Source organism: Rutidosis leptorrhynchoides, chromosome 2 (assembly GCF_046630445.1).
Source record: "Rutidosis leptorrhynchoides isolate AG116_Rl617_1_P2 chromosome 2, CSIRO_AGI_Rlap_v1, whole genome shotgun sequence".
Taxonomy (NCBI): domain Eukaryota; kingdom Viridiplantae; phylum Streptophyta; class Magnoliopsida; order Asterales; family Asteraceae; genus Rutidosis; species Rutidosis leptorrhynchoides.
The window spans coordinates 551,062,909-551,134,997 of record NC_092334.1 but is presented as its reverse complement, the minus strand read 5'-3'; the positions used below and the strand labels follow the sequence as shown (position 1 = coordinate 551,134,997).

General features: G+C 32.5%; 3 protein-coding genes across 4 annotated transcripts; all 3 read right to left on the bottom strand.

Annotated features, from left to right (window-relative positions):
* Nucleotides 1-13,944: 13,944 nt before the first annotated feature.
* Nucleotides 13,945-16,606, bottom strand: LOC139893063 (protein SLOW GREEN 1, chloroplastic). Its single transcript, XM_071876198.1, has 4 exons — nucleotides 15,956-16,606; nucleotides 15,383-15,529; nucleotides 15,204-15,284; nucleotides 13,945-14,277 (listed from the first exon to the last, which is right to left on the bottom strand). The coding sequence occupies exons 1-4, from the start codon at nucleotides 16,565-16,567 to the stop codon at nucleotides 14,092-14,094; spliced, it is 1,026 nt and encodes a 341-aa protein (XP_071732299.1). The 5' UTR covers nucleotides 16,568-16,606; the 3' UTR covers nucleotides 13,945-14,091.
* Nucleotides 16,607-17,551: 945 nt separating this feature from the next.
* LOC139893062 (glucan endo-1,3-beta-glucosidase 8-like) lies at nucleotides 17,552-19,206 on the bottom strand. Its single transcript, XM_071876197.1, has 2 exons — nucleotides 18,866-19,206; nucleotides 17,552-18,660 (listed from the first exon to the last, which is right to left on the bottom strand). The coding sequence occupies exons 1-2, from the start codon at nucleotides 19,204-19,206 to the stop codon at nucleotides 17,565-17,567; spliced, it is 1,437 nt and encodes a 478-aa protein (XP_071732298.1). The 3' UTR covers nucleotides 17,552-17,564.
* A 1,840-nt stretch (nucleotides 19,207-21,046) lies between these two features.
* LOC139894564 (protein CELLULOSE SYNTHASE INTERACTIVE 1) lies at nucleotides 21,047-37,970 on the bottom strand. 2 transcript variants are annotated; one of them, XM_071877917.1, is made up of 8 exons: nucleotides 37,864-37,970; nucleotides 37,466-37,617; nucleotides 36,688-36,761; nucleotides 32,829-35,877; nucleotides 23,814-26,367; nucleotides 22,654-23,108; nucleotides 21,970-22,086; nucleotides 21,047-21,414 (listed from the first exon to the last, which is right to left on the bottom strand). In XM_071877917.1, the coding sequence occupies exons 2-8, from the start codon at nucleotides 37,532-37,534 to the stop codon at nucleotides 21,274-21,276; spliced, it is 6,459 nt and encodes a 2,152-aa protein (XP_071734018.1). In that variant the 5' UTR covers nucleotides 37,535-37,617; nucleotides 37,864-37,970; the 3' UTR covers nucleotides 21,047-21,273. The 2 variants fall into 2 exon arrangements, with proteins under 2 accessions (XP_071734018.1, XP_071734019.1); XM_071877918.1 differs by having other exon boundaries at nucleotides 37,466-37,620; nucleotides 37,864-37,929.
* Between the last annotated feature and the right edge of the window lie 34,119 nt (nucleotides 37,971-72,089).

Sequence of the window (72,089 nt, the reverse complement as noted above, 5' to 3'; positions counted from 1 at the left end):
AACTGTTACCATATTTTTTTTACTTTGTTTTTTATCTAAAAATTCTATTAGACCATTGTCATTGGTTCAGTTCTCAGGTCGCCCTCATTTATCCCTCGAGAACATCAATGGCAGAAACTTAGCCCTCATCTAGTCCTCATGGTTTCGTCTGTATTTCATGAATATATTACATGCTTTTCATGAATATATTACATGCTTGAGAAAGATGATGTGAGGAAGTATAGTTGTGCTTTTGGATTTAACACTCATACATTGATTTAAATATATAATTTATATTGGGTCACACTTTGTTTCAAGAAATATATCATAGATGATAGTAATTCAGTTCTCATTTAGTTTCGGGATGAAGTTTGAAGAAGTGTTAAAATGACGCTGATGTGACAATCAGTTCTAAAAAGAAGATTAGTGATGGATACAAATGGACGAATGGTCTCAGCATCAACACATCTTATGGGTTGTTTACTTTTTTCTGTATTAAGTTCAATTATCATATGCCTCTGTTTAGGAAGGGTGTCTGATTTTATATGTTTTAGAAACAGACAAATTTTTAGATTAAATGACAGATTAAGTAACGAATAAAAAATAATTTTACTTATTAAATTAAAAATTCCGAAAATAAGTGATCATTAAGTAGAAAAGTAAACCAGTTCTTAAAGTAAGTTTGACACATTTGACTTTATCTTAGTGATGAGTTGTATCCTAGTCATTATCACATTGTCCACGTTATTGATTTATCATTTTGTATTACTTGTAATTTAATTTAAATAAGTAAAGAAATTAAAAAAATGTACTTAAATTTATATAAGTAAAGGAAATAAAAAATTGTAATGTCGTTATGCAAACGATATATGATATGACCCAATGATATAAACATATGTACAATACTTTTTAAGATCATTTTTATTGGTGATGGAAGAAATTGCGTGTTCAGGAGTAGTGTGAAATGTTTGGCGCTGACGTGACAGACGGATTGATAAACTGGAAAATAGCGGAAAATAATGGAGTGTGGAATGTTTGCCATGACAGACGGATTGATAAATTGAAAAATAATGGAGTGACATGTTGAAATTTGATAAACTGGGGTAAGAGTAAATATTTTTAATTTCTTTTTTTCATTTTATTTAATGTATAATTTATTTTAGTTTTTATTTTGTTTAACGAGTTAGATTATTAATTTGTAATTATTAAAACAAATTAAATTATAAAACAGACATAAATTACAATAATCTTAAAACGCGCATTAACTAGTTAGATAATTATAAAATTCCTAATACGAGTACTACTTATTAAAAGATCCTAAAATAAAAAAATTACAATAATTTAAACGTCCTAACAATTCTCGTAATATGACGCTCCTGATTCGGGATTACTTCCAAAATCAGAAATGACCGGATTAACAATCCACCAGCCTAATTGTAAAAGATACAACTGAATTCAACTAGTGTGTCTTGGCTCTTTTGTTTAACCTTCCATACGTCATCATGAAACAAGTGCAACAATTCTGTCTTGTGTTCGTCTAAATACACCATATTCGAAAATAAGAATGAAATTTCTTTTTCAAGGAAGTTCTTCAACTTTGATAGATCAAAGTCACTGATTTCGATGTCGTGATACTTTTACACCGCCAACGTATGACTTCCAGTCAACCGCTGATTTACCCCTATAATGTACGTCGAACGGGTTTTTGTTTCGCTTTTATTTGCATACCTTACGGAATTTGTTTTGTTTTTATCAAGCATATAGACAGATTTTCATAATCACATCAGTGATCAGTCATATTATAATTTTAGGTATCCAAATCCAATAGATGACGGTCCATTTTTGCTTGAGGTGGTAAGATATACAGGTCAGGCAGATTGGGTAAGGGATCAAAATGGGTAGTGCTTATAACGGGTCAAAAAGGGAAATGAATATCCACTAATAGGGCGAGGACAACCCACAAAACACTTTGTTATCTTTCCACCGATAGGTTTTATTATGCATTAAAATTACACTAACACTTTGTGACCCGCTTGACCAGTTCAACCTGTTTATTTAGCTGTTATAAAGAGTCTACCTATTTGACATGTTAGAAATAACATCTGGACCCAAATTGACCTGCTTATCCACAATTAGGTCCTAAATTACCTGCTTAATCATATGTTGGACGGACATTTTCTTACGCATCAAGAAGAGACATTAGTGACTTCGCTTATGTACGTCATGTTCCATTCATCTATTTATTACTATCTTTAGCGAAAAATCAATATTTTCTATGCTAACAAGCTGTATATGTACCAAATGATCGTATTTCGAGCTATGTTATATAGTTGCACGAATTTATGGCTATGTTATATAAACTGCATGTAGAAACCTGATAGTGTGAACCCAATCCATCTTCTTCACTTTTCATCCAACTCACCCGCCCCACCCAAATTGCCACTTGTACCCTTTTCCACACAACTTTGATCCATTGTATTGCTTTCTAGCCAAAACCTAACATTCGTCAACAAGTTTGTCCTTAACCTACCCGCTCTATTTTTCAAAAAGTAGGACAAAACTGAGTAGAAAATTAGAATTACATAAATATAGAAATAGAAGCCAAATAAAAGCTCTTTTTTTTTCCAATACCACTTACTTGTAACTTGTAAGTACACAGCACCAAAGTTGCCACCCGTAAAAGAGTTTCACCTACTCGAAAAAGGAACACACTACATAGAGATTATGCTACGATCTACCGCATAACATCATGAATGATTGCTTATTTCTTATATAAAAACTCGGGTTTCAACCCTTTCTTGTTTTGTTGTCGTATTTCTGTTTTTGCCAACTTTATACTACTACACGATCGGGTACACTGCCCGTTAGTGTGTAGTAATCTTTTAAACCGGTATTTTCCAGAGATAATTTATATACTAGATTTTACACATTAAGGGTGATCATTGACATGTGTGTTCGGGATTGGACATGTCTAGAGTGATCGGTGAGGCGGTGTAGTCTCACGAAGAATCCTATAATTGAAGTGTCGCATACTTCAATCGGTCTTCTAGTGTAAGAAAATGATCTTCGTGTTAGAAGATGATGGCGAAAGAAACCGAGATGGCCCAAGCTAGTAACTATGAGATTGGATTATCGCTCAGCGGTGTTTTTGGTGTCGAAAGACTTCACTTGCTCGAAGGTTATCGAGGGAAGTGCGGCGTGATTCGGGTAGCTTACTCGGCGGTATCAAAAGGAGTTGGTAATCGGCTAATCTGGAGTTATTGTGGGTGTTGAAGGAACATAGTTGACGGGTTGGTGGGGCTTTGTTCAAAGTCTCCAAGTGGGAGATTGTTGAGTATGGAAACTTTAAACAAGGAAAGAAATCGAATATCTTGGAAGTCAAGTTCAACTTGTGGAGCAAGTATTCGGTTTATGGAAAGTTGTTTCCTTGAAGCCAAATCTATACTTGCGCAACAAGATCAAGACGCAAAAAGGAAAGTTCTAGATGACTTGGCCAACAAGATGTTTCTTTAATTGTTTTCTCCTATAAATACAACCCTATGTAACCCATAACTGTGTGCACAAAAATATAGTAAAAATTTCTAGTTTGCGCCCGTGGAGTATGTAACACCCTAGGCAAATCCCACATCGCCCACGAACATGAGTGATCATGGGATTATAAGGTAATACTAACGCTTAAATGACACAACGCGTTTTGGGATCACAGGCTGAGTAGAAGTGCGAGTACGTTGTGGTTAAGCGTGCTCGGGCGAGAGCACTACCAGGATGGGTGACCTCCTGGGAAAGTGCTTCTCGTGTGTGGTCGCCAAGAAAAAGCCGTGCGCCTACGGGCAAAGCGGACAATATTGTGGTCATGTTAAGCTGGGGTGTTACAGAATTGTATCAGAGCCACTCATGTGCCGTTGGGGGTGGTGGGGCAAACCTCATCGAGGACGATGAGTCCCTAAGGGGGGGTGAATGTAACACCCTAGGCAAATCCCACATCACCCACGAACATGAGTGATCATGGGATTATAAGGTAATACTCACGCTTAAATGACACAACGCGTTTTGGGATCACAGGCTGAGTAGAAGTGCGAGTACGTTGTGGTTAAGCGTGCTCGGGCGAGAGCACTACCAGGATGGGTGACCTCCTGGGAAAGTGCTTCTCGTGTGTGGTCGCCAAGAAAAAGCCGTGCGCCTACGGGCAAAGCGGACAATATTGTGGTCATGTTAAGCTGGGGTGTTACAGAGTAAACCTTTCTCCGTGTTTTGGAGTTGAGATATAACCACGTTGAATCCGGTGTCGTTTATCTTGTATTTATCGTTATGCTTTAATTATTCGTTTGTCATTCGTGGATGTGGTGATTAATATAAATCACCTGTCTTGTTTGGGTCCTAAATCCTATCAGGTATGTCATCTTTTGATGAAAGTTCCTCATTATTTATACTTCATCTGTCTCAATTTAATAGTGCAAAAATAAAATGCACATGGTTTAAGAAATATCATCATCACACTATCACAATGTACATTTTGTTAACTTTCTCGTTTTACCCCCAACTTTTATATACATTTTGTTTTACAAGCTATAAATAAATTTTACCTCATTATTCTTATGTGAAAGTGAACTATTAGTTTGGAACATCTCAAAAAAGAAAACACGACTATTAAATAGAGACGGAGGGAGTATATTTCATCTTTTTTTAAAAAAAAAAAATTTAAGAAACTGTTACCATATTTTTTTTACTTTGTTTTTTATTTAAAAATTCTATTAGACCATTGTCATTGGTTCAGTTCTCAGGTCGCCCTCATTTATCCCTCGAGAACATCAATGGCAGAAACTTAGCCCTCATCTAGTCCTCATGGTTTCGTCTGTATTTCATGAATATATTACATGCTTTTCATGAATATATTACATGCTTGAGAAAGATGATGTGAGGAAGTATAGTTGTGCTTTTGGATTTAACACTCATACATTGATTTAAATATATAATTTATATTGGGTCACACTTTGTTTCAAGAAATATATCATAGATGATAGTAATTCAGTTCTCATTTAGTTTCGAGATGAAGTTTGAAGAAGTGTTAACATGACGCTGATGTGACAATCAGTTCTAAAAAGAAGTTTAGTGATGGATACAAATGGACGAATGGTCTCACAATCAACACATCTTATGGGTTGTTTACTTTTTTTCTGTATTAAGTTCAATTATCATATGCCTCTGTTTAGGAAGGGTGTCTGATTTTATATGTTTTAGAAACAGACAAATTTTTAGATTAAATGACAGATTAAGTAACGAATAAAAAATAATTTTACTTATTAAATTAAAAATTTCGAATATAAGTGATCATTAAGTAGAAAAGTAAACCAGTTCTTAAAGTAAATTTGACACATTTGACTTTATCTTAGTGATGAGTTGTATCCTAGTCATTATCACATTGTCCACGTTATTGATTTATCATTTTGTATTACTTGTAATTTAATTTAAATAAGTAAAGAAATTAAAAAATGTACTTAAATTTATATAAGTAAAGGAAATAAAAAATTGTAATGTCGTTATGCAAACGATATATGATATGACCCAATGATATAAACATATGTACAATACTTTTTAAGATCATTTTTATTGGTGATGGAAGAAATTGCGTGTTCAGGAGTAGTGTGAAATGTTTGGCGCTGACGTGACAGACGGATTGATAAACTGGAAAATAGCGGAAAATAATGGAGTGTGGAATGTTTGCCATGACAGACGGATTGATAAACTGAAAAATAATGGAGTGACATGTTGAAATTTGATAAACTGGGGTAATAGTAAATATTTTTAATTTCTTTTTTTCATTTTATTTAATGTACAATTTATTTTAGTTTTTATTTTGTTTAACGAGTTAGATTATTAATTTGTAATTATTAAAACAAATTAAATATATAAAACAGACATAAATTACAATAATCTTAAAACGCGCATTAACTAGTTAGATAATTATAAAATTCCTAATACGAGTACTACTTATTAAAAGATCCTAAAATAAAAAAATTACAATAATTTAAACGTCCTAACAATTCTCGTAATATGACGCTCCTGATTCGGGATTACTTCCAAAATCAGAAATGACCGGATTAACAATCCACCAGCCTAATTGTAAAAGATACAACTGAATTCAACTAGTGTGTCTTGGCTCTTTTGTTTAACCTTCCATACGTCATCATGAAACAAGTGCAACAATTCTGTCTTGTGTTCGTCTAAATACACCATATTCGAAAATAAGAACGAAATTTCTTTTTCAAGGAAGTTCTTCAACTTTGATAGATCAAAGTCTTTGATAGATCAAAGTCACTGATTTCGATGTCGTGATACTTTTACACCGCCAACGTATGACTTCCAGTCAACCGCTGATTTACCCCTATAATGTACGTCGAACGGGTTTTTGTTTCGCTTTTATTTGCATACCTTACGGAATTTGTTTTGTTTTTATCAAGCATATAGACAGATTTTCATAATCAAATCAGTGATCAGTCATATTATAATTTTAGGTATCCAAATCCAATAGATGACGGTCCATTTTTGCTTGAGGTGGTAAGATATACAGGTCAGGCAGATTGGGTAAGGGATCAAAATGGGTAGTGCTTATAACGGGTCAAAAAGGGAAATGAATATCCACTAATAGGGCGAGGACAACCCACAAAACACTTTGTTGTCTTTCCATCGATAGGTTTTATTATGCATTAAAATTACACTAACACTTTGTGACCCGCTTGACCAGTTCAACCTGTTTATTTAGCTGTTATAAAGAGTCTACCTATTTGACATGTTAGAAATAACATCTGGACCCAAATTGACCTGCTTATCCACAATTAGGTCCTATATTACCTGCTTAATCATATGTTGGACGGACATTTTCTTACGCATCAAGAAGAGACATTAGTGACTTCGCTTATGTACGTCATGTTCCATTCATCTATTTATTACTATCTTTAGCGAAAAATCAATATTTTCTATGCTAACAAGCTGTATATGTACCAAATGATCGTATTTCGAGCTATGTTATATAGTTGCACGAATTTATGGCTATGTTATATAAACTGCATGTAGAAACCTGATAGTGTGAACCCAATCCATCTTCTTCACTTTTCATCCAACTCACCCGCCCCACCCAAATTGCCACTTGTACCCTTTTCCACACAACTTTGATCCATTGTATTGCTTTCTAGCCAAAACCTAACATTCGTCAACAAGTTTGTCCTTAACGTGTACTGGCACAAGATTCTTCTAATATAAGTAACCTACCCGCTCTATTTTTCAAAAAGTAGGACAAAACTGAGTAGAAAATTAGAATTACATAAATATAGAAATAGTGTTGGAAGTTTCGACGAGCCCAACACACCACTATAGAGGATCTAGACTATACTAGACTCACTACACCAACACTTTGACGTTGGTTAGCGTTTAATTTTATAAATCCTTGGTGCACAATGTACTTAGGCGACAGTGTCGACCATATATCTTTAGGCGGTATAACCGACCATGTATTACTTAGGCGGCAGAGCCGACCATATAATAAGAACAACAAAAGTGCACTAAGAACTTAAACACAAACTAAGGCTTGATCGGGAAACTTAACAAAAACACTTATATTAAATTACAATTACAATATTACTTACAAGCTTTATCTTCTCTACTTTCGCTAACTCACACTCTTCTTCTCTTCTTCACAACTCACTTCTTATTTCACTCTCACAACTTCACTTATAAATATCTAAATTATCTAGAATTTTCTTTTATATTCTAATATCTAGATATTTTCTTATACATATTAATATCTAGATATTTTACATATATACATATGTTCGCGAAAAGGTTCTTGAAGGGGAGATCAAGATGGTGCCAACAAAGACAGATGAACAGGTTGCAGATATATTCACCAAGAGCCTAAGTAAACCGAAGTTTACAAAATTCAGAGAAGCACTTGGAATGGTCTGCAAGACATCGTTGGAAGAAAATTTGCATTGAGGGGGAATGTTAAAATGCAATGCAAATTTGATAAAGCTTGTAAGATAAAACAGTAAATGTGGTAAGAGTCGTGAGATATCTCAACTTGCTCCTGAAGAGAAAGTGAGTGATGCAAGGATGAAGAGAATTATCATCCATGGCTTAAGATCCGAGTATAATGGATTTATAGCCGATGTGAGAGGATGGCCTACTCAACCATCATTAATAGAGCTGGAGAATTTATTGGCTAATCAAGAGGCATTAGCCAAGCAGATGAATGAAGTAACCATAAAAGACGGAGAAGATGCACTCTTCACCAATAAGAAGAAAGCAACATCTCGAAGACAAGAGGCGATGAAAGAAAGTAAGACATATGGGTGGAAGGGTCACCCAAAATCAAAAGGCAACGCTTCAGGGGGAGCTCAACAAGGAAGAAGAGATCATCGCCAACAACATGGAGAAAATGATAAGAGAAAGAATGGTGAATGCTTCAATTGTGGTAAGAAGGGTCATTTTGCTCGAGATTGTAGATTCCCCAGAAGGCGAACTTTCGAAGAAAATGTGGCCGCTGCAAGAGATGAGAAGAAAGATGTCACATTCGAAGCAACCATTAATGAGGAAACATGGGATGCAGAAGCTGGACTCTCTGTTGAAGCTGACATAGATGATCAAGCTCTTACAACAACCTTAAAGTCAACAATAAACTACAAAGATGATTGGATCATCGATTCTGAGTGCTCAAATCATATGACCAATGATGAGACGAAGCTGCAAGAAATGGATGATTACAAAGGAAAGAGAGTCGTGTTGACAGCCGACAATTCAAGGTTGCCTATTTCTCACATTGGAAAGACAATAATTCCAAATGAAGGCGGCTCTCATAAGCTCCAACTCGAGAACGTGTATCTTGTCCCTGGCTTAAAGAAGAATTTACTGTCAGTACCACAATTGACAGCAGAAGGGAATTATGTGCTCTTTGGACTAGAAGATGTGTCCGTATTCAAGAAAGTGAAGGTGGTTGGCAATCCAATTATGCAAGGAAGAAGAATAGAGTCGGTCTATGTACTATCTGCTGAAACAGCATATGTGGATAAGACTCGAAAAAATGAGACGGCTGATCTTTGGCATGAACGTCTTGGGCATGTAGGCTACAACAAGTTAAAGGAGATGATGGTAAAACACATAGTAAATGGGCTTCCTCAAATTAATATCCGAACAGATACAATATGTGCTGGATGTCAATTTGGCAAAGCTCACCAATTGCCATTCAAGGAGTCAGCGCATCAGTCCAAGACACCACTAGAGCTCATACACTCAGATGTCTTCGGCCCAGTGAAACAAACATCACTTGGAGGAATGAAGTACATGGTGACATTCATTGATGACTTCTCAAGGTATGTGTGGGTTTACTTCATGAAGGAAAAGTCGGAGACTTTTCGGAAGTTTAAAGATTTCAAGAAGAAGATAGAAAGTTTGCTCAATAATAAGATTAGGTGCTTACGCACAGATAATGGAGGAGAATATTTATCGACTGAGTTCAATATCTATCTTGAGAAGCACAAGATTAGAAGACAATTAACTTGTCCCAATACTCCACTACAGAATGGAGTCGCTGAACGCAAGAATCGTCACCTTGCCGAAACTTGTAGAAGTATGCTTCATGGTAAGAATGTGCCAGGAAGATTTTGGGCCGAATGTATGAGGACGGCATCGTACGTGATTAACAGACTCCCACAAACAAAGTTGGGATATATTTCACCATAAGAAAAATTATGGAAGATCAAGCCAACCGTCAACCATCTCAAGGTTTTTGGATGTGTATGTTACGTCTTCGTACCAGATCATCTACGAAGCAAATTTGATAAGAAGGCAATTCGGTGCATTTTTGTCGGTTATGATGAATCAAGAAAAGGATGGAGATGTTGTGATCCAAATACTGGAGAGTGTCATACTTCAAGAAATGTGGTATTTGATGAAGCTTCTTCATGGTGGTCACCTCAAAAGATAGAGCTTCCAGAATCTCATGGATTAGAAGAAGTTCCAAAAGAGAAAGAAGAACATAAAGAGCACATAACGGATCCAATTAAAGAAGGAGATGGATCGTACTCTATGGAAACGAGTCCATGGAAAACTGGGGTACATCAATCTACATCCGAAGAGGTTCGTCCAAGCCAAATGGATGCCGAGGAGCATGTGCAAGAATTACGGAGATCAACAAGGCCGAAGCAACCTAATCCGAGGTATGCCAATGCTGCTCATGTGGATGAATCAATACCTATTGAGCCTTCCACTTATGAAGAAACAGCACAAAGTCAAGAATGGCAGAAAGCGATGGAAGAAGAAATTAATGCACTAAAAGAAAACCAGACATGGAGTTTAGTTCCAAAGCCAAAAGATGTAAAACCAATATCTTGTAAATGGGTTTACAAGGTGAAGACTCGATCAGATGGCTCCATTGAAAGGTATAAAGCTCGACTTGTTGCTAGAGGTTTTTCTCAACAATATGGGCTGGATTATGAAGAAACGTTTAGTCCAGTGGCGAAGATCACAACAATTCGAGCTCTACTAGCTTTAGCCGCTAGCAAATCTTGGAAGCTGTGGCAGATGGATGTCAAGAACGCTTTCTTACATGGAGAACTTGACAAAGAAATTTATATGGAGCAACCAAGAGGCTTTGAGAACAAGTCCCATCCTGACCATGTCTGCAAATTAAAGAAAGCACTATACGGCTTGAAGCAGGCTCCAAGAGCTTGGTACGGGAAGATTGGCGAGTTCTTAGTACAAAGTGGTTTCACAGTTGCTCCTTCAGATTCTAGTTTATTTGTGAAACAAGATCAAGAAAAACTAGCCATAGTGCTAGTATATGTGGATGACTTAATCATCACGGGAGATCACTATGAGGAGATCCAAAGAACAAGAGAGAATCTGTCTATCAGATTTCATATGAAGGAGCTTGGAGAACTCAAACATTTTCTTGGACTCGAAATAGAGCAGAAAAGAGAAGGATTATTTCTGGGACAACAGAAATATGCGCGAGATCTTTTACAAAAGTACGGAATGCTTAATTGCAAACCTATCTCAACTCCGATGGATCCGAATACAAAACTACGAGCAGATGAAAGAAAAAGTCTTCAAGATGTTACCATGTATCGAAAGATGGTCGGAAGTCTTATTTATCTCACACTAAGCCGGCCAGACATATCTTATGCAGTTGGAGTGGTTAGTCGATACATGAGCAATCCGAAGAAGCCTCACCTTGATGTTGTACGACGCATCTTAAGGTATGTTAAAGGCACTATTAACTTTGGCATTTTATATAAGAGAACAAAAGAATGTCGGGTGACCGGATATTGTGACGCTGATTATGCTGGAGACTATGATACACGACGGTCAACAACGGGATACATGTTTAGTTTTGGATCAGGAGTAATATCATGGTGCAGCAAGAGACAACCAACAGTATCCTTATCAAGCACTGAAGCAGAATATCAGTCGGCAGCATCAGCAACGCAAGAAATTACTTGGTTGAAGCAACTAATGGAGGATCTACATCAATCAGCAGATTATCAAGTAAAGCTTTTCTGCGATAACCTATCAGCTATACGTCTAGCAGAAAATCCAGTCTTTCATGCGAGAACAAAACATATAGAAGTGCACTATCACTATGTTCGCGAAAAGGTTCTTGAAGGGGAGATCAAGATGGTGCCAACAAAGACAGATGAACAGGTTGCAGATATATTCACCAAGAGCCTAAGTAAACCGAAGTTTACAAAATTCAGAGAAGCACTTGGAATGATCTGCAAGACATCGTTGGAAGAAAATTTGCATTGAGGGGGAATGTTAAAATGCAATGCAAATTTGATATTATAAAATAATATGGAATTAGTAGATGTATATATGTAAAATATCTAGATATTAATATGTATAAGAAAATATCTAGATATTAGAATATAAAAGAAAATTCTAGATAATTTAGATATTTATAAGTGAAGTTGTGAGAGTGAAATAAGAAGTGAGTTGTGAATAAGAGAAGAAGAGTGTGAGTTAGCGAAAGTAGAGAAGATAAAGCTTGTAAGTAAAATTGTGGCAAGAAGGGTCATTTTGCTCGAGATTGTAGATTCCCCAGAAGGCGAACTTTCGAAGAAAATGTGGCCGCTGCAAGAGATGAGAAGAAAGATGTCACATTCGAAGCAACCATTAATGAGGAAACATGGGATGCAGAAGCTGGACTCTCTGTTGAAGCTGACATAGATGATCAAGCTCTTACAACAACCTTATCACTTGCTCTGATACCACTTGTTGGAAGCTTCGACGAGCCCAACACACCCACTATTGAGGACCTAAATTATACTACACTCACTACACCAACACTTTGACGTTGGTTAGCCTTTAATTTTATAAATCCTTAGTGCACAATGTACTTAGGCGACAGTGTCGACCATATATCTTTAGGCGGTATAACCGACCATGTATTACTTAGGCGGCAGAGCCGACCATATAATAAGAACAACAAAAGTGCACTAAGAACTTAAACACAAACTAAGGCTTGATCGGGAAACTTAACAAAAACACTTATATTAAATTACAATTACAATATTACTTACAAGCTTTATCTTCTCTACTTTCGCTAACTCACACTCTTCTTCTCTTCTTCACAACTCACTTCTTATTTCACTCTCACAACTTCACTTATAAATATCTAAATTATCTAGAATTTTCTTTTATATTCTAATATCTAGATATTTTCTTATACATATTAATATCTAGATATTTTACATATATACATCTACTAATTCCATATTATTTTATAATATCAAATTTGCATTGCATTTTAACAAGTTGAGATATCTCACGGCAAATTGATTTCACCTTGGTGAAGTACTGAGAAATAGACAGACTTCCTTGTGAGATACCCGCGAGCTCATTTTCCAAGAGCTGGAGGCGTGCTTCATTCTTCTTTGAAAATAATTTTTCAAAAGTTTCCCAAGCTGCCTTTGGTGTTTTCTCGTCACGGATGTGCTCCAATAGATCCTCCTCGATTGTAGTCTTCAATATAAATAAAGCCTTCCCGGCCTTGATGTTCCATTTTCTCAAGGCTTCAGCATTTTCTTTCGGTGGAGGCGTTGTGTCACTGCCAGCAACTATTTCCCATAAATCCTGTCCTTCTAAGTAGGATTCTATGCAAGTCCGCCAATAACCATAGTTGTGGTTATTGAGACTCTTGATTCCACTGCTCGTACTTGCAAGATCTGCCATCATGACGTCCAACGTCCAATAAGCTTGGTCCCTGACCGATGAGCTTTCACAGTTCCTAACTGTGCTCCGACAGAATCTTCCTTAGAGCCTTGGTGAAAACAAGCCGATGTAAACGTCCAACGTTTACCGATTTCCTCCACTAGAAATGGTCTCGAACGACCCGCTCTGATACCAATTGTTGGAAGCTTCGACGAGCCCAACACACCACTATAGAGGATCTAGACTATACTAGACTCACTACACCAACACTTTGACGTTGGTTAGCCTTTAATTTTATAAATCCTTAGTGCACAATGTACTTAGGCGACAGTGTCGACCATATATCTTTAGGCGGTATAACCGACCATGTATTACTTAGGCGGCAGAGCCGACCATATAATAAGAACAACAAAAGTGCACTAAGAACTTAAACACAAACTAATGCTTGATCGGGAAACTTAACAAAAACACTTATATTAAATTACAATTACAATATTACTTACAAGCTTTATCTTCTCTACTTTCGCTAACTCACACTCTTCTTCTCTTCTTCACAACTCACTTCTTATTTCACTCTCACAACTTCACTTATAAATATCTAAATTATCTAGAATTTTCTTTTATATTCTAATATCTAGATATTTTCTTATACATATTAATTAATATCTAGATATTTTACATATATACATCTACTAATTCCATATTATTTTATAATATCAAATTTGCATTGCATTTTAACAAATAGAAGCCAAATAAAAGCTCTTTTTTTTTCCCAATACCACTTACTTGTAACTTGTAAGTACACAGCACCAAAGTTGCCACCCGTAAAAGAGTTTCACCTACTCGAAAAAGGAACACACTACATAGAGATTATGCTACGATCTACCGCATAACATCATGAATGATTGCTTATTTCTTATATAAAAACTCGGGTTTCAACCCTTTCTTGTTTTGTTGTCGTATTTCTGTTTTTGCCGCCAAAACGACATCATCCAAGAATCCTCTTTGAGGAAATTCATCTGGTAGGAGACTTTGGTAAATCAAAAACTGTTCTTCAGCTTCTTCCTTTCTATCAAGAAGGCTATAAATGATTCCCTGAATATAAATATAAATGTGATATAAATGATGTTAACACAAATTTTTCAAGTAATACTTCGCGTTCTATGAACTGTACAACACTAATCAATGAATTCAGCATGTATTACAGAAAATATCTTTTAACTCTTCTCAAGTTAAGCCTTTCACAACACACACACACAAAGAAATATCTTAAGTTAAATAATTAGTTCGAACTCCAATTACTAAGCCTACCAAACAAAGAGTAGAACTTTACATTCGCCCAAATAAATACATCACATAATTGACCCATTTGACCTATTCCTGCTATCTCAAACTTATGATTTGGCCTGTTTGATACAAAAGACAACCCAAATTGACACATTTGTAAGTTACTGGTACAGCATTTCCATATCTAGATCCTTAACTAGTTCACATGATCTATATAAAGTATCCACTGTACAAAATTTGACCCAAGCAACCAATGAACATGACAACAAAAGAGTGGATAATCCTTGCGAACTTGTACTTTACGTACGACCTCAAAAGTTGCAGTTAACAAGACATGAAACCAAGGTTGGAGAACTCGGATCTCGGGGAGATCTCGTTTGGACATTTTTTTGGGAGATCTTGGCATCTCGGGAAAATCTTGGGGAGATCTCGGACGTTGACTTCTTTGTTTTTTTAATATAAATATATAAAAATAAATATATGTATATTTATCTACAATTTTATGAGATTTTACAAGAAAATCTAAGAAATGAGCGAGAAAATTCGAGATTTTACTAGAAAATCCGATAAATGAGCGAGAAAATCCGAGAAATCGTGGCTTTGACCAAGTTTTACCCCATTGACCGAGATATCTCGGGATATGGACATCTCGTCTCGGCTGCCTTCCAAAAACGAGATCTCGGGGAAAAATAACGAGATTTACAACACTGCATGAAACAGTAAAACATAAGCACCTGACAAAGATAAGGCCGAAAATCCCTAGGATTTTCATCGATAAGATCCTTGAATAGTTTCAAGGCGTCATCCAGTTCCCCCTAGATAGTACAGAAGAATGTATGATAAAAATGTCAGAAAACAGTAATTAAAGATTGTAATTATAGTAACATCACTTAATAATTGTGAAAAAAACCACCTTCACAACATGCATTTGCGCAATCAATATTCTTATATTCCTTTCATCAGCCACTTTTTTCGTTTGGTGAGCAATTTCCAGTGACTTATTCAGCATTTCAAAAACAGCAGGTCCTTCAAGATTCTTGTGCATAACCATAGCAAGCCCCTACAACAACAAAGTTAAGTTAAGCCACAGTTAAACCTCGCATATTCACATCATCATCAATACGTACGCGATATTCGATGCAAGACAGTAACAACTTTGAGCATCAAACTCTAACCCATCATATCTACCATTAACAGTCACAAGAATAATATTAAATCACTAAATTACAAAACCACTTTGTACAATTTTACAATAACCTCACCAATACTAATGCATTTATCAAACTACTAATTCCTCAAAAAGATAGACTACTGTGATGAAATGGACTTATAGACCTTATTAAAAGGAAGTAACAACTATGTAAGGTTGAATAAAGCATACAAAACCTGTAACTATGCAGATTAATGTTTAAACAGAGAGAGACTTAGAGTAATTATTAACTTATCTTATGAAAGGGAAAAAATAGAAATAATCAAAAAAACATACATGTAAAGCTCTAAGCAAAAGAGGCCTCTCTTTCAATATATTCTTAAACAAATTCTTAGCTTTATTATAATCACCAATCATCTCATAACATAAAGCCTGCAAAAGCCTCCATTCAACTTCCTTAGGTTCAATAGCAATCAATCTCTCAACATACTCAATTGCTTCTTTAGTTTTCCCTCTTTTCATCTTGGCATTAAAAACAGATTTCAAAATCTCAACATCTTTTGGATTACCATCCAATAACTTCATATACATCATCTCTTCTTCATCAAAATCAAAACTTTGACTCTCTGTTTGACTGTGACTTTGACTAGGTTGTGCCAGTACAGGCTTCTTGTTGAAAAAACCCATGAAAATGAATGACCCAACAAGCAAAGTTACAATCTTTTCTGACATAAATTTAGTAAATTCTTTGTGGGGTGAAGATGATGAGGTAATTAAGGGGTAATATGAAGTGGGTTTGTTAAAATATGAGATTATAGAAATGGGTTTTGGGGAAATCTTGAAAATTTGATCTAAATGAAGTGTATTTTGGAAGTGTTTTTTGAATTGGGGATATGCGTGAATTCTTGTGGGATAATGGAGTGAAAGAGTGTTGATTGATGAACCCATGTCGGAGAATTTGCCGGCCAAGTTCCGGCGAGTAGAAATAAGGTTTTTATAAAACCCTTTTGAGGTTTTTCTGTAATCAAAAGCCCCTTTGTAAGAAAATTGTACGTGTTTGAACAAAACACACCCTCGATATATAACGGGAATTACACGTGTAACCCCTAAGTTTATTTATTTTGAAACTAAAATTTTTATCGGTTAAAAATGAATGTAGAAATACGAAGGTAAATTGGTCTAGGGATGTGTATGAGTATTTATTTTTGCATGTCCGGGTATGGGGATGCTAGACACAAAACCGATAACCCGGCTCGTAAAACGAATTACCCGACCCGTAAACACGATAAAAGACTCGAATACTCGTGGTAAAACCTGTTTAGCTAATAATTCGTAAACAAATGAGGACCCGATACCCGTGGAGAAACTCGTGTACCTGCTAGTTAGTTAAAATGGTCCACTCTCTTTGGGTGTTTTTCCGCGTTCCCACTCGACATACCTCTTGAAAGTTTTTTTTTTTTTTTTTTTTATTGGTTGATAACCAAATTTGTAGGCTTCTTAATTTTTTTCACTTTCACTATTCTAAATTCATCACTATTATTTCTGAATGACAAACTCATACTCACTACATAAAAATTTACAAAAATTTATAAAATATATTCATAACAGGACTTTAACTTTCAATCAAAAGTTGAAAGGGTCACTATAATACCACCAAACCAAACCAATGACCTTTTAGTACTCTGTATGCTCTTACAATCTACATCTACATTAATTAAATTAGCCATTTCAAGTGAAGTATAAACTACAAACAGACATATAGTTGAATAGTTGAATAGAAAAAATAACATAAAACCATTGGAAAATATATTTACATATCAATCTCACAACTTGTCTTTCTTTAATCTAACTTAACACTAAAATCCACAAATTTTTCTTGCTCTTTGCTATTTGCTATTTAATTGAAACAAATTCAAATAATCTACATCTACTAAACTACAATCCTTTAAAACAAAACCAAAAAACTCAACCAACCAATTACAACACTGATTCCGGCAACATTCTTCCGGGCACCACTCATTAACTCTACCGGAAAAAGACACTCATTTGTTGAATAGTTTTGCTTAGTAATCTTAGCCACCCCATTGAAGTTACAAGCCTCCACACTTTGTTGATTCATTTGAAAATACATATTAAATGCATAAGATATATTCTTGCGTTCACTAAGTTTATTACATGTTGATCCATATGAAAGACTAGTGCAATCACCCATTTTACATGCATAATCCCAATTAGGCCTTACTATACTCATATTCTTCACATCATCATTTAAAACACACCATTGATTATCTAAATACTTCACATTTTTTGCACCTATTGGCATCTTTTCATTACCCTCGTGACCCGAGAAATCGATAGGGAACTTTGGTTGACCGTCGTATCTAAAAATCCCCCAATGCCGTTCAAAGTAGCCAGGAGCAATGCTCTTCATATTTTCGTCCGTTAAACTAAATAAATAAACTTCTATGTAACCCGGGTGAAGAGGGGTTCCTTTGTTACTTGCTAACTTTTTTAACAATCCTTTGTAGAATTTTTCAGCCATTTTTACGTTCGCTTGTTTATGACCGTTCGTGGGCCACCCTATTTCTCCAACAATGATTTTAACGTTGTGAGCTCCCGCTTTCTTGAGAGAATACGTAAGTGTGTCGAGATTTGCATCAAACATGTTTGTGTATTGAATGTTTTGGTCTTGAACACCTTTTCCACCCCCATCAAAGAAAGCGAATTCAATTGGGAAATCGTCGTTTTCGTAAAGACTAAGAAAAGGGTAAATATTAACCATAAATGGGCAGTTGTTTTGGTCTAGAAATTTTGATATTTTGACCATTATATCCCTGATTTCTGGCCGAAAGTTTCCAGCCGAAGGGCCTAGTGAACCAGAGTCATAAACATCTGCGTTCTGAGGGATGGTTGCTTTGATTTTGTTGCCAAGGCCAGCTTCATTTAGCGCTTTTTGTACGTTTTTTAAAGCTGGGAAAATGGTTTTCTCGAACGCTCCTTTGTATGATTTTAAGAATGGTTCGTTTCCAACCGCTATATACCTGTATTAATTATCATAAACTATTATATGTATGTAAAATACAGGTATAACCCGGTGCTAAATCCAACACCATTTTTACTACATCCACCATAACCTATGCACTAGCAGATTGCACCGTACAACTTGTTAATGCGCAGTTATGGTGCAAGAGGTAAAAATCATGGTGAATATATCAATGCCCGTATACAATGTATGTGTTATCTTACTTGATATTGACACCTCCATGATCACGCAAATGATCGCTAACGTTATTTTTGACATAATCTTGAACGGCATCATAATCTTTGCTAAATTGTTTAAGATTGAGGTTAGGGATACCGAGCATGACTTCTATCCCTGTGCCAGCAAAAAAATTAACGGTCCAATGGTCCGAATCAAAAAGCTTTACCTTTTTAATCTTATTATCTTTAAGCATTTGAACTATATATTTTGGATCTAGAGGTGTTGATGTCTGAGTACCCCAATTCACTCCTAAACAATGTACATTCGTAGTGGTGGCTAAAAATACACAATAGTACGCCCATATCAAGACCATGGCTTGAGCCATGGTTCAAGAGAGTGCACCAATATTTGTTGAGGTAATAAAAAAGGTTAGGATAAATGGGTGGACCAAATGAGTTAGATTGGTTTGCAACCTTTGGGGGTGAGAATTAGAGACAAATGGTTGTATCAAGTCTTTCTTTGGACATGTCTCAAATGAATGGTTTGCTTTCATTTTCCTTTAATTAATTATATATAATAAATACATGGTATTTATTTTTTCCTAATACACTTTTTTCTAAATTAAGTATTGTGTATTTATATCAAGATGTCAATCATTAGGTCATCGGTTAAGTAACATCGGGGGAAGCATAATAACAATTTATGTATTTTGATCGGAGTAGACAACGGGCCGGGTCTAACTTTGAGCATGCATTTTGACATGATCTTAGTGCATAAATCTTGTAGTCCACGATTCTTTAATACAGACACATGTTTTGTGTGTATTAAATATCAGAACGGTATAATAGATAACTCACAGATATATCTTAAATTTGACAAAAAGTTAACCCAGACAATAATTATGGGACGGAGAGTAATATATACCTTTTGGGCCATTTGGTTCTTACCATTTTGACAAACAATTTCCATTAAATGCTGACGTGGCCTGAACATTATTGGTACGACTTTTTGCTATAAAACGGGACTCGGGACGGAATAGAACCGAATTAATTTGGGACGGAACCGTACCATGCACAGCCCTAAATGGAATTCTTAAAAAAGCTAAATTATTTTAGGCTACTTGCAGTTCCAAAATGGGAGCTCCTCCCCATTAGCATGAACCGAACCACAACATATTCCGTTAAGCTTTAGTAGAGGCCAAGAAAAAGAAGATTTACTTAAATTATCACACTTTTTTACGTTACAGATCACATCGTCTAGGGCATGAAACACAACCGCCAGTGCGGGACGTTTTCACATGATCATTTCCTTGACAAATTTCGACTTTTCCGTTTGATTCATGCTTACATTTCAAGAAAAGGGCATCAAGCATTAGATTAAAGGACAGAAAGAATTTGCGCTCTAGATTGAATCAGTAACAACTCTTCTTGTTTTAAAAGGTCCCTTCTTGAGGTCTACTAAAACCGTTCTGATAAAATGAATAGCTTCAAGTGTCTTTTGTTTGGAAGATAACTCTACCAACCGATATATAAAAGGAAAGAACGCATTATATATTCTCGAAACGTGTTCATCTATACATTCGCTAACAGGGCAAGATAATGACTCATAACCGATTTCTGATCTTAATGCGCGCCATTCCTTGTCACTGCTTAGTCTTCCTGGTAAGGATAAAGACTCATTATACGGAAACTTATACTAACACATAATACTCGAATATTTCAGCCATTAAAAAAAAAAGATAATACTCGAATATTTCTGCCGTTAAAGGAAAAAAAAAAAAAAAGATAATACTCGAATATTGATGTTAGCATTACCAATTTATCTTCCCAAGAACATTGAAATATGTTGCAATTTAATTGATTTAAGCTCTAAAACAGTTTTTTTTAACATCTCCCTAAAATCAAACTAATATGGTGCACAAACCCCCACAGGCCACAGAGCATGTTTAGATCAACTTTTACAACCAACAAACATCACCCTGAAATCAAACCATCGCATGCAAACAAACTCACTGATAGCATGTTTGGTTCAGCTATTACCACACAGAGAGGTGTTCGTGTTAAACGGTGGTGTTCGTAGTGGTGCACTCAACGACCGACCATTAACGATTGTTCAGTGATGGATGAGTATCTTGGCTAGTCATGCTAGACGTGACAAACAACAAGTATCATTGTGACTTCTTTTTGAACTGACATGATAAAATAAATAAATAAATTACTTGGTAAACAATTGTCAACAAAGAAAGCTTTCATTGAGAAGCTTCATTAAATCAGTTTAATCAAATAACCACACATCTCACAAGCAATTAACAAAAAAGGTGTAGCAAACTACGTGACAATAATAATACAATTACAAGGAAAAAATTGTTCTTCAGGCTATACTTTAAATAAACTCTACAATAGAACAAAGCACAAATCTTCAAAAATTATATACAAATAAAATCAACAAAACGTTACTTGTTTGACCATTGAAATTCTATTTCAAGATTCCTTGAGGCACCACTTTTGCTTTCAGGGAGCAAAGTGTACTCACCGGCTACTGCTCCCAACATAACGACTCGGTCAATCTGTATCGTTACTTTTCCAAAAGAACTCTGCACATGAAAGAAGCATAAGTTGCAATTTATAATAATATACTTCCGAAATCTTTAAAAAGTTGAGGATTGCAATTTAAACATCTCAAGATAGCCAAGTGGTTTGAGCCCTCAGTTTCTTACAAGAGGTCTCGGGTTCAAACCTCACTAGCAGCATATCTTGGGGTGGCCGGGAAAAAGATAACACTCATGGGATAACCCGGTTAGGCTGCGTACATCTCTGGTAAAAATACTACCCTTCCCCGGGTAGCGTGAAGAGGAATCCTTATCCGTTTTCAGCTTATATAGGTTTGATATATTGCGAAATATCTTATACTATCATCTTGAATGAGTTGAATGGGTAAAACTCGAAGGGATAAAGAACAGTTGAGAAGAAACTAGCAAACTGGTAGGAAGTCGCACACAAAGTGTGATTAAAATGCTTATTTGATTTATACCTCCTACGTTGCGTTGCTATTTAGAAGAGGATTAACGATTAATATTGTAACAAATAGGTTTAATAACAAAAACGAGAACATAATTTAATTTGAAACTAGCTTGTGTTGCAACACTTACCTTCCCCATTTTGCTTTTATTTTTGCATGAGATATGTAGCTTCTGGCCTTTTGGAGGGCTTTCAAATGACCAAACAAAGCTCTCTTCCCATTCGGGATTAGGACCTGTCGAGACTACCTGAAAAAAAATTGAACATGAAAGTAACCATTGTTAAGATTAAAATGTGCAAATATCTTACATAATGTGACATAAGCATATTAATCTCTGGTGAAGATATACAATATTACAATATCTAAATTAAAGTACTAGAGAAGTATAAAAATGAACACTCATTATAAAGTCAATATTGTAATTTCAAATAGGCTTCTCGTTGCCTTGTTTAAACCCAAAAAATTGTCTTTACCACTTTTAGTTTAAACCCAAAGAATTTAATTTGAAATTAAAAATCTTATTTCGTTTTGGAGACTCATACGAGTTTACATTTCCCTATTTTATAAAGGCAGACCATTGTTCACTTTTTATCTCCCCATATAAATGACCAACAATTTGGGTATACATATAAAGTTCCACTATTGTGTATCTATATCACACCTACGGGTAGTGTACAAGAACTACATGAGTTAGGATGAACATAGATCTTATATAAAAGCATTAATAGAGGTACCAAAATACGCATGTTGCATAACAGGTCATAACAGAAATTCTTGAGTATCGGTTAAATGTGTCGGTTAAATGGCATCATACCTTGGTTTGTCTCGAAGGAGTGTTTCCGAGTGTAAGCTTGCAGTAGGCGCTTGGGTTTCCTACAGATTGCTTCATATTGTTTCCACGTTTAATTATTACTGTTAATGTCCCTGGTAAACACTGCAACAGGAATTCAGCCTTCTCTTGAAATCGAGGAGGGCCCGATTGAATCAAGAACTGCAATAAAGGTATTGCATCTGCAGCAGCATTTGATTGAGCTCTAGAGACATCAGCTGGGCATGCTGACCAAGCTTGTCTGAGAAAAAATAGTGCATCCAATGCAGCTTCTTGAGTTGCTTCGGAGCCAGTTTTGAGTGATGTCACCAAGTGCGGAATGCTTAACGTTGCAGGTTCGGCAGCTCTCAGCCGTGGGAAGTTTCCGAAAAGTGCATTTAAAGCTTTTAAATATTCCTCGTTCACTGTTCCAGTCGCCCACAAATCTTTTTCGATAGCAGCTGCATGACCATTCAATATTAGAAGCAACAGATTAATTACAAGGGGATAAGTTAATAACAGATACTCACAGGATTAATCCATATTACGTTTTTCAAAACTTTTAATTTCCATGCTAAATCGAATTTACTGTCAAATTCCATTGTATTTTAGAGCTATTTTTTCGCTTTTCCTTAAAACCAGGTAAGAATATATGATATAATGCGATCTTTTTAGAGTCATGTAAGAGATGTAGAGACACTTAAGTAGATACAACACGGTGAAATTCTACCGATATTAATTGCGTAACAAATCTTAGAACTAAGTATTCGTGACTAATGATGGTACATAGGTTGGCAAATTTATAACTTTGTAATTTTGTTTACATCTTAAGAACAAAAGTTATAATGACGTCAATTGCTAGTTTTTATTTGACCTTCTGTTACCATGCTCACCTGCATGCAAAATAATCGATATTTCTGAAGTTTCGTGCAGATATTTTATCTAGTGTTACAAACAATAACAAGATAAATCTCCTATTATTAAAGGAATGCAACTTCTATCTATGTATATATTACACGTTAAAAAATCGATGTAGTTAAGTGTAATTAAAATGTAAAGCTGACGTACATCTACAACGTTTATCTTAAATAGTGTGCATGTATAATATATACTACTGTAGTAAAACGTAACTATGTCAAGCCAGTATAGTAAAAGTAATAATTTACCAGTTATAGCTCTGACAGTCTCGCTGGAGGCGTACTCTTGAATGGTATTATTAGAAAAAAGAAGCTTAATAAACATTGCAGCTTGGACCGACGTATCAGTATCACTTGAACCAATCAGATCAAGTACAACTTGAACCCCACCGGCTTCTGCAACTGCTCTTTTATTAGATCGACTATACATCACAAGATTTTGCAAAGTGCAAATAGCTACAACTTTCATCTCTTCCGAAGGTTGATCCTCAAGCAAATTCACCAATGCACGGCACGCTGCAACAGCATCAGCAGATCGTGCCAGAGTCTCGTTCTGAAATAAATCCCCAAGAGCAAGAGTCGCCAGTAATCGAGCCTGTTGAGCTTGAGTTTGTGGGTCCAAAAGGTATTGTGAAAGTGGTAAGATAGCTGATTTTGTTGCCTTTGTTTCTCTGATCTTAACGTTGTTCAATAACACTTCCAACAACCTTGCAGCAGTTTCTTCACACTGATGATATCTGAGAAGCTCCAAAAGAGCCTCGATTGCACCACTTTCTGCCATTGCTACCGCACTACCGGAATCATCGCTTTCCAAAACAAGAAGAGCGTTTAACGCGCCGATTACGGTACCTTCGGAGCCTGAACGAAGCAACCGTACCAAAACGGCAATTGGTACTTCCAAATAAAACTCGGAACTGAACTGCAGAATACTCGATAAAACAGCAGCAGACGATTCCCACAATGCGTGAGGGAGAGTTGTATCAGCTAGTAGTATAACCTTAGACAGTTCAGCTACACCACCCTCTTTTGCAATTTCGTTAGGCCAAATTACTGCAATACTAACAAGAGCCTTTACAGCTCGTTGCTGCAAAATGGGAACACCCGAACCAATCGCGCGCATTAACGGGCCAATTACTTGCTGTGACGTATGATCCTTTTGATAATGTTCTTCTAGAAGCAGATGAGATAAAAGCTCGGCTGATAACTGCTGCACCGCTGGTGCTGGAGAATCTAGTAAAGGAATGAGTGGTTCAATAGCTTGGTGAGAAGTCAGAGTCAACGTATAGTCAGCACGACACTGTGGATGCTCCAAGATATTCACTAGAACTTGCAACGCGCTATGCTGCCCATCATGTCCGAACTCGGGCTTAGTTAACAAAAAGAAGAGCGGTTCGACAACCTTCGCTGCAGACGGGCCTTTAGCGATAGTAGCGTTATTTGTTAATATTCGTAACAACTCGGCAAAAGCGGCACAAAGGAAATCGGGTGGTGATTCATGAAGGATGTCAAGAACACTCTCGATCACACCCGCTTTCACCATTTCCATTTTACACGATGGTCGATCTTTACCCAATTTAACGAGAGCTCTCGAACTTGCTTCGTGAAGCATGTGATTCTTGCCATAGAGAAGGCCTACAAGAGGAATTATTGCGCCATGTGCAGCAACTAATTCAGCCAAATTCTCATCGTCTACTAGTCTATCGAGTGCACGTACAACAGAGTGCTGAGCTGGACTTACGTCAGATACAAGCAGAGAGATTAAAGGCTCGACGCAGCGTGCAGCAGCAATTGTGGATCTGATTCTTGTATTTCCAAAAAGTACACAGCACAACTCTGCAGCATCTCCTTTCAAATCGATTGAACAATTCGATGAAAGAATCCTACAAAGAACATCGACTGCGTTCATTTCAACATCTGCAACAGCAAGTGCACCTGACGGGTTATCACTCAATAGTCTAACTAATGCAGCAATAGCAGCATGCTGCTCTTTTTCCAACCCGGTATTTAAAACTTCCACCAATGGCTGAACAGCTTGCCTTGCGAAATCTGCATTTCTAATGTGATCAGCACAAAATAGATTCTCGAGTGCTTTAGCAGCACTATACCTTGCACCCCTTCCACCCATTCGTAACACAGCTATAAGCTGACTCACAGCACCAAATGCTGACTCGTGTCTCCGTATTTCAGCAGTGCTAAATAGCATCCCGAGTAAATCGGTAGCAGCTTCCTCCGTGGCTTCTTGTGGGCCAAGCGAAAGATACTTTGTCAAAGCTTCTAAAGCACCAGATTCAACCATAACAGTCTTATTCGAGGGGCAATCGTTTCCAAGCTGAATTAAAAGCCCGACTGCCAGAAAAGGTGCCCCTGGACGATCGGGCATTGGTTTAAGTAGATCAACAAGAGCAGGTATTGCCTTTCTAGAAGTAGCGCCAACCCTAATGTCATCAACTCTGAACAACCGCTCGAGAGCAACCTGCTCCGGATAAGCAACCAATGAAAATTCTTCGGATAATTTTAGGAGATCGCGTATATCAGCATCGGCACATCCAAGTAACGAAATGAGACCGACTGCAGCCCCTGAGTTGGCAACAGACAAAAGGGTTCCGCGGCTTCCGTTGCAGACAAGGCTTGCTGTAGCTTGTGCAGCGAAATATTTGCTGGCTGACTCTTCTGACCTTAATAAATTAGCAAGGGCCGGTATGGCTTTTATTGTAGCATTTGCTCGTATGATATCTCTGTCTTGAAACAAAATCGAAAGGAGTAGTGCACATAACCAGATGCTACTATCCTCATTATCGTCAAACTGCAAGAAGCGCGTATATTAGATATTTATATACTCGTTAACAGTGTTGTAAACGGCAACCGTCTCGGCCGACTAGTCGGTTTGGTGACTAGCCCGTACCATTTTGCCCAAAAACATCAAAATAGTCGGTCAACGCTAAAAAAGTTCGGTCAAAGTCAGTCAAACTGAGTCGGGCCTGAGTCAGTCACAGTCAAGGTCGATCAAAGTCAGTCTAAAATTTTAATATTTTTTATACCTAGATTTGGTGCCCTATACATATGTTTGAAATATTTGATTTTAATTATTTATTTATATAATACATGTTAAATATATATATTACTAACAGTCAACATTAGTCATCGTCCGACTCAACCCCGACTCAACCGACTAGTCTTTTTAAAGTCCCAACCGACTCAACTCCATCTCGTGAGTTTTCCAACTTAGCTCGTTAAAACTAGCATTCCTGGTTGTAATTATATTCCAAAACCATGCAGAAAATAAATTTTGTTATAATAATAATAATAATATAGATATGGATAGTCAATTTTGGTGTATACATATAGTCAATTTTGGTACACAAAGTATGTATTTTTATATTGAGATTTTAGGCTATAAATACTCATGAATGCAAGCATTAAACTTGCACCATTTCTCACACTTACAAAGTGTTTCTTTCTTTCTCTCCATTATCATCTTTGTTCTTACACTTCATTATTAGTATTCTAAATCAAGAATCAAATCACTAAAGGTAGTTATAAGCCTACTGAATTATAACATCAAGAATCAAACCACTAAAGGTAGTTATAAGCCTACTGAATTATAACATCAAGAATCAAACCACTAAAGGTAGTTATAAGCCTACTGAATTATAACACGTTATCAGCACGATAATCTTAATACTAAATATGGTTGGCTCTGCCACCAAAATGATATATGGTCGGTTATACCACCAAAATGATATATGGTCGGTTATACCACCAAAATGATATATGGTCGGTTATACCACCAGAATGATATAGGTCGGTTATACCACCTGAAAAAATATATGGTCGACACTGTCGCCAAATTTTCATTTATGTTTACTAATATTTATATTTTTGTTATATAACATTTATTTATGATTGCTTACACATGGTCGACACTGTCACCTACTTATCATTTATGTTATATTAAATTTATGTTTAATGTTTATATACTTATGAATATAAATTGACTCTAATTTATCATGATGTTTGTTTTAATTTTTGATAATAGAAAATGTCGAATCTGGAAAAGCTTAAATTTACTCCTTTAGAATCAACTGGAAACAACTACATGCCATGGGTTATAAAAGTAAAAATGCATCTTAAATCAATGGGCATTCTTGAAACCATAAATGAAAACAACACTTGTTCTGAAAAAGAACAAGCTACGGCATGTTGCTTTATTCATCAACATATTGATGAATGCTTACAAAATAATTATGTGACTGTAGAAGATCCCCATGTTTTATGGGAAGGTCTCAAAAGCAGATTCAATAATCAAAGAGAAATTTTACTTCCAGCTGCAATGGAACAATGGAGAACATTAAGGTTCCAAGACTTTAAGAAAGTAAATGAATACAGCTCAGCTCTGTATAATACATGTTCACAACTTAAATTCTGTGGACATGAAATTAGTGATGCAGACATGATGGAGAAAACTTTCTCCACAATGAATGCTGCAAACATCACAGTGCAAAGAAATTTGAGAATGCTAAAGTTCAAAACATATCCTGAACTTAATTCATATCTCTTAGTTGCAGAGCAAAATGATGAGCTATTAATGAAAAATCAGCAATCCCGTCCTACTGGTACACTTGCAATCCCCGAAGCAAATACTGCAAATAATTATAAACAGGGACAAGGACGCGGGCAAGGTCGTGGTTATAATAACCATCACCATCATCATGCCAAAAGCCATAACTATGGTAGAAACCATCCTTATGGTAATGGTAATGGGCGTGGACGTGGTCGTGGTCGTGGCCGTGGTGGTCAAAGAAATAGTAATCCACGAAAATATAAATATCAACCACAAAACAAGCCCATTAAACAAGATGTTGAAGAAAATTCTTCTAAAAATTCTGAAGAATCTTGCTACAGATGTGGTAGAATGGGCCACTGGGCTAATACTTGCCGAACATCTAAACATCTTGTTAAGATGTATCAGGATTCGCTGAAAGGTAAAGAAAAGGAAGTAAATTTTGTGGATAATATTGATCCAACAGTCACTGAGAAACCATCTGATTTATATGAAGATTTCTTGAATGTTTAAGTTGTGTGTCTTTTGAAAAATAAACGATTTAATATCGTCTGTCTTTGTCATTATGTTTGCTAAATGTTTCAGTACTATCTATTTGCGTTTAAAATATTGTGTAATATTAATGTACTCACTATTTATTTCTTATATATGAAGTTCAATATGAATTTTGCTGGAATACAACATCAATCAAGTGGTGGAGATCTCTGTATAGCAGACAGTGGAACTACACACACTATACTTAAATCCGAGAAATATTTTATTGATCTAAAACCAACGGAAGGAACTATACATACAATATCAGGACCTGCTAACTTGATAAAAGGGATAGGAAAGGCAAACTTCATACTACCAAATGGTACAAAATTTTTAATAAATGATGCCTTATTTTCTCCCAAGTCAAGCAGAAATTTATTGAGTTTCTCCGACATATACCTTAACGGGTATGATTATCAGTCAGTGACAACAGAAAATGAGAAATATTTAAGTATCACTGACAAGAGTCATGTGGTTGAAAAACTGCCAAGACTTAGTTCTGGATTACATTATACACATATAAATGTACCAGAAATACATATGGTAGTTAACGAAAAATATATTGATCCTGGTGTATTAAGTTTATGGCATAACAGATTAGGCCATCCAGGATCAACAATGATGAAAAGGATTATTGAATGTACTCATGGACATCCACTAAAGGATAGAAAAATCCATCATGATACAATGGTTCCATGTACATCTTGCTCTCTTGGAAAATTGATAACTAGACCCTCACCACTTAAGGTTGAGAAAGAATCACCAATGTTTCTTGAAAGAATTCAAGGTGATATATGTGGACCAATTCATCCACCATGTGGACCATTTAGATATTTCATGGTTCTAATAGACGCATCTAGCAGATGGTCTCATGTTTGTCTGTTATCAAGCCGTAATGTGGCATTTGCAAAATTTCTTGCCCAAATTATTAAATTGAGAGCTCATTTTCCTGATTACACCATTAAAAGGGTGAGACTTGATAATGCTGGTGAATTTACATCTCAAGCATTTAATGACTATTGCATGTCTATAGGAATTGTTGTTGAACATTCTGTTGCTCATGTGCATACACAAAATGGTTTAGCCGAGTCATTGATTAAACGTTTACAGTTAATCGCTAGACCATTGATAATGAGAACAAAACTCCCTGTATCTATATGGGGTCATGCAATTTTACATGCTGCTGCATTGATTCGCATCAGACCAAGTGCAAGTCATAAATATTCCCCCCTACAACTTGCTTTTGGTCAAGAGCCAAATATTTCCCATCTTAGAACATTTGGTTGTGCAGTGTATGTTCCAATTGCGACACCACAACGTACAAAAATGGGTCCTCAAAGGAGGTTGGGAATATATGTTGGATATGAAACATCTTCAATATTAAGGTATATTGAACCTATGACAGGTGACGTTTTTACAGCACGTTTTGCTGATTGTCATTTTAATGAAACATTGTTCCCTAGATTAGGGGGAGAAATGAAAAATAAAGAAAATGATGTTTCATGGTGTGAATCTCAATTAAAGTATCTTGATCCTCGCACAAAAGAATGCGAGACAGAAGTTCAAAAGATAATGCATATACAAGAACTTGCAAATCAATTGCCTGATGCATTTACAGATACAAAAACGGTGACAAAATCATATATACCAGCAGTAAATACTCCAGCTCGAATTGAAATTCCAAAAGCTGGCAATAACGTCACTCATGAATCTTTGCCACGTCAGAAACGTGGAAGACCAATCGGTTCAAAGGATAAAAATCCTCGAAAAAGAAAATCAGCTGATAATGAAGTAAAAGAAAGTGTTCAAGAAGAACCACAAATCAGTACTCCTACTGCAGAGGAGATTGATGATGTCAATACAGAAATTGCAATCAATTATGCATATTCAAAAATATTATGGAACCGAAATGAAATGAAAAATCTTGATGAGAAATTTTCATTTAATGTTGCATATGACATCATGAATAATGATGATGATCCAGAACCAACATCTATGGTTGAATGTCAAAATAGACATGATTGGGCTCAATGGAAAGAAGCAATACGAGCTGAATTAGAATCACTCAATAAAAGAAAAGTTTTCGGATCCATCATTCTCACTCCTAAAGATGTGAAACCTGTAGGATACAGATGGATTTTTGTCCGAAAAAGAAATGAGAAAAATGAAGTTACAAGGTATAAAGCTAGACTTGTAGCTCAAGGTTTTTCTCAAAGACCGGGAATTGATTATGAAGAAACTTATTCTCCTGTTATGGATGCAATTACTTTTAGGTACTTAATCAGTCTGGCAGTTTCTAAAAATTTAGAAATGCATCTCATGGATGTTGTGACTGCTTATCTATATGGATCACTTGATAGTGATATATATATGAAGATACCTGAAGGATTTAAGGTACCAGAAGCATCAAATGCAAAACTCAAAGAAATGTATTCGATTAAATTACAAAGATCTTTATATGGGTTAAAACAATCGGGACGTATGTGGTATAACCGATTAAGTGATTACTTGATAAGCAAAGGGTATACAAATAATCTTACTTGCCCTTGTGTTTTCATTAAGAAAACAACATCCGGATATGTGATCATAGCTGTTTATGTTGATGATCTTAACATCATAGGTACAAATAAAGAGATCCATGAAGCCATTCAACTTCTAAAGAAAGAATTTGAAATGAAAGATCTCGGAAAAACCAAGTATTGCCTTGGTTTACAAATTGAGCATATGCCTAATGGTTTACTTGTACATCAAACAACATATACTGAAAAGATTTTGAAACGTTTCAATATGGACAAGGCAAAACCATTAAGTACTCCTATGGTTGTTAGATCACTCAATGTTGAAGCTGATCCATTTCGTCCATGTGAAGATCAAGAAGACATTCTTGGACCAGAAGTACCATATCTTAGTGCAATTGGAGCTCTTATGTATCTTACAAATTGTACAAGACCTGACATTTCTTTTGCAGTTAATTTGTTGGCAAGGTTCAGCTCTGCTCCTACCAAAAGACACTGGAATGGGATCAAAAACATATTTCGATACCTTCGAGGAACTACTGATTTAGGATTATTTTATTCTAACGAATCAAAACAAGATTTGGTTGGTTATGCAGATGCAGGTTATTTATCTGATCCACATAAAGCTAAATCTCAAACTGGATATGTATTCCTAAATGGAGGTACTGCAATATCATGGCGTTCTCAAAAACAAACACTTGTTGCTACATCGTCAAATCATGCCGAAGTGATTGCATTACATGAAGCTACTCGAGAATGTTTTTGGTTGAGATCAATGACACAACTCATTACTGATTCTTGTGGACTAGAACGCGATAAAAGTCCAACAACTATCTATGAAGATAATGCAGCTTGCATAGCACAGATGAAAGAAGGGTATATCAAAAGTGACCGAACAAAACACATACCACCTAGATTCTTCTCATACACTCAAAATCTCATTAAGGACAACCAGATTGAAATGAGATATGTGCAATCTAGCAAAAACTCTGCTGATCTTTTCACGAAAGCACTTCCAACTGCTATTTTCAGAACACACGTTCATAACATTGGCATGAGACATGTTCAAAAGATGTAACAGCTGAAGCGATGTCTACTTGAGGGGGAGTCAACTCCATGCTGCACTCTTTTTCCCTTAGCTAAAGTTTTTTCCCACTGGGTTTTCTTTAGCAAGGTTTTTAACGAGGCAGTAATTTATAGTTGATCTTCAACAAAATAAAATTGCTATCCAAGGGGGGTGTTATAATAATAATAATAATATAGATATGGATAGTCAATTTTGGTGTATACATATAGTCAATTTTGGTACACAAAGTATGTATTTTTATATTGAGATTTTAGGCTATAAATACTCATGAATGCAAGCATTAAACTTGCACCATTTCTCACACTTACAAAGTGTTTCTTTCTTTCTCTCCATTATCATCTTTGTTCTTACACTTCATTATTAGTATTCTAAATCAAGAATCAAATCACTAAAGGTAGTTATAAGCCTACTGAATTATAACATCAAGAATCAAACCACTAAAGGTAGTTATAAGCCTACTGAATTATAACATCAAGAATCAAACCACTAAAGGTAGTTATAAGCCTACTGAATTATAACAAATTTAAATAAATAAATAAACAAAATTCATTAAGTTTAGTATGTACCTGACCATACTGTGACAAGCACTGAGAGATCCTCTCAGTAACGATATCTATGGCTCCAGCCTCTACAATTTCAACTTTACTTTTGTCATCATAACTAGCCATAGCAGATAATAGCCATATGGCGATATTAGCACCATATATAACGGATGTACTTGTCTCTTTTTCATTGGCCGTTGCTTCTTCAAAACCTCTGCAGACACTAATAATATCTTTATCTTCAACGTTTTCCGATTGAGAACCTTTTGGCGAACTTAGTATTAAGACGAGGGACTGAATTAAATGGCTATGCAGTTGTAGCTCATGCAAATCCTCCATAACTCTTTGAATATTCACCTTTGCGGCACAAACAAGAAGTGCAGTTCCACCCGTTTTCAACGCTGTATTCGATGAATTGATCACCCTGCTTGCAATAGATGAAGTGCAACCCGAAATACTTGTAATTGCATCTCCTAAAACTACACATTGTGAACGGCAAAGCTTCGACAGAATTTCGATCGCCTTATCTTGTAACAGAGGAGTCGCACCAGGAATACACGCAACGATCGGGCTTATGCTATCAGGATATTCGGTAAGCACTGCCCAAGCAGGTTTGATATCTCCTGGTGATCCTTTTAATCTTGACAATATTGCAAGTGAATTTATCGCCTCTGAAACGGCAGCAGACCCACAAGTAGCAGATTTGATAAAAGACACCAGTGCAAGAACTGTTCCGGTGCGGTTTACATAGTCCGTTAAGGAAAAATCAGTTTGACGAAAGTCAAGAAGCCGAGCAATTGCAGCTGCTGCATGGGTCCTACCGGTAATGTTACCTTCACGCAGAACCCTAGTAGCAGGTAAAATGAACTCCTCGGGTACAGCCTTCTCTAAAACTTCAGTATCCAGTAAAAGATTGGCTAATGCACATAGAGCTTGTTCTGCAACTTGTAGAACCGAAGAGCTTGCAAGTGTCAGTAAGGGAGTCAGCGCATCTCTAGCAACAACAGCCACATCACGGTTTTCTCGGATCGATAAAAATATTGCAGCAAGGCACCCGGAGCACTCGGCCAATATGAACTCAGATTCAGAATTTAGGAGTTTCATCACAGACCAAAGAGTCTTAACTGCAATGCTGCTTTCACGCAAGTCTTTTCGTGTATTGAATATACCAGCAAGGGCGGATGCAGACTTGGCACGAGTCTCTTCTTTTGTAGAGGTTAGAATCTTAATAAGTGTTTCAATTGCATCATTTGATGCACTACCTTCACGCAATAAATCCGATAATGGGGCTGTGGAAAGCAAACTTTTTAAAGCATCCAAGACATAAACCTTAGATTCAGGTAGTTCACTAGTTAACAACGCGGTAAGTTGACTAATAGTTGACGTATCTGATTTGTGAATCAAGTGGTTTAAAGTCTTTGCTGCAATCTCTTTACCGTTAGAGCTTCCGTTTTTCAGCAGCCACAACAAAGCGGGGACAGCATCAGCACTCTCGACACATTCTCGTATATCTTCACTGTGATTACAGAGGTTACCGAGAATCGTTGCGGAATCTTCCTTTGCTTTGGCTGATCCCGTCTCGAGAATTTGAACAAGAGGAGGGATGCCACCAGCAGCAGTGATGGCCCATTTGCTTTCATCGTTTTCATTAGACAAAAGGCAAAGCAATGCGACAGCACACTCCTGTTGCTGCTCGGACGAAAGTCCGAGAAGAGAGATCAACATCTGAATACCTTCTCGACCCTGTAGAGCGTACCACAAACTGCCTTCATTTTTGCAAAGAATTAGTAGTGATCGTATCAACTCATCCTGAACTTCGTTAGTTGCCATTGTGATCAAACCAACCAACAAACGTTTCGAATCGGAATTAGCAAGTTTACTTGAGAGTGTAGCGTTTCCATACAAACTTGCAAGAGCCTCTATGGTGCGTTCCTGAACCAAAAATGGCAACTTAGGCTTAAACTGTTTAACTAACGTCAGCTCAACATCTGTGGGATCGGATGCTTTACTAGTTTCTGCTTTGCTATCATATATCATAAGAGCAGAGGCTAAAGCTCCTAACGTATCAGCTATCTGTGCAGGTGAAGTGCAAGATTCAAGACTTTGACCAAGGCTCGAGATGACATACGACAAACCTCCGGAGATATTTGCGAGAGCACACATTGCGTTTTCCTGTAGAGCTTGGGCATGTTCACCTTGCATGAACTCTTTAGAAGGAGCTATTGTAGCATTAATAAGAGAAGGAATACCATTAGAACTCGCAATCTCCTTCCTTGCTTCTTTGCACTGAGCAGAAAGAGATTTTAGAGCCGCTGCTGCTTGTGCTCGAACCGGAGCATCATTACCGGGCCCTAATAGCTTAAGAAGTAGTTTTGTAGCCTCAGCATCCACTATTCTATTACAAACAGATGCATCTTCCATCATCATGCATGCAAGCAAGAAACAAACGTTTGCTTGAGTATTAGATTGCTCGGTTGTTAGTAACTTTACGAGTATATCTTCTCCACCAGCTTGAATCGTTGCTGACCAAAATCCTTCAGTGCTGCTACAAAGATTCCTTAAAGCACCAGTTAACAAGTCATCTACTAAGTGTCCTCCTCTCAGCCCCTTTTCTAGCTGCTTCCACAGCACCGGCACAACGCCTTCAGTCGAAAAGATTTTTGACCCCACGTGATCTTTGGCCCCACCTTGAGAAACAGCATATATCGTCTTTGCAGCTGCAATTCTTCCTTCTACTGAGCTCGACTTAAGAAGACCGAGAAGCGGAGGAATGCAACCGCCTAGCAATACTTTGACTCGTAGCTCGTTCTCCTTGCACAGTGACCCCAAAACGGTAGCTGCTTGCATCTTTACTCCAAGTGACCCTGATCTTAGGAGTGACACCAATACTGGAACTGCCTGAGAATGAGAACCAACAGCACTAAATGCATTTCCCCGTGTATCTATCAGTTCTAGTAATTGCCTTAAGTTGTGTTCTTTGTCTTGTGCAGATAATGAACTTTGCCTTAACTGCTCAATGCATTGGGCAACACTTGCTAGTGTCCCATCTGGATCCTCCATGTTACTGCCCCCTCTGCAGGTAGAAAACGGAACAATCAACATATACGAAGCTGGAAATTTGAGTCCCAAATTTTTAAGATAACAAGTCTAAAAATTGTATCATGTGAACATTTTAGCAGATGCAACTAATATGGCATGTAATGATCAAAGATAGAAAAATGACAAGTGCAATACTGGAAATTGGAATGCTGCATTACAAAGGTTACATGACAAGAAGACTACTCATCCTTTGATATAACTAATGCATTGCATAGTTGTACTACACAAATAAATGCACATTGATGGTGGACTTAATAAAAATTTAAAATAATGGTGGATATTATTATGATTGCAGAAATCACAATCATGCATATTCTCATTAAAGAAACATCGGTATGCTGTAGAAATGTAGAAAGTCGCAGAATAATTTATCCTTATGATCAGGACTCTCCTTAAAAAATATTAATTGACTACTTACATATATTATTAATCTTAAAGATATGGCAACCAACTATTCATACTCTATTTTCCCTAGTGATATTATGAATTCCAAGCTAAAAAATTTGGCCTTCTAAAGGTACGTATAACCACGTGACCTTGAAGTCTTGAACAGTGAGAATATGAATCGAGGCAAGTGAAAGATGCTCAAATGAATAAATCTTGCAAATGTATAGCTACCCACATGTAAAAGAACACTCCATTTATGGCATAAAATCAAGACGCGGAAACTTTGTTTGAGAAATAAAGAAATGCATATGTATACTTCACGACAAATTAATGGCTCCTATTTATCAAATTTGAATTGAATAGTAATTAACAAATTACATAGAATAATTAAACTAACCTCGAGCCCATTTTTATTAGGGAGTATGGAGTTGCAGGTTCTGTGTCATGGGGTCTAATATCCCCAATTTTATCCTGCATTTAGTTAGGTAATAACGAAATTGTCAATAGTAGTAACATATAACAAGGTTAGCATTAAAGATAAAACAAACTATCGTAATATTACTTTAGTTGGTTCCACATAGCCAATCAGTTTGCCTTCTCGTTAAAACACAAAAAGATTAGATACTTCAATTCTCAAATTGTGCCTTATATTCCACATTTTTTGTTTTTATGGTTGTCACACAGAAAAAAAGGCCGATGGTACACTATAAAATTAGAATCAATAGTCTATTTGGAAAGAATACTGAATGCAGGCAGGCTAGACAGTTAAAGAATACTACATCAACAATTAAGAAGCAGGTCATTTTAGTCAACTTTGCCCTTGCAATACCTATGGCCCTCTTGCCATACGAAAATGATCCTTACAAACTGCTCAAGGGACCCCCGAATATACACTCAATCAATTAAACATTATCAGAGTGTTCAATTATAGCTAAATGGTCAAGTTTTACAACATTCTTTAATATCTTTTTAGCGAAAGCAACATATATTGCATTCAAACATGCATAATAACATTACAATCATCCATTATTTCACATCCAAAACAAAAAAAAAAGTATTTATAATTCATAATGTCATTCCTACAAGACATCAATTTACTACACAATCCTCATACCAGAAATTGAACATTAGGCTCAAAACTAAACAATTGATCAAGTGAAGTAAGTAGTTAATACCATATCATTAGTAGCAGGACTACTGCCATTGCTGCTTGATGAATAAGCCCAACCAACAGTTGCAGCCATCTTTATTACTTAATAATGATAACGAATACGCCGCAGATCTACCTCCAACCTCGGATCCCAATCCAAAGTTCAAATCTCAATATCTGCTAAAATAAACACCATTAGTTTCGTAATTAACTTCCCAAATTTAGTATCTACCTATGAATCAATTAAAATTACATCAACTATTGTGACCTAATCAGATTCAATCAATATAAATCACCAAATTGCATAAGATCTGAGAGTTAGTACTACGAACTTACTACCAGTATGTATAATAGTAATAGAAAACGCATTAAAAAGGAACTAATAATTAATGAAATTAATTAGAGTAGTAATAGTAGTAGTACGTAGTAACGATCCAGAAGGGAAATAGATCTGCTGTTTGCTCAATGCATTTGATTGATCGATTGATTTTGAAGCAAGCAAGTGATAATGATGTGGAATGAGAAAAAAGGAGATATGTGTTAATATATATATATATATATATATATATATATATATATATATATATATATATATATATATATATATATATGGATAGTCAATTATTGATACACAAAAGTAATATTATTGTATTAACTAAACTTGTGATATTTTTGCTATAAATAGCCATGAATGCAAGCATTAAACTTGCACCATTTTCTCACACTTACAAAGTGTTTCTTTCTTTCTCTCCATTATCATCTTTGTTCTTACACTTCATTATTAGCATTCTTAATCAAGAATCAACCCACTAAAGGTAGTTATAAGCCTACTGAATTATAACATCAAGAATCAAACCACTAAAGGTAGTTATAAGCCTACTGAATTATAACACGTTATCAGCACGATAATCTTAATACTAATTATGGTTGGCTCTGCCACCTAAATGATATATGGTCGGTTATACCACCTGAATAATATATGGTCGACACTGTCGTCTAATTATCATTTATGTTACTAACATTTATATTTCAATTATCTAACATTTATATGGCCGACACTGTCGTCTAATTATCATTTATGTTACTAACATTTATATTTCTATTGTCTAACATTTATATGGCCGACACTGTCGCCTAATTATCATTTATGTTTACTAATATTTATATTTATGTTATATAACATTTATTAATGATTGCTTACATATGGTCGACACTGTCACTTACTTATCATTTATGTTATATTAAATTTATGTTTAATGTTTATATACTTATGAATATAAAGTGACTATAATTTATCATGTTGTTTGTTTTAATAGAAAATGTCGAATCTGGAAAAGCTTAAATTTACTCCTTTAGAATCAACTGAAAACAACTACATGCCATGGGTTATAAAAGTAAAAATGCATCTTAAATCAATGGGCATTCTTGAAGCCATAAATGAAAACAACACTTGTTCTGAAAAAGAACAAGCAACGGCATGTTGCTTTATTCATCAACATATTGATGAATGCTTACAAAATAATTATGTGACTGTAGAAGATCCCCATGTTTTATGGGAAGTTCTCAAAAGCAGATTCAATAATCAAAGAGAAATTTTACTTCCAGCTGCTATGGAACAATGGAGAACATTAAGGTTCCAAGACTTTAAGAAAGTAAATGAATATAGCTCAGCTCTGTATAATACATGTTCACAACTTAAATTCTGTGGACATGAAATAAGTGATGCAGACATGATGGAGAAAACTTTCTTCACAATGAATGCTGCAAACATCACAGTGCAAAGAAATTTGAGAATGCTAAAGTTCAAAACATATCCTGAACTTAATTCATATCTCTTAGTTGCAGAGCAAAATGATGAGCTATTAATGAAAAATCAGCAATCCCGTCCTACTGGTATGTGAAGACCCGTCCTAATCCATCCGGACGAAGTCCATATCGATTATAAACGATTCACAACAGTTGATTACATCGCGAGATACTTGACCTCTATATGATACATTTTACAAACATTGCATTCGTTTTTGAAAAGACAAACTTTCATTACATCGAAAGTTGACAGGCATGCATACCATTTCATAATATATCCAACTATAATTGACTTGATAATAATCTTGATGAACTCGACGACTCGAATGCAACGTCTTTTGAAATATGCCATGAATGACTCCAAGTAATATCTATAAAATGAGCAAATACACAGCGGAAGATTTCTTTCGTACCTGAGAATAAACATGCTTTAAAGTGTCAACCAAAAGGTTGGTGAGTTCATTAGTTTAACTTAAACAATCGTTTCCATCATTTTAATAGACCACAAGATTTCAGATTTCCATTTCTCATAAACATACGTCCCATGCATAGAGACAAAAATATCATTCATATGGATTGAACACCTGGTAACCGACATTAACAATATGCATATATAAGAATATCCCCCATCATTCCGGGATCCTCCTTCGGACATGATATAAATTTCGAAGTACTAAAACATCCGGTACTTTGGATGGGGCTTGTTGGGCCCGATAGATCTATCTTTAGGATTCGCGTCAATTAGGGTGTCTGTTCCCTAATTCTTAGATTACCAGACTTAATAAAAAGGGGCATATTCGACTTCGATAATCCAACCATAAAATGTAGTTTGACGTACTTGTGTCAATTTCGTAAAACAGTTATAAAAGTTGCGCATGTATTCTCAGCCCAAAAATATAAAGGGTAAAAAGGCAAATGAAACTCACGATACTGTATTTTGTAGTAAAAATACATATGACGTCATTGAACAATGCAGGGTTGGCCTCGGATTCACGAACCTATATCAATTGTGTATATATTAATACGTATAATGTAAGTTACAAAATTTCATTTATTAATATGTATTATTTATATATTATAGTTTTGTAGAATTTATTCTAACCTTTATTTTAAAACGTATACTTATATTATATTTTAAGTCATATTTTATATATATATCGATTTTATGTATATATATCTATAATGATTTACGTTTATATAAATAGTGACATTAATATATTTATATACATATATTTGTGGTTAGTATTGTATTTATGAAATTTTATTAGTTTGTTATGTGAATTATTAATACAATCCTAGTATATACCATAAGTGTATATATAGTGTACAAAAGATTTATTTGTTAAAATAATAATTTAGATAATAATGATTTACTAATAATAATAATAATTTTATTAATAATGATAATACTAATAGCAAAAAAAATGAAAATGATAACTGTTAATGATACTAATAATAATAACTCTAAAATAATATTAATACTAATACCATACTTATGTTAATAATAAGGGTTCTAATATTTATAAAATGATAAATGATAATCATAATAATACCAGTAAATATTAATGATGATACTGATAAATATGATATTATTAATTGTAAATGTACTGATGATACTATTATTTATAAACCGGTACAAATTCTAATATTGATGATAATAATATATTTTTATTTCCTTCATAATAATAATAATGATAATCATAATCATAATCCTAATGATGATAAAATACTAAAATGATAAGTTTATTACTAATAATAATATTATTAATACCTATCATAATAATAATAGTAATGTCTATAATACTTTTAAATATGATAACAAGTATGATACTAATAATAACAATAACAATAACAATCAAAACAATCACAATAATAATAATAATACTAATAATAATTAATATATAATAACAATAATAAAATTAGAAAAGAAAACTACCTCACATGAAAAGAGTTTCAAAAAAAAAAAAAGAAACTGCCGTCCTCTGGACTAGATCTCGTGACCACATGCTCACACGCAAACACTCTCGACCATCCCACCAATTCTGATTCTCTGTACTAATATCGAATTTAAATTTTATATATAAACTGTTTTTCTTCTATTCCTCTTCTTCTCCACAAGTCTCATGGATTCAACAAAATATCAATAACCAAAAAAAAAAATCGGGGTTCCCTTTAAAGCTTCAAAACATTACAGAAAAAATAATAATTTGGGTTCTAAAATAAATAAAAAAAACACTAAAGGCCTACTGCAGCGTCGGTTCTTGGAACAAAACAAAAAAAATTGATTTCGTAATAGATAACATTATAGATAATGTTTATAACACGAAATAGTTTTCTAAACATGTATAAAAACTACTGGAATCGTCAATTTGATCAGAAACATATACACGAACGCGAATTTGTCTCAAGAACAATTGTTGACTTTTTTTAAACTAAACTTTGACTTCAAAATTCAAGATCGATATAAAGATTTGAGAGTTGAGATTTTGCAGATAGATTCAAAGAAAGATTTCTAACCTTTCTGCATTTTTAGATTTTGAAACTTTATTCGAAATTGAATTAAGAGAAAAAAAAATTGGAGCGTGCAGAGAAGAAGAAAAAAAAAATATTGCTGTGCTCTTTAATCCCATTGGATTTCCTTTTTATTTGATTTGCAATTATACATAATCATTTTGTAATAATAGAGATCGGTTGATAAAAAATGGAGAAAATGTCAACACAGGTTCACGAGTTTGGAGCAGGAAAGAAACAAAAAAAATAATAATAATAGAGATAAAGGATACAGAGGTCAAGCGTATAATATAGATCCCTACTGTTTTTTTTTAATTAATAATAATAATATATAATAACAATACTATTAATATCTAATAATATTAATAAAATTAATAATAATGATAAATATAATATTAATGATAATAATAATTGTAAAAATGATAATAATAATAATAATAATAATAATAATAATAATAATACCATACTAATTATGATAATATTAATATTTTATCGATAATAATAATATTAGTAATAATAATCTAATTTATACATCCAATTTCATCTTTATATGATATAAAGTGATATTATGAATACAAATATTGATATTTGACGATACAAATAACATTACTACAACAACTATATTTGTATTTAAATTTAATTTATTAATATCATCTATTATTATGTAATATTTAATAATTATGTAATATGTATTGTAACATATACTGAATATTATATATTTATGCATTTTAATATAAATATATTATAATATTTATTTACATACTAATTATATTATACTTATGTATGTAATTATGAAAAATATAAATGTTTTATATATGTAAGTATTATATATATTTATTAAAATAGTACATTATTTCATCATAGATATATTATAAATTTCTACATATACATAATATAATAATTATGTATAAAATCATATATATATAGTTATATTTATGTATATATGTATACTACCATATATATAAAATCATGTTTTAAATGTTGAGTAGATGATTAATTATGTATATTAAACAATTAACTACAAAGTATAACATTGTACATTTAATATTTTGATAACGTTGGTAAAATATGTTTGAATCATTTATATACAATATACTATATATATTCAAAATAAAAATCTTTAGTTATTAAATGTTATCTTTTATAATAACAAAATTACTTAATAGTTCATTAATACTAATATAATTAGTTTTATATATAATTATTTATATTTACATTCTTAGTTACAATTAAAGGTTCGTGAATCGTCGGAAATAGTTAAAGGTCAAATGTTATCATGAAATAGTTCAAACATAATGAGACTCGGTTTAATAGACTTTGCTTATCGAGTCGAATCATATAAGATTATGTTTAAATTTGGTCGGAAATTCCCGGGTCATCACAGTACCTACCCGTTAAAGAAATTTCGTCCCGAAATTTGAGTGAGGTCGTCATAGCTAACAATAAATATGTTTTCCTGACGAATATGAGTTGATAACTTGAGTTTTATCATCATTGAGTAATATGGATAAAAATAATTCGATTATTCGAAGAGTGCGAATGAAGCTATTCACAAAAGGATGAAATGAGAAACAAAGATTTGTTTTTAACTTTTGACGTAGTCAGGTTTGAATTTAGAAAATAAGGCGCGTCTTAACTTTTGACATTGCCTTGGTTGAATTCCGGAATTTAAGGGATTTAAAGAAAATCTTGAAGATCTATAAAATCTGATTCTTCGGGATTTATGGAAATTAAGATCTCTTTAATTAAATACGGTGATCTGCCCCGATTACTACGTCTGATATTTCCAGTATAAATTAAGCTCTTCCTTTCCATTATTCTCACCATTCTTATACTTTCTTTCTTAGTTCATACATCCAAAAGATTCTGAAAATGATTAATCCAGTTCTGATCCTTGTCCTCATCCTTACTATCGCAACAATCATTCTCCTTTTCCAACTTCCACCAGAGGAATCTGCTTTCTTCTACTTCGCCCTCGGGATTATAATGTTTTTAATTCTCCCGTGTATTTATGTTGCGATAAACATTGATATACACGGTTTGTAATTTATGTGTTGTTATCGGACTTTATATTCTCCCTTATATTTCAAAGCTCTATGCTTTTGTTTTCTCTTCCCGACTTCAAGTCAAGCGAATAATGGTCCAGAATTTATAGATATAGAGCTTCGAATGATTATAATGTTCTAAGCATGAAGGAACGTGATAGCACGATTTGATTTTCAAATTTATCAACATCACGGAAGATAGAACCATCAAGAATACATTTTCTTGATTTGTTACGGAGTTAAGTAGGATGAAAGAGTTATGTAACATGGCACATGATGACGTTATGATCTGTGAATCATCACATTTCATGTAGAAACTCAGCATGACTTACTGTAATATAATCACGTTGATCAAGTGTCATTATATTATACTAACTCATGCATCAGTTCCCATCATTACTACAATAACATTCATATTTTAAGCTTGAAAATTTACAGAATATAGAAACTAACAGTTTCTATATGATGTAATACTGATAGCACGAAAAGATTAATGATTTCAGATAAGAATAGTTATAAAAATATCTCCAGAAATATGGAGGATATTTATAATGAAAGGTACGATAATATCTCAGAATATCTAAGATCAGAGGATGATAGAAACTATTGTCTGCAAGGGTTTAGAGTAAGGAGCAAGTTATTCACTATAGACTTTAGCAGACATTGAATTATTTGGATTCTTTGAAGTCAAACTTATTCTTTGTGATTTATCCACGGCTTTCTTCATAGTTTCGCATAATCTGCTTTTCGGTACTATATTTTCTATTGAATGTTTCCAATATATTGATACACAGGAAGCACGAAGAGGTATATAATTTCGGACGAGAATATTTATGAAAATATCCTCAGAAATATCAAAGATATTGATGATGATATTTTGGAATTTCTAAGTTCGACGGTTGATGGAGAAAGATTTTCCGCAAGATTTTAACATGACTTCGGAGCAAGATATTCTCTAAAGATTTCAACGGATCCAGAATTACCTGAATCCTTTGAATATAGGATTTGGTCCTTGTATTTGTCCTTGGTCTCCTTCATGGGTAACTCAATCTGTTTTTCAATACCCAATTTTCTATCGAGCGTTCCTAACACTCCTTTCTTTATCATCAAACTTTTGTCCGTTTAGACCATCTACCATTTTTCCGTTTCCTCTGCATTTAATGCTATGATATCTGAATCATCGGTTATTAATCCGAGGTGGTTTCAGGAGAATTGTGTTTTTAGATGATTAAACGCTGATGGTAATATGATGGAATATGAAAGGTTACCTGGTAACAATAAAAGAGCATGCGTATATATAAACGTTATAATAAGGTTGTTTCGTACGAAAAGTCGAAGTTGACTTGTTGGAGTTGTGACAAAATTGGCTAATTTTGAAAAGGGATCGCAAAGTTGTTTTTGTTAATAAATGCCAAAGGATCTGACGCGGCTACGTGTTGAACTTTTACTCAATTGCCGAGAGTTTCTCAGGTGCATAACTATATGCATAAATCTTTCCTTCCGTAGATGAAGTGCGGTTGATTCATCCTATCGATTGAGGTGTTTTCAAGAATCATGAAAGGTTTGAACGCAGAATGTAATCGTGAAGATACAAATGAGGTTTAAGACGAAATCAAGTGGCAAACTTGAAGAATTGTTTAGTTTCATATGTTATATTCAATATTTTAATTCATTTTAATTGTCCAATGTTATTAGTCCACAGTCGATAGTCCACAGTTGACAGTGCAATCATTCATATATAGTTTAATATATAATATTTGAATTAATTAATACGTATCGTGACCCGTGTACATGTCTCAGACTCGATCACAACTCAAAGTATATATATTATTATAGAATCAACCTCAACCCTGTATAGAGAACTCGATCATTACTGCATATAGAGTGTCTATGGTGATTCCAAATAATATATATAGATGTGTCGATATGATATGTCAAAACCTTGTATACGTGTCCCGATATTTAAAGTGCGTAAAATAAATAACAGAAATTAAATGACGATAAATAAAGTGCGTAAAGTAAATAACAGAAATTAAATGACAATAAATAAAATTGCGAGAATATAAATTGCGATAAAATAAATTGCGATAAATAAATTGCGATAAATAAAATGTAATACGGAATTAACAGTTAGCTAGGAACAGTTAGCTAGGATTTTGTTAGCGTGGTTTCTTAATAAAATTTAATATTGTTAATTAGTCTGTTTCTAATCAATTTTTATTGTGTCCATTATTTCTTCATTATGCCACTTGTTGGATTCTGATAGGTCAAAATTCAAATATGAAATTGAATTTGAATGAAAATAGTTATTCTTTGGTGAACGGATAAGTATCCCGGTGGTTGTAAATAGGATAGTGAATAACTGTTGAATCAGATTCGAAGAATATACAGTGTAACTTATTAATGTGAAATTTAAATATTCCTCGGGTATTACCTACCCGTTAAAATATTTTTATTATTAACAGTTTGTACAAAAGAATTTTTAATTACAATCTTTATGAAAACATATATACATATATATTTTCTTCAGATGTAATCATGAATTTAATGAGTTAACATGATATTAAACTCATTTAGTTTTCAGTTGGAACTAGAATAAATAATCTCTAAAACATTAGAGATTACATAATCACCATGTCGAACGAAGATAACTGATGTAGAATGTCATGTAGAATGATGATTATACTCGAGGTATAGATTGAGATGTTGAGGCATGTGATATTGAAATTTGGGTTGTTGGTGGTACCGTTGGTGCCGGTGATTTGGATGAAGCTGGTACGTTTTGCACCATATTTTTCAAGACTACAACTTATGCGCGAAGTTCGTTAACTTCTTCTATTACACCGGGATGATTGTCGGTTCGGACGAGCGGATGAATGAGGTTTAGAATCTGAGATAGTATATGATCGTGATGAGATACTTTGGAAATGAGAGAGAAAATGGTGTCTCGAACAGGTTCGCCGGTAAACGTTTTAGGTTCATTGTCAAGAGGTGAATTTGGTTAGTGGAAATGATCGCCTTCTTCGCGTTTCCATTGATTAAGTCGACTACGAACCCATCTCCAATTCATTCAGAATAGATGATGGCTAATTGATCGATTCATTCCGGTTACTCTGCTTTCGGAGCTCGAGTGGAAATCCATATCGAAATAGCTGTCGGAATAACTATCGAAATAGCTATCGAAATCAGATGGACTCGAACTGGTTGAGGGATTCATCTCGTACGATCAGATGAAGGATTTTCGATAAGAAATAGATTATAGGATGCAGATTAGTACCCTGCAATACATAATTTAAATATGCATATATAATACTAAAATCCCATAAGCTACGGAGGAATCTACGGAAGCTGTCAGGCAAAGGTAACAATAACAGATACGCTAAGATATGAATTTAACTATACACTGTCTATGCAATAAAGGCAGTAAGACGTGTCTTAGACTTTAAGGATGATAAGCAAATAATTTTTCGACACTAAATGATAAGCAAAACTTTTGACATGCAAACACGGTCGAAGTCCAGACTCATTAATGCATTCTAACGACTATCAGTTAGACTCACTAATGCAAGACCTGGTTCGCTAAGACTACCGCTCTGATACCAACTGTGAAGACCCGTCCTAATCCATCCGGACGAAGTCCATATCGATTATAAAAGATTCACAACAGTTGATTACATCGCGAGATACTTGACCTCTATATGATACATTTTACAAACATTGCATTCGTTTTTGAAAAGACAAACTTTCATTACATCGAAAGTTGACAGGCATGCATACCATTTCATAATATATCCAACTATAATTGACTTGATAATAATCTTGATGAACTCGACGACTCGAATGCAACGTCTTTTGAAATATGCCATGAATGACTCCAAGTAATATCTATAAAATGAGCAAATACACAGCGGAAGATTTCTTTCGTACCTGAGAATAAACATGCTTTAAAGTGTCAACCAAAAGGTTGGTGAGTTCATTAGTTTAACTTAAACAATCGTTTCCATCATTTTAATAGACCACAAGATTTCAGATTTCCATTTCTCATAAACATACGTCCCATGCATAGAGACAAAAATATCATTCATATGGATTGAACACCTGGTAACCGACATTAACAATATGCATATATAAGAATATCCCCATCATTCCGGGATCCTCCTTCGGACATGATATAAATTTCGAAGTACTAAAACATCCGGTACTTTGGATGGGGCTTGTTGGGCCCGATAGATCTATCTTTAGGATTCGCGTCAATTAGGGTGTCTGTTCCCTAATTCTTAGATTACCAGACTTAATAAAAAGGGGCATATTCGACTTCGATAATCCAACCATAAAATGTAGTTTGACGTACTTGTGTCAATTTCGTAAAACAGTTATAAAAGTTGCGCATGTATTCTCAGCCCAAAAATATAAAGGGTAAAAAGGCAAATGAAACTCACGATACTGTATTTTGTAGTAAAATACATATGACGTCATTGAACAATGCAGGGTTGGCCTCGGATTCACGAACCTATATCAATTGTGTATATATTAATACGTATAATGTAAGTTACAAAATTTCATTTATTAATATGTATTATTTATATATTATAGTTTTGTAGAATTTATTCTAACCTTTATTTTAAAACGTATACTTATATTATATTTTAAGTTATATTTTATATATATATCGATTTTATGTATATATATCTATAATGATTTACGTTTATATAAATAGTGACATTAATATATTTATATACATATATTTGTGGTTAGTATTGTATTTATGAAATTTTATTAGTTTGCTATGTGAATTATTAATACAATCCTAGTATATACCATAAGTATATATATAGTGTACAAAAGATTTATTTGTTAAAATAATAATTTAGATAATAATGATTTACTAATAATAATAATAATTTTATTAATAATGATAATACTAATAGCAAAAAAAATGAAAATGATAACTGTTAATGATACTAATAATAATAACTCTAAAATAATATTAATACTAATACCATACTTATGTTAATAATAAGGGTTCTAATATTTATAAAATGATAAATGATAATCATAATAATACTAGTAAATATTAATGATGATACTGATAAATATGATATTATTAATTGTAAATGTACTGATGATACCATTATTTATAAACCGGTACAAATTCTAATATTGATGATAATAATATATTTTTATTTCCTTCATAATAATAATAATGATAATCATAATCATAATCCTAATGATGATAAAATACTAAAATGATAAGTTTATTACTAATAATAATATTATTAATACCTATCATAATAATAATAGTAATGTCTATAATACTTTCAAATATGATAACAAGTATGATACTAATAATAACAATAACAATAACAATCAAAACAATCACAATAATAATAATAATACTAATAATAATTAATATATAATAACAATAATAAAATTAGAAAAGAAAACTACCTCACATGAAAAGAGTTTCAAAAAAAAAAAAGAAACTGCCGTCCTCTGGACTCGATCTCGTGACCACATGCTCACACGCAAACACTCTCGACCATCCCACCAATTCTGATTCTCTGTACTAATATCGAATTTAAATTTTATATATAAACTGTTTTTCTTCTATTCCTCTTCTTCTCCACAAGTCTCATGGATTCAACAAAACATCAATAACCAAAAAAAAAAATCGGGGTTCCCTTTAAAGCTTCAAAACATTACAGAAAAAAAAATAATTTGGGTTCTAAAATAAAAAAAAAACACTAAAGGCCTACTGCAGCGTCGGTTCTTGGAACAAAACAAAAAAAATTGATTTCGTAATAGATAACATTATAGATAATGTTTATAACACGAAATAGTTTTCTAAACATGTATAAAAACTACTGGAATCGTCAATTTGATCAGAAACATATACACGAACGCGAATTTGTCTCAAGAACAATTGTTGACTTTTTTTAAACTAAACTTTGACTTCAAAATTCAAGATCGATATAAAGATTTGAGAGTTGAGATTTTGCAGATAGATTCAAAGAAAGATTTCTAACCTTTCTGCATTTTTAGATTTTGAAACTTTATTCGAAATTGAATTAAGAGAAAAAAAAATTGGAGCGTGCAGAGAAGAAGAAAAAAAAAATATCGCTGTGCTCTTTAATCCCATTGGATTTCCTTTTTATTTGATTTGCAATTATACATAATCATTTTGTAATAATAGAGATCGGTTGATAAAAAATGGAGAAAATGTCAACACAGGTTCACGAGTTTGGAGCAGGAAAGAAACAAAAAAAATAATAATAATAGAGATAAAGGATACAGAGGTCAAGCGTATAATATAGATCCCTACTGTTTTTTTTAATTAATAATAATAATATATAATAACAATACTATTAATATCTAATAATATTAATAAAATTAATAATAATGATAAATATAATATTAATGATAATAATAATTGTAAAAATGATAATAATAATAATAATAATAATAATAATAATACCATACTAATTATGATAATATTAATATTTTATCGATAATAATAATATTAGTAATAATAATCTAATTTATACATCCAATTTCATCTTTATATGATATAAAGTGATATTATGAATACAAATATTGATATTTGACGATACAAATAACATTACTACAACAACTATATTTGTATTTAAATTTAATTTATTAATATCATCTATTATTATGTAATATTTAATAATTATGTAATATGTATTGTAACATATACTGAATATTATATATTTATGCATTTTAATATAAATATATTATAATATTTATTTACATACTAATTATATTATACTTATGTATGTAATTATGAAAAATATAAATGTTTTATATATGTAAGTATTATATATATTTATTAAAATAGTACATTATTTCATCATAGATATATTATAAATTTCTACATATACATAATATAATAATTATGTATAAAATCATATATATATATATAGTTATATTTATGTATATATGTATACTACCATATATATAAAATCATGTTTTAAATGTTGAGTAGATGATTAATTATGTATATTAAACAATTAACTACAAAGTATAACATTGTACATTTAATATTTTGATAACGTTGGTAAAATATGTTTGAATCATTTATATACAATATACTATATATATTCAAAATAAAAATCTTTAGTTATTAAATGTTATCTTTTATAATAACAAAATTACTTAATAGTTCATTAATACTAATATAATTAGTTTTATATATAATTATTTATATTTACATTCTTAGTTACAATTAAAGGTTCGTGAATCGTCGGAAATAGTTAAAGGTCAAATGTTATCATGAAATAGTTCAAACATAATGAGACTCGGTTTAATAGACTTTGCTTATCGAGTCGAATCATATAAGATTATGTTTAAATTTGGCCGGAAATTCCCGGGTCATCACAGTACCTACCCGTTAAAGAAATTTCGTCCCGAAATTTGAGTGAGGTCGTCATAGCTAACAATAAATATGTTTTCCTGACGAATATGAGTTGATAACTTGAGTTTTATCATCATTGAGTAATATGGATAAAAATAATTCGATTATTCGAAGAGTGCGAATGAAGCTATTCACAAAAGGATGAAATGAGAAACAAAGATTTGTTTTTAACTTTTGACGTAGTCAGGTTTGAATTTAGAAAATAAGGCGCGTCTTAACTTTTGACATTGCCTTGGTTGAATTCCGGAATTTAAGGGATTTAAAGAAAATCTTGAAGATCTATAAAATCTGATTCTTCGGGATTTATGGAAATTAAGATCTCTTTAATTAAATACGGTGATCTGCCCCGATTACTACGTCTGATATTTCTAGTATAAATTAAGCTCTTCCTTTCCATTATTCTCACCATTCTTATACTTTCTTTCTTAGTTCATACATCCAAAAGATTCTGAAAATGATTAATCCAGTTCTGATCCTTGTCCTCATCCTTACTATCGCAACAATCATTCTCCTTTTCCAACTTCCACCAGAGGAATCTGCTTTCTTCTACTTCGCCCTCGGGATTATAATGTTTTTAATTCTCCCGTGTCTTTATGTTGCGATAAACATTGATATACACGGTTTGTAATTTATGTGTTGTTATCGGACTTTATATTCTCCCTTATATTTCAAAGCTCTATGCTTTTGTTTTCTCTTCCCGACTTCAAGTCAAGCGAATAATGGTCCAGAATTTATAGATATAGAGCTTCGAATGATTATAATGTTCTAAGCATGAAGGAACGTGATAGCACGATTTGATTTTCAAATTTATCAACATCACGGAAGATAGAACCATCAAGAATACATTTTCTTGATTTGTTACGGAGTTAAGTAGGATGAAAGAGTTATGTAACATGGCACATGATGACGTTATGATCTGTGAATCATCACGTTTCATGTAGAAACTCAGCATGACTTACTGTAATATAATCACGTTGATCAAGTGTCATTATATTATACTAACTCATGCATCAGTTCCCATCATTACTACAATAACATTCATATTTTAAGCTTGAAAATTTACAGAATATAGAAACTAACAGTTTCTATATGATGTAATACTGATAGCACGAAAAGATTAATGATTTCAGATAAGAATAGTTATAAAAATATCTCCAGAAATATGGAGGATATTTATAATGAAAGGTACGATAATATCTCAGAATATCTAAGATCAGAGGATGATAGAAACTATTGTCTGCAAGGGTTTAGAGTAAGGAGCAAGTTATTCACTATAGACTTTAGCAGACATTGAATTATTTGGATTCTTTGAAGTCAAACTTATTCTTTGTGATTTATCCACGGCTTTCTTCATAGTTTCGCATAATCTGCTTTTCGGTACTATATTTTCTATTGAATGTTTCCAATATATTGATACACAGGAAGCACGAAGAGGTATATAATTTCGGACGAGAATATTTATGAAAATATCCTCAGAAATATCAAAGATATTGATGATGATATTTTGGAATTTCTAAGTTCGACGGTTGATGGAGAAAGATTTTCCGCAAGATTTTAACATGACTTCGGAGCAAGATATTCTCTAAAGATTTCAACGGATCCAGAATTACCTGAATCCTTTGAATATAGGATTTGGTCCTTGTATTTGTCCTTGGTCTCCTTCATGGGTAACTCAATCTGTTTTTCAATACCCAATTTTCTATCGAGCGTTCCTAACACTCCTTTCTTTATCATCAAACTTTTGTCCGTTTAGACCATCTACCATTTTTCCGTTTCCTCTGCATTTAATGCTATGATATCTGAATCATCGGTTATTAATCCGAGGTGGTTTCAGGAGAATTGTGTTTTTAGATGATTAAACGCTGATGGTAATATGATGGAATATGAAAGGTTACCTGGTAACAATAAAAGAGCATGCGTATATATAAACGTTATAATAAGGTTGTTTCGTACGAAAAGTCGAAGTTGACTTGTTGGAGTTGTGACAAAATTGGCTAATTTTGAAAAGGGATCGCAAAGTTGTTTTTGTTAATAAATGCCAAAGGATCTGACGCGGCTACGTGTTGAACTTTTACTCAATTGCCGAGAGTTTCTCAGGTGCATAACTATATGCATAAATCTTTCCTTCCGTAGATGAAGTGCGGTTGATTCATCCTATCGATTGAGGTGTTTTCAAGAATCATGAAAGGTTTGAACGCAGAATGTAATCGTGAAGATACAAATGAGGTTTAAGACGAAATCAAGTGGCAAACTTGAAGAATTGTTTAGTTTCATATGTTATATTCAATATTTTAATTCATTTTAATTGTCCAATGTTATTAGTCCACAGTCGATAGTCCACAGTTGACAGTGCAATCATTCATATATAGTTTAATATATAATATTTGAATTAATTAATACGTATCGTGACACGTGTACATGTCTCAGACTCGATCACAACTCAAAGTATATATATTATTATAGAATCAACCTCAACCCTGTATAGAGAACTCGATCATTACTGCATATAGAGTGTCTATGGTGATTCCAAATAATATATATAGATGTGTCGATATGATATGTCAAAACCTTGTATACGTGTCCCGATATTTAAAGTGCGTAAAATAAATAACAGAAATTAAATGACGATAAATAAAGTGCGTAAAGTAAATAACAGAAATTAAATGACAATAAATAAAATTGCGAGAATATAAATTGCGATAAAATAAATTGCGATAAATAAATTGCGATAAATAAAATGTAATACGGAATTAACAGTTAGCTAGGAACAGTTAGCTAGGATTTTGTTAGCGTGGTTTCTTAATAAAATTTAATATTGTTAATTAGTCTGTTTCTAATCAATTTTTATTGTGTCCATTATTTCTTCATTATGCCACTTGTTGGATTCTGATAGGTCAAAATTCAAATATGAAATTGAATTTGAATGAAAATAGTTATTCTTTGGTGAACGGATAAGTATCCCGGTGGTTGTAAATAGGATAGTGAATAACTGTTGAATCAGATTCGAAGAATATACAGTGTACCTTATTAATGTGAAATTTAAATATTCCTCGGGTATTACCTACCCGTTAAAATATTTTTATTATTAACAGTTTGTACAAAAGAATTTTTAATTACAATCTTTATGAAAACATATATACATATATATTTTCTTCAGATGTAATCATGAATTTAATGAGTTAACATGATATTAAACTCATTTAGTTTTCAGTTGGAACTAGAATAAATAATCTCTAAAACATTAGAGATTACATAATCACCATGTCGAACGAAGATAACTGATGTAGAATGTCATGTAGAATGATGATTATACTCGAGGTATAGATTGAGATGTTGAGGCATGTGATATTGAAATTTGGGTTGTTGGTGGTACCGTTGGTGCCGGTGATTTGGATGAAGCTGGTACGTTTTGCACCATATTTTTCAAGACTACAACTTATGCGCGAAGTTCGTTAACTTCTTCTATTACACCGGGATGATTGTCGGTTCGGACGAGCGGATGAATGAGGTTTAGAATCTGAGATAGTATATGATCGTGATGAGATACTTTGGAAATGAGAGAGAAAATGGTGTCTCGAACAGGTTCGCCGGTAAACGTTTTAGGTTCATTGTCAAGAGGTGAATTTGGTTAGTGGAAATGATCGCCTTCTTCGCGTTTCCATTGATTAAGTCGACTACGAACCCATCTCCAATTCATTCAGAATAGATGATGGCTAATTGATCGATTCATTCCGGTTACTCTGCTTTCGGAGCTCGAGTGGAAATCCATATCGAAATAGCTGTCGGAATAACTATCGAAATAGCTATCGAAATCAGATGGACTCGAACTGGTTGAGGGATTCATCTCGTACGATCAGATGAAGGATTTTCGATAAGAAATAGATTATAGGATGCATATTAGTACCCTGCAATACATAATTTAAATATGCATATATAATACTAAAATCCCATAAGCTACGGAGGAATCTACGGAAGCTGTCAGGCAAAGGTAACAATAACAGACACGCTAAGATATGAATTTAACTATACACTGTCTATGCAATAAAGGCAGTAAGACGTGTCTTAGACTTTAAGGATGATAAGCAAATAATTTTTCGACACTAAATGATAAGCAAAACTTTTGACATGCAAACACGGTCGAAGTCCAGACTCATTAATGCATTCTAACGACTATCAGTTAGACTCACTAATGCAAGACCTGGTTCGCTAAGACCACCGCTCTGATACCAACTGTGAAGACCCGTCCTAATCCATCCGGACGAAGTCCATATCGATTATAAACGATTCACAACAGTTGATTACATCGCGAGATACTTGACCTCTATATGATACATTTTACAAACATTGCATTCGTTTTTGAAAAGACAAACTTTCATTACATCGAAAGTTGACAGGCATGCATACCATTTCATAATATATCCAACTATAATTGACTTGATAATAATCTTGATGAACTCGACGACTCGAATGCAACGTCTTTTGAAATATGCCATGAATGACTCCAAGTAATATCTATAAAATGAGCAAATACACAGCGGAAGATTTCTTTCGTACCTGAGAATAAACATGCTTTAAAGTGTCAACCAAAAGGTTGGTGAGTTCATTAGTTTAACTTAAACAATCGTTTCCATCATTTTAATAGACCACAAGATTTCAGATTTCCATTTCTCATAAACATACGTCCCATGCATAGAGACAAAAATATCATTCATATGGATTGAACACCTGGTAACCGACATTAACAATATGCATATATAAGAATATCCCCATCATTCCGGGATCCTCCTTCGGACATGATATAAATTTTGAAGTACTAAAACATCCGGTACTTTGGATGGGGCTTGTTGGGCCCGATAGATCTATCTTTAGGATTCGCGTCAATTAGGGTGTCTGTTCCCTAATTCTTAGATTACCAGACTTAATAAAAAGGGGCATATTCGACTTCGATAATCCAACCATAAAATGTAGTTTGACGTACTTGTGTCAATTTCGTAAAACAGTTATAAAAGTTGCGCATGTATTCTCAGCCCAAAAATATAAAGGGTAAAAAGGCAAATGAAACTCACGATACTGTATTTTGTAGTTAAAATACATATGACGTCATTGAACAATACAGGGTTGGCCTCGGATTCACGAACCTATATCAATTGTGTATATATTAATACGTATAATGTAAGTTACAAAATTTCATTTATTAATATGTATTATTTATATATTATAGTTTTGTAGAATTTATTCTAACCTTTATTTTAAAACGTATACTTATATTATATTTTAAGTTATATTTTATATATATATCGATTTTATGTATATATATCTATAATGATTTACGTTTATATAAATAGTGACATTAATATATTTATATACATATATTTGTGGTTAGTATTGTATTTATGAAATTTTATTAGTTTGTTATGTGAATTATTAATACAATCCTAGTATATACCATAAGTATATATATAGTGTACAAAAGATTTATTTGTTAAAATAATAATTTAGATAATAATGATTTACTAATAATAATAATAATTTTATTAATAATGATAATACTAATAGCAAAAAAAATGAAAATGATAACTGTTAATGATACTAATAATAATAACTCTAAAATAATATTAATACTAATACCATACTTATGTTAATAATAAGGGTTCTAATATTTATAAAATGATAAATGATAATCATAATAATACTAGTAAATATTAATGATGATACTGATAAATATGATATTATTAATTGTAAATGTACTGATGATACTATTATTTATAAACCGGTACAAATTCTAATATTGATGATAATAATATATTTTTATTTCCTTCATAATAATAATAATGATAATCATAATCATAATCCTAATGATGATAAAATACTAAAATGATAAGTTTATTACTAATAATAATATTATTAATACCTATCATAATAATAATAGTAATGTCTATAATACTTTCAAATATGATAACAAGTATGATACTAATAATAACAATAACAATAACAATCAAAACAATCACAATAATAATAATAATACTAATAATAATTAATATATAATAACAATAATAAAATTAGAAAAGAAAACTACCTCACATGAAAAGAGTTTCAAAAAAAAAAAAAAGAAACTGCCGTCCTCTGGACTCGATCTCGTGACCACATGCTCACACGCAAACACTCTCGACCATCCCACCAATTCTGATTCTCTGTACTAATATCGAATTTAAATTTTATATATAAACTGTTTTTCTTCTATTCCTCTTCTTCTCCACAAGTCTCATGAATTCAACAAAACATCAATAACCAAAAAAAAAAATCGGGGTTCCCTTTAAAGCTTCAAAACATTACAGAAAAAATAATAATTTGAGTTCTAAAATAAAAAAAAAACACTAAAGGCCTACTGCAGCGTCGGTTCTTGGAACAAAACAAAAAAAATTGATTTCGTAATAGATAACATTATAGATAATGTTTATAACACGAAATAGTTTTCTAAACATGTATAAAAACTACTGGAATCGTCAATTTGATCAGAAACATATACACGAACGCGAATTTGTCTCAAGAACAATTGTTGACTTTTTTTAAACTAAACTTTGACTTCAAAATTCAAGATCGATATAAAGATTTGAGAGTTGAGATTTTGCAGATAGATTCAAAGAAAGATTTCTAACCTTTCTGCATTTTTAGATTTTGAAACTTTATTCGAAATTGAATTAAGAGAAAAAAAATTGGAGCGTGCAGAGAAGAAGAAAAAAAAAATATCGCTGTGCTCTTTAATCCCATTGGATTTCCTTTTTATTTGATTTGCAATTATACATAATCATTTTGTAATAATAGAGATCGGTTGATAAAAAATGGAGAAAATGTCAACACAGGTTCACGAGTTTGGAGCAGGAAAGAAACAAAAAAAAAAATAATAATAGAGATAAAGGATACAGAGGTCAAGCGTATAATATAGATCCCTACTGTTTTTTTTTAATTAATAATAATAATATATAATAACAATACTATTAATATCTAATAATATTAATAAAATTAATAATAATGATAAATATAATATTAATGATAATAATAATTGTAAAAATGATAATAATAATAATAATAATAATAATAATAATAATAATAATAATAATAATAATAATAATAATAATACCATACTAATTATGATAATATTAATATTTTATCGATAATAATAATATTAGTAATAATAATCTAATTTATACATCCAATTTCATCTTTATATGATATAAAGTGATATTATGAATACAAATATTGATATTTGACGATACAAATAACATTACTACAACAACTATATTTGTATTTAAATTTAATTTATTAATATCATCTATTATTATGTAATATTTAATAATTATGTAATATGTATTGTAACATATACTGAATATTATATATTTATGCATTTTAATATAAATATATTATAATATTTATTTACATACTAATTATATTATACTTATGTATGTAATTATGAAAAATATAAATGTTTTATATATGTAAGTATTATATATATTTATTAAAATAGTACATTATTTCATCATAGATATATTATAAATTTCTACATATACATAATATAATAATTATGTATAAAATCATATATATATAGTTATATTTATGTATATATGTATACTACCATATATATAAAATCATGTTTTAAATGTTGAGTAGATGATTAATTATGTATATTAAACAATTAACTACAAAGTATAACATTGTACATTTAATATTTTGATAACGTTGGTAAAATATGTTTGAATCATTTATATACAATATACTATATATATTCAAAATGAAAATCTTTAGTTATTAAATGTTATCTTTTATAATAACAAAATTACTTAATAGTTCATTAATACTAATATAATTAGTTTTATATATAATTATTTATATTTACATTCTTAGTTACAATTAAAGGTTCGTGAATCGTCGGAAATAGTTAAAGGTCAAATGTTATCATGAAATAGTTCAAACATAATGAGACTCGGTTTAATAGACTTTGCTTATCGAGTCGAATCATATAAGATAATGTTTAAATTTGGTCGGAAATTCCCGGGTCATCACATGGTACACTTGCAATCCCTGAAGCAAATACTGCAAATAATTATAAACAGGGACAAGGACGCGGGCAAGGTCGTGGTTATAATAACCATCACCATCATCATGCCAAAAGCCATAACTATGGTAGAAACCATCCTTATGGTAATGGTAATGGGCGAGGACGTGGTCGTGGCCGTGGTGGTCAAAGAAATAATAATCCACGAAAATATAAATATCAACCACAAAACAAGCCCACTAAACAAGATGTTGAAGAAAATTCTTCTAAAAATTCTGAAGAATCTTGCTACAGATGTGGTAGAATGGGCCACTGGGCTAATACTTGCCGAACATCTAAACATCTTGTTAAGATGTATCAGGATTCGCTGAAAGATAAAGAAAAGGAAGTAAACTTTGTGGATAACGTCGATCCAACAGTCACTGAGAAACCATCTGATTTATATGAAGATTTCTTGAATGTTTAAGTTGTGTGTCTTTCGAAAAATAAACGATTTAATATCGTCTGTCTTTGTCATTATGTTTGCTAAATGTTTCAGTACTATCTATTTGCGTGTAAAATATTGTGTAATATTAATGTACTCACTATTTATTTCTTATATATGAAGTTCAATATGAATTTTGCTGGAATACAACATCAATCAAGTGGTGGAGATCTCTGTATAGCAGACAGTGGAACTACACACACTATACTTAAATCCGAGAAATATTTTATTGATCTAAAACCAACGGAAGGAACTATACATACAATATCAGGACCTGCTAACTTGATAAAAGGGATAGGAAAGGCAAATTTCATACTACCAAATGGTACAAAATTTTTAATAAATGATGCCTTATTTTCTCCCAAGTCAAGCAGAAATTTATTGAGTTTCTCCGACATATACCTTAACGGGTATGATTATCAGTCAGTGACAACAGAAAATGAGAAATATTTAAGTATCACTGACAAGAGTCATGTGGTTGAAAAACTGCCAAGACTTAGTTCTGGATTACATTATACACATATAAATGTACCAGAAATACATATGGTAGTTAACGAAAAATATATTGATCCTGGTGTATTCAGTTTATGGCATAACAGATTAGGCCATTCAGGATCAACAATGATGAAAAGGATTATTGAATGTACTCATGGACATCCACTAAAGGATAGAAAAATCCATCATGATAAAATGGTTCCATGTACATCTTGCTCTCTTGGAAAATTGATAACTAGACCCTCACCACTTAAGGTTGAGAAAGAATCACCAATGTTTCTTGAAAGAATTCAAGGTGATATATGTGGACCAATTCATCCACCATGTGGACCATTTAGATATTTCATGGTTCTAATAGACGCATATAGCAGATGGTCTCATGTTTGTCTGTTATCAAGCCGTAATGTGGATTTGCAAAATTTCTTGCCCAAATTATTAAATTGAGAGCTCATTTTCCTGATTACACCATTAAAAGGGTGAGACTTGATAATGCTGGTGAATTTACATCTCAAGCATTTAATGACTATTGCATGTCTATAGGAATTGTTGTTGAACATTCTGTTGCTCATGTGCATACACAAAATGGTTTAGCCGAGTCATTGATTAAACGTTTACAGTTAATCGCTAGACCATTGATAATGATAACAAAACTCCCTGTATCTATATGGGGTCATGCAATTTTACATGCTGCTGTATTGATTCGCATCAGACCAAGTGCAAGTCATAAATATTCCCCCCTACAACTTGCTTTTGGTCAAAAGCCAAATATTTCCCATCTTAGAACATTTGGTTGTGCAGTGTATGTTCCAATTGCGACACCACAACGTACAAAAATGGGTCCTCAAAGGAGGTTGGGAATATATGTTGGATATGAAACATCTTCAATATTAAGGTATATTGAACCTATGACAGGTGACGTTTTTACAGCACGTTTTGCTGATTGTCATTTTAATGAAACATTGTTCCCTAGACATTGTTCCCTAGATTAGGGGGAGAAATGAAAAATAAAGAAAATGATGTTTCATGGTGTGAACCTCAATTAAAGTATCTTGATCCTCGCACAAAAGAATGCGAGACAGAAGTTCAAAAGATAATGCATATACAAGAACTTGCAAATCAATTGCCTGATGCATTTACAGATACAAAAACGGTGACAAAATCATATATACCAGCAGTAAATACTCCAGCTCGAATTGAAATTCCAAAAGCTGGCAATAACGTCACTTATGAATCTTTGCCACGTCAGAAACGTGGAAGACCAATTGGTTCAAAGGATAAAAATCCTCGAAAAAGAAAATCAGCTGATAATGAAGTAAAGGAAAGTGTTCAAGAAGAACCACAAATCAGTACTCCTACTGCAGAGGAGATTGATGATGTCAATACAGAAATTGCAATCAATTATGCATATTCAAAAATATTATGGAACCGAAATGAAATGAAAAATCTTGATGAGAAATTTTCATTTAATGTTGCATATGACATCATGAATAATGATGATGATCCAGAACCAACATCTATGGTTGAATGTCAAAATAGACATGATTGGGCTCAATGGAAAGAAGCAATACGAGCTGAATTAGAATCACTCAATAAAAGAAAAGTTTTCGGATCCATCATTCTCACTCCTAAAGATGTGAAACCTGTAGGATACAGATGGATTTTTGTCCGAAAAAGAAATGAAAAAAATGAAGTTACAAGGTATAAAGCTAGACTTGTAGCTCAAGGTTTTTCTCAAAGACCGGGAATTGATTATGAAGAAACTTATTCCCCTGTTATGGATGCAATTACTTTTAGGTACTTAATCAGCCTGGCAGTTTCTAAAAATTTAGAAATGCATCTCATGGATGTTGTGACTGCTTACCTATATGGATCACTTGATAGTGATATATATATGAAGATACCTGAAGGATTTAAGGTACCAGAAGCATCAAATGCAAAACCCAAAGAAATGTATTCGATTAAATTACAAAGATCTTTATATGGGTTAAAACAATCGGGACGTATGTGGTATAACCGATTAAGTGATTACTTGATAAGCAAAGGGTATACAAATAACCTTACTTGTCCTTGTGTTTTCATTAAGAAAACAACATCTGGATATGTGATCATAGCTGTTTATGTTGATGATCTTAACATCATAGGTACAAATAAAGAGATCCATGAAGCCATTCAACTTCTAAAGAAAGAATTTGAAATGAAAGATCTCGGAAAAACCAAGCATTGCCTTGGTTTACAAATTGAGCATATGCCTAATGGTTTACTTGTACATCAAACAACATATACTGAAAAGATTCTGAAACGTTTCAATATGGACAAGGCAAAACCATTAAGTAATCCTATGGTTGTTAGATCACTCAATATTGAAACTGATCCATTTCGTCCATGTGAAGATCATGAAGATATTCTTGGACCAGAAGTGCCATATCTTAGTGCAATTGGAGCTCTTATGTATCTTACAAATTGTACAAGACCTGACATTTCTTTTGCAGTTAATTTGTTGGCAAGGTTCAGCTCTGCTCCTACCAAAAGACACTGGAATGGGATCAAACACATATTTCGATACCTTCGAGGAACTACTGATTTAGGATTATTTTATTCTAACGAATCAAAACAATATTTGGTTGGTTATGCTGATGCAGGTTATTTATCTGATCCACATAAAGCTAAATCTCAAACTGGATATGTATTCCTAAATGGAGGTACTGCAATATCATGGCTTTCTCAAAAACAAACACTTGTTGCTACATCATCAAATCATGCCGAAGTGATTGCATTACATGAAGCTACTCGGGAATGTTTTTGGTTGAGATCAATGACACAAATCATTCCTGATTCTTGTGGACTAGAACTCGATAAAAGTCCAACAATTATCTATGAAGATAATGCAGCTTGCATAGCACAGATGAAAGAAGGGTATATCAAAAGTGACCGAACCAAACACATACCTCCTAGATTCTTCTCATACACTCAAAATCTCATTAAGGACAACGAGATTGAAATGAGATATGTTCAATCCAACAAAAACTCTGCTGATCTTTTCACGAAAGCACTTCCAACTGCTATTTTCAGAACACACGTTCATAACATTGGTATGAGACATGTTCAAAAGATGTAACAACTGAAGCGATGTCTACTTAAGGGGGAGTCAACTCCATGCTGCACTCTTTTTCCCTTAGCTAAAGTTTTTTTTTCCCACTGGGTTTTCTTTAGCAAGGTTTTTAACGAGGCAGTAACTTACAGTTGATCTTCAACAAACAAAATTACTATCCAAGGGGGAGTGTTATAATATATAAATATATATATATATATATATATATATATATATATATATATATATATATATATATATATATATATATATATATATATATATAAATGGATAGTCAATTATTGATACACAAAAGTAATATTATTGTATTACCTAAACTTGTGATATTTTTGCTATAAATAGCCATGAATGCAAGCATTAAACTTGCACCATTTTCTCACACTTACAAAGTGTTTCTTTCTTTCTCTCCATTATCATCTTTGTTCTTACACTTCATTATTAGCATTCTTAATCAAGAATCAAACCACTAAAGGTAGTTATAAGCCTACTGAATTATAACATCAAGAATCAAACCACTAAAGGTAGTTATAAGCCTACTGAATTATAACAATATGTATCGATATTATTATAGATACAGATTGACCTTTTATATAAAACACAGTGCAGTACGTTGTAATAGTAATAAGTAGGGGGTAAAATGATCCGTAAAATCACGGATTTGTTTAAACAAAACAGAGAAATATACTTACACACTAAGAATTTATTCATACACATAAACTTACTATTATACTAATAATTTATAATTATGGATGTTCAACTACCTTGATAAACTTTGGGATATAACTGTAAATTTTATGCTAAAAAATGTGTATGGATCAATTATTGGTGTGAGAGTATCACATCCCAAACAGTTTAATGATATGTTTTAAGAATATAAAGTGAACGTAAATGCTAAAGTCATTTAGTTTAATGACCCGTGAAACCACAGATGTTGACTAAGAAACTTGTCGTTATTTTTACAAACATATTGATATACTTAAATTTGTCATAATAAATTAACTACATTTATTCTCCCACCACTTTTTTCCAATTTTCATCACAATAATTATTTTTCTTATCATAAAAGCTACATTACAACATTTTATTGAGACATGTATTTCGCATACATATGTAACGTAATTAATCCCGTAAATACAACTCATATTTAAATAATAATAGTATAATAATAATGATGTTTGCTTTAAAATTAAGTATTTATATTTTTAATAATAATTATTAATAATAACAAAAGTTTTTTTTTATAAAAAAAATTAAAGGGTTAAGGCTACTCAAGAGTCATATACTTTTTTGTTTGTCCCGATGTAGGTCGTGTACCCAAAAAATACTAATGTAAGTCACATACTTTCAAAAAGTGTATCGATATAAACAAAAGGTAACATGTTACAGGCTAAACAGGTCACCTTTTGTTTACATCGATACACTTTTTGAAAGTATGTGACCTACATTAGTATTTTTTGGGTATATATCTTACATTGGAACAAAAATAAAATACTTTTTTTGAAGATCAATCTACAAAATCAATCAAAGATGATTCTCTTAACAAACTGACTTCAGATTAGTGAATCATAACATCAAACGAAGTTTCACACATCATCAGAACTGATAATCAACAACAAAATTCATAGAGTTTGATCTCGAGCTCATCCTTCACTAAAAATCGTGCCCGGTTTGAGCACCGGATCAATCTGAGAGTTAGAGCGAAATGTAAAAATACAGATGTGATCGAAATCTCTTCGTAAAACTATATGTAAATTTACATCTCTTAAATCGAAGAAATGAATCTGAATTTCGAAGTCAAAGTTTCGAAAAAAAAGTCAAACGAACAACCTTATTTATCAGGTCAACAAGTTATATTGGTTTATATTAACACATTTTATTAAAGTTTATGGCTTATAATAGTAGTTTTTGAAGTTTGTACATATGGTCATTTGAGTGTTTTATCATAAGATTGTACATAATGTTTCAAATATTGTACATATGGTCATGGAGGTGTTTTACCATAAGTTGTACATAATGCTTTAAATATTGTACATATGGTCATTAAGTTATTTAATTTTAAGGTTGTACATAATGTTTCATATATTATACAATTAACATGTTAATATTTTTATTAAAAATATTTAATTATTTTAATTACATCATCATGAGGAGCTTAGAAATATTTTCTTTATTTTAATTTTTTTTTTAAGTTTGCAATAATTCTTATTTAGGATATCATTATTTTAGAAATTTATATATGATACTAAAATAATAATAATAATAATAATAATAATAATAATTAAAGTTGTAAGTATTATCAGAAAATAATAATAATAATAATAATAATGATAATAATAATAATAATAATAATAATTAATAATAAGAGAGTAATAGTAAGACAAAAGTTTAAGAGAATCATTATTTAATTTATGATTAATTTTTAATCATTAAATATATACATTCTCCGTTCCATAAATATTATTTGATTTATTTTTTTATTAAATTTATGATATATTAATGAAATATCTGAGTTATTTTTAATTTAATTTAATGAATTATTTTAGTAATATCGATAATATGGTTGAATTTATAAAAGAGTAAATACAAAAATTAACTAGTTTTTATAATTAATTTAATATCTTCAACAATTCTACGGGCATGATTGAAATTTTAGTGCATTTTTATTGTTATTTCAGTAGCGGATAAACAAAAATAGTAAGTTGATAGTTATTTTGAAACGGGTAGAGTATTAAATTTAACTATATATAAATAATATAAAATATTCAAAGAATTAGTAGGTACATACAATTCGATTTACATTGCTATTATTTAATTATTATTATTATTATTATTATTATTATTATTATTATATTATTATTATTATTATTATATTATTATTATTAATTATTATTTGTTTAAATTAGTAATTAATATTTGCGATAAAAAAACACTATAGACACTAGTATGGGCGGGTCTTGAAAATATTGTACCGGTAAAAATTCGACGTGTAAATTTGTGATACTCATTTGAATAACTGGTATGTATACATATTGACTTGCATACTTATATTTAATTACTCGTTCTTTTTTGTTATACTTAAAAAAAATTCATTTGTTGATGTTTTATTTTAGTTTTTATTAGCAGTTAGATTGTATAATTTTATAATATGCGGATAGTTGGTATCCATGAGTTCAATGTATGGGTAAAAAAATAAACATGTTAATCGGTAGACTGATTCAAATAGGTAAAGGAAAAAATACTATAGGCGGTTGGTTGTAATATAAGAGATTTAAGTGTCATCCGTAAGTACAATTCATATACACATTTAGTATTTTGGAATTTTATCATATATGCTCTTATCTATCTATACTATATATTAAAATGATAACTTGATGATGTCATCATAAACAAAGGCCCTGCCAAATGTCACGATACGAGGGCTTGTGCTGATGTCATATATCACATATTTAATTACAATATTTAATTTAAAATGTTAAAATTAGATAAGTAACTTTTACATAATTAAACAAAGTTTAATCGTTCCTTTTGTAATCCTCAATTCAAATAAGGCAATACAATCAACATATTTTTTTTTAACTAATTTGTGAAATTTAAACTAAACAAAAAATGACGGAATAATTAAAAAAGGGCAAAAAATCTTATAATTAATATTATTAATTAAATCTTATCTTCCATTAGATATATTATTTGCCATTATATATATTATTGTTAATTATGTGTCAAATCTTTTTTTTTTTCATATTTTCGCAAGTGGAAGACTTTGTTTGTTCGATCTTCTTCGTTTTATATTCAAAATAAGATACATGATTGTGTTTATACGCGAATTTTTTAATTTGTGAAAATTCAATTGTTTATATTTTCAATTCTTTTGCAAAAATTCTGTCAAAGTGTTTGATTAATTTTATTCTCAATCTATCTTCTTAATTTAGATTAAAAATTTGTCTAGACCGTCGGTTTCTATTAAATAAAATCACACATCTCTTTCCAACAATTGTAACTATGCACATATCATTTAATTAAGTTTTTTTAACAAACCCGTGAGTTTACGGGTCCTTTAACTAGTTAACTTCTAAAATTACATATTTATCCACCTAATAAGAATAATATCATATATGTACTCATTTTAACCTGTAAAATCACATATATTTACTTACTTAGTGTGAATAATATAACATATACCTGTATAAAATATGTAAACTCATCGGATATATATTTTCTGTATAATTTTCCACTCTTTACAAATAACTACTCTCATTCAACCTCTTGAATAATATATTTATGTATATAGTTATATAATTGGATTGGATTTTAAACGTACTTTTTATTGGTATGAGTTTTATCAACTATTATATAACACAAATAAATAAAGATATATGAGGTCCAAATTAAGAAAAAAGACAATTTGAAAAATCAAACATAACATTTATTATTATGGGACGGATGTAGTGTATAAATTTTGGGGGTGTTTTCCCTCATGTCCTTCTAATAACACAATATGTTTTGCTATTGGTTATGGGTTTCTTTTAAAATTGGAATGAGTGTATTCTGAATATGATCGGGTGATTCTACTAGTGGTGGATTGTCAGTGACCTCATAACTCTTGTTAAAAAATATATAAATCCCCATACCTTTGATTATAAGTTTATGACTAAAAACGAAATTTATTAACTTGATCCTTTTGAAAGTAAGCTATGTCATACTATATGTGAGTTGAATTTGCATGTAAAATTATACCAGTAACTTGATCCTTATGAAAGTAAGCAAAATGATACTAACACGTGTCGAACGTATTAGACAACTATTAGTTTGCCCAATATCCTCATCATGATGCGCAGCTAATAAATTACGGAGTAGTTTTACGACCTCATTTCATATTCCAATCTTTAATCTTTAATACTGTATCATTTTTCCCTCATATATAGACTACTTACTACTCTGTAATTGAATCATCTATATATACTTATATAAAAGAGAGATTAGATTAGCTTACCTGTCATTAACTCTATATTAGTAGCATTTCATGCCAAGTGAAAATTACACATGTACAATTAACAAAACTTATGACTTGGATAACAAATAATGAGAATTAATGATAATTAACAAGTTGTCGATCACGTCCATAACAAGTTATGAAAAAACGTTAATTATCAAAAGCATATTAAATAATGATAATTAGTATTCGGACTTTTGATTTATTTATTTGTTTTTTATTTTTTTTGAAAAGCAAGTAAGAGATATTGACATTAACATATGAATATAGCAGCTTAGGCCAAGAGACCAGGCCTATCAGTTCTCACGAGTACATACAATTGAAACTAACTTCTGATTTATATCACAAAATGACGCTGAGTATTATAGGCCTATATAAACCAAAATGACACTTATTACATTGTTTTCTGAATCAATAGGTACAAAATATATGGTGAAATTTTTTGAAATGTGATCAAACATAAATTTTACTGAAAAAAACATTTAGATTATAAATCAACATGTATAAATGGTGTAATTATTTAACAAACTTTATGTCAGTCATGTTTAAAGGGTTGATTTTAACTTCCTTTTATCTCAATTAATTTTTGTTATTGTTTGTAATTAAATGAGATATTTTAGTCTAAATGTGTCTCCCGTTCGTGATCCGTATCTGTTTTTTTTTTATTAATATGTAGTTATCAAAATCATCAAATACATATATCATATCACTTATCAAAACCAATATATAACGGTTTTTGAGCAGCCGTGTATCGCACGGGTTCAAAACCTAGTTAATATATTAAAACCAGGTGATAAAATATGGGGTTTTCGATGCATTTAATTATTCACCAAAAATTTAAATTTTAGTTATATCATGAAATTCAATTTTATTATGCGTGAACTATAAGTATGTGTCATATTTCCAATCTCTTCAAATTTTAAACTCATCAACTTGTAATTTCTTTGACAAGTTTTTATTTTATCAGAAATTATAACGGAATATTATGTACCCAAACGAGCATAATAGAATCATCAATTATCAATCGATTTAATATACTTGATGACGAGGGAAAGAAATAATAATTAATAACAGCTCAAAATATTGACTTCCAATAATTATGTTGTGGAGATCACATGGCACGTGAAATTTCTAAGACATCCCTGGCATTTTTCTTCTGTTTTGTTTTTTATCAGCATTTTTTTCAAAAATGTACGAGTTGCAATTATTTTCGTAATAATTGAAAGAACATTTGATGAAACTTGTAAGCTACTGCAATAGAGAAGGATCAAAGGTTAACAGTGGATCAATTAAATGTTTAAAAAATATAGGAATGAAAAATGAAGTGAAAAAAAAGTTGTAAGAAAAAAAAGTTTGATGAAGAGTGGTTTTGAGCGGTTAACGGTTAATTAATGTATCGTCTAAAGAACACGGTAATGATTAATTAAACGTTTTAAAAGTAAAGGAATGATAAAGGAAGTGAAAAAAGAGTTGTAAAGAAAACGATGAAAAAATATTTTTTTAAAAAGACGAATTTTCAAATGATTCTCGAAGTTGAGGATAACTACATGTGTGTATATATGTATATATATATGTATATATATATGTATATATGTATATATATATATATATATATATATATATATATATATATATATAATATATGATGTGTTAATGTGTTATGTTATAGTACCTGAAATTCAAACTAATGTTATTTTTACAAATGGATTCATATCGAAAATTGAATATCATTATTTTTATGTTTTGGGCTTCTAAATAATTCAATGGGCTTCCTCTTTCACATGTCATTAAAAGGTTTTTGGGCTTTTCACGCATGAGTAGGTAATTACCAGATTATTGAATTGAAAAATGTGTGGGAAGGAGTAGCAAAAATAGGTTTTTTTTTTTTTTTTTTTTTTTTTTTTTTTTAACTCTACTTCTTTACAACTCTACATTGTAAGTTTTCCTTAATTAATTTCTTGGTGGCTCTTTTCAAATTAACATTTCCAAGATAAACCCCTAATCTGTTCCTATGTTTTTTATATGTGTTTGTCTCTGTCTCAAAGATAAACCCTAAAAATCCACCCATCCTATTATCTATGGTCGTCGCCTTGAATCTTCTTTAATTTATGTATCAAACCACCTAATACCTACATTTTCTCCTTTTTTTCATTTACATAATCTGTTCTATCCCTAACCTGCGCTTTTTCCGGCCTTCGTCGGAGGTCCGATGACCTCTTTTTTCTGCTTTATTCGTCCTTTTCTCAGCTCGCAAGCGTGTCCGGTGTTGAATTCATGTGATGAAGGTAAACTAAGGTGAATATCATAAATAAGTTGTTAAATTGTGAATTATAAATTGAAAATAATAGTTTCGGAAGATGTACTTTGAAAATAATAGTTTCGAAAGATGCACTTTTGTATATAATTAGATTGTTTCATTGTTTTTGTGGTTAAGTTGTCCGGAGATAGACGCTGGTGGCGGCCGGTGCCGGAGATTGACGTGTGTGGGGTCGTTGTGGTGTTGCAAAAGGTTGGAAGTGGTGGTATGTTATTAAGAAAGGGTTGTAGGAGGTTGAAGTGGCGGTGTGTTGTTAAGGGATGCTATAAAAATTAAAAATGTAAAATGACCAGAATAACATTGAAGGGCTGAGTTTTCGAAAATACTCCTTTGAATAGTAAAGTCTCGTGAAAATTAATATGAAAATTAGTATATGTAAAATAAAATGACCAGAATAACCTTGAAGGGATGAAATTTCAAAAATACCCATATGAATAGTAAAGTTTGATGGAAATTCATGTAAATTAGTATATATATAAAATAAAATAAAATGACCAGAATAACCTTGAAGGGCTGGAATTCCAAAAATACCCCTGTGAATACTAAAGTCTCATGGAAATTAGTATATGGAGATAATAATAATTATAGTGGTACACTGTAATATTTTCCTAATGTTAATGTTTAAAACAGTTTATTATTAACTAGCATACATAAGGATACATGAATTACCAGTTTAAGACCATGAATTACGCATGAAAAATTACATAATGGAGTACTACATTTAAGGAAATAATTGTAACTTTTTTTTTAGTTGCAGACATGCAACGAACTTTAGACATATCGAAAAGAGAATCACAATCTTTAAACATGTGTGTTCTTTATATCGTTTTGGTTTTATCTCATTTCTATCGTTTTTGATTTCACATATCCGATAGAAATCTAGCATAACCTTGTAGCATTGTATAGCTATTGACCTTTATGGTAGTGTGATAATGCTAAAAACGAACATATATTTCATAGCATTATTCCTCAAGAAAGACAAGCTTTTAGTTGCAATTGTTCTATTTACAAGTGATATTCGTTTAAATAATAAAAGGTGAAGACAAAAGACAGATTCGACGAATTGAAGACGCAAACGACCAAAAAGCTCAAAAGTACAAAAGACAATCAAAGAGGTTCCAATTATTGATAAGAAACGTCTCGAAATTACAAGAGTACAAGATTCAAAACGCAAAATACAAAATATAAAATTGTACGCAAGGACGTTCGAAAATCCGGAACCGGGACCAGAGTCAACTCTCAACGCTCGACGCAACGGACTAAAAATTACAAGTTAACTATGTATATAAATATAATATAATATATAATTAATTATATTAATTATATATATATTATATATATAATAAAAACCGTCGGCAGAGAAAGACTCCAAGATGTGAGCTGGAATTTCAAACTCCGCGACTCGCG

What these genes read in the sequence shown, in the direction of transcription:
- LOC139893063 (XM_071876198.1), bottom strand. Translation starts at nt 16,567, where the DNA reads ATGGGTTCATCAATCAACACTCTTTCACTCCATTATCCCACAAGAATT. An exon ending in CGCAAATGCATGTTGTGAAG is followed by an intron (nt 15,285 to 15,382) that starts GTGGTTTTTTTC and finishes TGTACTATCTAG; the next exon opens with GGGGAACTGGATGACGCCTT. An exon ending in TTCGGCCTTATCTTTGTCAG is followed by an intron (nt 14,278 to 15,203) that starts GTGCTTATGTTT and finishes ATTTATATTCAG; the next exon opens with GGAATCATTTATAGCCTTCT.
- LOC139893062 (XM_071876197.1), bottom strand. Translation starts at nt 19,206, where the DNA reads ATGGCTCAAGCCATGGTCTTGATATGGGCGTACTATTGTGTATTTTTA. An exon ending in CATGGAGGTGTCAATATCAA is followed by an intron (nt 18,661 to 18,865) that starts GTAAGATAACAC and finishes TAATTAATACAG; the next exon opens with GTATATAGCGGTTGGAAACG.
- LOC139894564 (XM_071877917.1), bottom strand. Translation starts at nt 37,534, where the DNA reads ATGGCTGCAACTGTTGGTTGGGCTTATTCATCAAGCAGCAATGGCAGT. An exon ending in CTAATAAAAATGGGCTCGAG is followed by an intron (nt 35,878 to 36,687) that starts GTTAGTTTAATT and finishes TTCTACCTGCAG; the next exon opens with AGGGGGCAGTAACATGGAGG. An exon ending in ATAAAAGCAAAATGGGGAAG is followed by an intron (nt 21,415 to 21,969) that starts GTAAGTGTTGCA and finishes TTTCATGTGCAG; the next exon opens with AGTTCTTTTGGAAAAGTAAC.